The sequence below is a fragment of the Candida oxycetoniae genome (genome assembly GCF_023343755.2).
Source record: "Candida oxycetoniae strain CBS 10844 chromosome Unknown scaffold10, whole genome shotgun sequence".
NCBI lineage: Eukaryota > Fungi > Ascomycota > Pichiomycetes > Serinales > Debaryomycetaceae > Lodderomyces > Lodderomyces oxycetoniae.
In genome coordinates, this window is record NW_026055470.1 from 215,448 (window position 1) to 285,037 (window position 69,590).

Below are 69,590 nucleotides of genomic sequence, written 5' to 3' on the forward strand. Positions count from 1 at the left end.
GTCGCTTCGCTCGATAGTGTCGCTTCGCTCGATAGTGTCGCTTCGCTCTATAGTGTCACTCGATAGTGTTGTAACAAGCTGCTCTTTTTGCTCCACTATCTCGCTTCGCTCGATAGTGTCGCTCGATAGTGTAGCATCTCATTGGCTGGAATTATCGGTGTTTCCAAACTCATAACCTGCAAAAAAGTAAAAAGGCTTAATTGCAATTGCGTTTTTTTAGTTCTGTCAATACAAAAAGCTGCTACTATTTCGCTCTGCTCGATAGTGTTACTAGTGTTTATTAGTGTTACAACACTATCGAGGAAAGCGAGATAGTGGACCACACAAGCTCTTATCAACTCTATCTCATTGCTTTAGCCTCATTACTCTACTCTATCTCATTGCTTAAGCCTCATTACTCTACTCTACAACACTATCTCGCGGTGCTCGATAGTGTTGTGCTCAATAGTTATTGATGGAATAGATAAAAAAACTCGGAAATATGCAATATGGTAAATTTCCGTTTGTGAATAAAGAGTCCCGGATTTAATAAAAGCATGCCAAATTGCCCACTATCGAGCAAAGCGAGACAGTGGTGCTATACTTAGTAGCTAAGTAGCTTGTTACAACACCATCTCGCTTTGCTCGCTAGTGCTCTTTAATGCTGCTTCGCTCGCTAGTACCCTTTAATGCTGCCTAACTATCTCGATAGTATTAGTCACGTGATTAATAAATCGAAGAGCCATTTTCTATCCAAACCTTGAAGCACTTGCCCCGTAATCTTTTATACAGTTACTTCCTCCCCCCTCCCTCCTCTTATCATATTCCCTCTTCTACCCCACCCACCACTGCTGGACTTCTTTCAGCTCGCCCATCACTTTGTCTAGCTTATTGCACGGAAAACTAAAAAAAAAAGAACGCCATTTTCAGTAAGAAAAGAAAAATTAAATTCGGTATACCTTTGGTGCATAAGGATTTAAATTCAAAAGGGGGTTAAAACAGAAACAGGCGGGCTTTCTGAGGTTACGGAGATATTGCAGGAGATTGGTATTTTAGAGTAAGTACAATCATACGTTTTTTGTCCCGTTTTTTGTCCCGTTTTTGTCCCGTTTTTGGTGTTATTTGACGGCTAATTGAGGTTTTAGTTGGCGGCTAATCGAGCTTTAATTTTTTGACGGTTCTTGACGGTTCTTGAGGTGCTTTCCAAGGTTTTTGTTGGCGGGTTTAGAGCTCTTTTTTTAGAGACTTTATTGGGGCCGATTAGATCCAAATGGAAAGAAGCTGAGTTTTTAATTTCTTGTTTTCCAAAAAAGATCTTTAATTCGTTTGGGTTTGGGTTTGGGTTTGGACTGGAAACCTTTTCTTTTGGTTTGGTTAGCTGCAAGTATTGAGAATGCTGCAAACTACAACTACCGCAACTAAAGCTGGTGAGACTACCACTTTGCCGCGTATATCTGCTGCCGTGAAAGAGGAGGGCCCCACAAGTGCTAAAGGATCTAGAACCACGTCAAAGGCCTTAGACAAGCCCAAGCGGCATCGAAATAGGACTCCCAAAAGTTGCATACAGTGTTCAAAACGAAAAATATTCTGTTCAAAGGAGAGACCAGCGTGTAGCAATTGTGTTAAATACTTTGTGGGCCATTTATGTTCATACGCTTTGCCACCATGGGCCGAAACCAATAAAAAAAATGGCTCAGCGTCATCTCCAGAAACTAATAAATCATCAAACGACAATAACAATAATGGAAATGAAGAGACCCTTCGGCAACAACTTAATCAGCAGCAGCAGCAGCAGCAGCTACTGCCGCTGCAACTGAAACTATTGCCTCCTGTGAAAATACTACAAACAGAGGAATATAGAACTCTAAAAGCAAACAATGAAAAGATTATTCAATCACAGCGAAATGAGATAGACGACTTAAAACGACAGTTATCTGTATTACAACAATTTTCACCTAGAGAAACTTCTAATGGCAAACATCATCAAGTAGTGCCATCTCAAGTTGGTTGCACCCATATAACCGTGCTTAATAAGATATGTCCTTTGACAACAAATTATTCAGCTCATAGAATTGAGGTGGTCGATGATTATCGTATAAATTTAATCCCTAACTCCACATCTTCCTCAAAGTCTATATATGTTGACACTTATTCTTGGATAAATTTGATAAAACTAGATCCGCAGCTAACCACACTTTGGTATAGAATCACCAATTTACAAAAGATGTATCATGTGTATAAGATGAATATCTTGAAAGAGAACCAACAGCAACCAATTGAGAAAAAGAAAACAAACAACAACAACAACAACAACAACAACAACAACAACAACAACAACAGCAACGACAGTAACGACAGTAACAATAACAATAACGATAAAAAGAAATCAAATTATAGAATCAACGAAATCGACTTTACATATTCACTACAGCCTCCATCGCGCAACTTTGACGATTTGCAAACAGGACAACAAGTGACACTGGTCACAACATCAGAACGTCATAGATGCCCCGTTGTTGAATGCGATTTTAACTTTATGACTGATGAACTACAATTTTCAAGCCCAAGCCCTTACAAAATGACACTCCGTTTTGATGTACCATCCAACTCTGATAAATTACAACAACAACGACAACAACAACAACAACAATTTGTCAAGTCGGGAAAAAAAGACCAAAGATTTATCATAAACAAATCTGTGAATGTGTATAATAAACTTATCACCTTATGGGAAGCATTATTGACAGTTGGTAGAGGAGAAAGTAAACTAAAGTTTCAACAAATCCATTTCCTTTTAGAATACTACTACAAAAGCAATATTGAAAGTAAAAACATTTTATCATTTTATAAGTTCGATATCCAATCTGTTCTCAAAAAGGGATTGGATGACGAAGTTGGATTGAATTTGCCTCAGGGAGTTGAAGAAGATATTAGGTTCCAGCTAAAATCTACAGGGATTTTCTTATCCATGTTGGTTTTGATTGTAGAGGAATCGTTGAATGAAGTTAAGCAGATTGTTAGAAGCGGCACTGATGAGGATCTATGTGTACAATTTGGGAAACTTTTCCCCCATGAAGTTGCATTACTTAGATTAGGTCCAAAACAGACCAATCTATTATCCATGGTTCAAGATCTCCTTGCTAGTTACGATCCAGAGACGGAAAAATCCCTATCTTATTGTGCCGTTGTTATCAGTTTGTTGAACCGAAAAATCGATGATTACAAAAAACCCGGCTCAAGTATATCTGATACCAAAACTTCGTTTACTTTGTTTTTTACTAATTTCCTTCATATTCTACTAGATGAACCCCTGCCCATGGAGCTTTGGAAAGATCCCGAACTAGTTGAGTTTAAAGTACAACATAGGAAACGCAAGAATAATTTAAAGTTGCATTTTTGTTACCTTTGGACAAACATCGTTAGGTTGAGTAACCTAGTTACTTTAAATTTTGTTCCGCTTGTGAAGCACTCTGAATACTTGGATAATCTACTCAAGAGAATGTATCAGAGAATTGAACAAGTTGATCTGTTGCAGTACCACTTGAAGTTCCTTAGTAACAGGAATGAAAATGATTTGGTAATTACTTTGCATGTGCACTATTTGATTGCTAATATATCTTGTACCTTGTGTCATGGAATAATGAATATGGGTTCCAATAGACTAACCATTGACCGATTGGAAAATTTGATTAAGCAATGCCAGACTTGGATTCAGGATTTTGGCATACAAAGACTAACCAGTGAAGTTCGGAAATTTGAAATATTGGTCATACTTGGTTACTTGCGGTATTTTATGACATACCTTATAATGTTACAAAGCGAAGAAAATGCCGACTCTACAATAATGCAGGGGTTAGTAGTGCCTGAGATTTTGCTTCGCTTGCGACAGTTGATTCAACATTTCAACAATTTGAGTTTTGGTGAACATCGTGAGCACTCCCAATATGTTTACCTGGTGATTACAGAGGTATTGACTAGGCTGATTCAATTTGTGGTTGGTTTGATTTTAAGGGTGAAGGATAATATGTCACATCAGTCATCATCACAAGCCCCAAGTCTCTTAATGCAGAACTGTGATAAAATAATGACATTTGAATGGGGCATGGTTACACCAACGGAGTTTATGAATCGATTTACCCAGGAAGTGAATTCAGTAGTGACAGCATTAAGTAAAGTATTGGTGAACAAGGAGCGCGTTTCTAAGTTGACTAAATTGTGGAAGCTATACTTGACATTGACAAAGAATATCAACTATGCCAAGTTGCATGCTGGGTTGCCTAATTTTAGTACCGGCGGCACTCATAATGGTGTACCTACTGGCATTCCATCAAGTTGTCCGGTATTGAATCATGAAGACATGCCTTCTCAGCCGTCACTGTATTCAACAACCCCCCAAACTGCGACTTGTCCAATAAGCGCTCATAATAACTTACCCCTTTCATCTACTGCGATGCAGGCGCTGATGTCTGCAATGCCTCTGAACATGGCGAGGAAAAAGTTTACAAAATGTCCAATTTCCCATATCACAACTCCGATGCAAGAAGAAGAAGATGATGACGATGATGATGATGATGGAGTTGAAGATGCTAGTGGTGATGTTGATGAAGATGATGTGCGGATTAAGTTTTCCAATTTTGCACCACCTCCATTGCAACCGCAATTTACCAGTTCCAATAAACAATCTAGCGTATCTTCATCTGTATCATCTCCAGGACCAGTGACTAAAAAACAGAAAAGATGTCCATTTAATCATGCAACTCAATTTAGACCAAGTTTGTTCCCTAATCAAATTGAATCAAGTTTAAGAGGAAATAATAGCGGAGGAAGCATGAATAATAGTATTGGAAGCGGTTGTCCTGTTTTGTCCATGAGTAATGAGTACAAGACTCATACGTCAAGTCCATTAAGCACAACATTCACTACACCATCAGTGCCTACTCAACAATCAGTGCACCAGCCTCTACTTGCTCAACAATCAGTGCGCCAGCCTCTACTTGCTCAACAATCAGGGCACCAGCCTCTACTTGCTCAACAATCAGGGCACCAGCCTCTACTTGCTCAACAATCAGGGCACCAGCCTCTACTTGCTCAACAATCAGGGCACCAGCCTCTACTTGCTCAACAATCAGGGCACCAGCCTCTACCTACTCAACAATCAGGGCACCAGCCTTTACCTACTCAACAATCAGGGCACCAGCCTCTACCTACTCAACAATCAGTGCACCAGCCTCTACCTCATACCATGACTGATGAAGCTCTGGATACAATAAAACCGATGGACGAGGTATTTATGAGTGGAGGTAATCCTCCAATGGGAATTCCAACTGACTTTGATCCCAGTGTCAATGGTAATCCCAATGGCATGTTTGATAGCCATTTTGACATGCTAAGTCAATTTAGTGATTTTGATTTTGAATTTTTGAATAGCGATAATTTGTTTGAACATTTCGGCAGGAATGTATCTACTGATAATGGCACAACTGCTATGGGAGCTATAAAGAATGTCGAAATCAATAATTTCGGAAACTTGAACGGCCAAGCTGAGAATATTGAAGATTTCTTTCAGTAATAGAAAAGCATACTTGCCCATGTGGCTGATACTATTGGTACCAAGCTCTCCCCTTGCTTCTTTCACCTCCTACTACTCACCTCCTACTACTCTTCTTTCAACCTTTCACCCCCTACTACTCTTCTTTCAACCTTTCACCCCCTACTACTCTTCTTCCTCTTTGAACCAAGCTCATCGCAAGCCGATATACACATGGTAGCATTTCTCCACATTTTAATCAAAAAAATTTCACTCAAATGCAAAATTTCAGCAAAGGGATGACTTGTTATCAAAGGGTAAGATACTAGTTAGTGGATGAAGTAGGTGAGATGGTTAGGCTATTGGGTCACTGTGTGAGTAGCATTTGTAAGCCGCGGCCGTATAAGCCGATTTCACATTTGGTAAAATGTTTGCAATGTCGACAGCAGATACCTTATCAGCAAGTAGTTGTAGCAACTAAAAAGTATTCTATTTCAACGTTGAAATCGTCGTCGCCGTCGTCGTCGTCGTCTTCACCGCCGCTGCCATTATCGTCATCGTCGCCGCCGCCATTATCGTCGCTGTATCTGCCTCCCAAACCGGTTAAAAGTCAAAAAGCTCGATATTTCAAGTACAAGAGACGGTTCTATATAGGACTAGGCTTGGGACTAGCAGGGAGCATATTATACTATTCGGATGATAGGTTCAAACACGCAGTGCAAACCTTTGATCGTGTTGGTGTTGTTTCCATTGCCATGGTTCGTTGTTTTGCGCTATATAAGGAAGTATTAGATCTGTCCTTTGACACAGTTGCAGATCGTCAAAAAGAGCTATCCAAAACGCATAAGAAAGCTGCTGAGATTACATTGAAAGCATTGGAGAAAAACGGGGGCATTTATATTAAATTGGGCCAGCATATCACCGCATTAACCTATCTTTTACCTCGAGAATGGACAGATACCATGATACCCTTACAAGATAGGTGTCCTCGCTCATCAGTTGAAGAGATTGAAAAGATGTTTGAAAGCGATATGGGTGTGAAATTGCAAGATATCTTTATTGAATTTGACCCTAATCCTATTGGGGTGGCAAGTTTAGCTCAAGTGCACATTGCCAGATTGAGACTGAATGGACAGAAAGTGGCAGTTAAGTTACAGCATCCAAGTTTGAAGGAGTTTGTGCCGATTGATGTTGAAATGACCAAGATGGTTTTTGATTTAATGTACAAAGCATTTCCTGAATACCCATTGACCTGGCTAGGCGACGAGATGCAGAATTCTATATACACCGAGTTGGATTTCACAAAGGAAGCTGAGAATTCACAACGGACAGCTGAGCATTTTGAAGAATCGACTTTTTTGAAGATCCCCAAGATTGTTAAAGCCGAGAAGAGGATTTTGATTATGGAGTGTGTTTCCGGGGCAAGGTTGGATAATTTACAGTATCTCAAGGAACATAACATTGACCCTTCTAAAGTAAGTGCTTGTTTGTCGCATATTTTCAACGATATGATCTTTACTCCTGGGGTTGCATTGCACTGTGATCCACATGGGGGTAATCTCGCTATAAGGAGTGTTGACAAGAACAACAAGAACAACAGCAGGTACAACTTTGAAATAATCTTGTACGACCATGGGCTATATAGGGATATTCCATTACAGATGAAGCGTGATTACAGTCATTTCTGGTTAGCTGTATTGGATAACGATATTCCACAAATGAAAAAATATGCCAAGATCTTGGCTGGGATTGAAGGTGAACAAAAGTTTAAGATTTTCATAAGTGCAATAACCGGTAGAGCGCCAGATGCTGTATTAGATAGTAGAAACATTAAGAAAAAGAGGTCAACCGAGGAAATAAGCGAAATTCAATCACAGTTGAACGATAGCCAATCTGGTGTGTTGGAGGATCTAATGGAGATACTAAGCAGCGTACCAAGAATGATCTTGTTAATTCTAAAGACTAATGATTTAACACGAAATTTGGATGAAAGTTTACATACCGATCTTGGGCCAGAAAGGACTTTTTTAATCATGGCCAACTACTGTGCCAAGGGTGTTTATGACGAAGGAATCGATACTATAAACTCACGTTACCGTGGCTTTACCTGGGTTTTCAAGAGGTTTACCAATTGGATACAGTACTGCAAAAGGTTGGCTACATTATACATTTTTGATGTTTCCTTGAAGTTCCACCGTTTTAGATTATAAAGGGAAAAAACAAGCTATACATTTGTAGATTGGAAATTAGATAAATATATATTCATTTTGAGTTGTCATCTCGTTTGATCTTGTCTAGTAGCATATTGATCCTTGGTCCCATCACGGGTTGTCCATACTTTGTCCTTTGTTTCAATTGCTGTTTCTTCAACTGTTTGATCTTTTCTTGCTCTTTGATATTTTGAAGCTTTTCTTGTACTTGAACAAGCTTTTCTTGTCTCATTTTGGCCTTTCGCTGTTTGGCAATAGCCGTCCTCTCTGCAAAATTCATTGACTTGCTTTTACCGCTTGCCGGGGGTTTTTTGAGAATTGTATTTGTACCATCCTCGTTATTACCAACCTTTACCTTGTCATCATTACCAACATTTACCTTGTCATCATTACCAACATTTACCTTGTCATCACCACCAACCTTTACCTTGTCATCACCACCAACCTTTACCTTGTCATCATCATCTAGCCCTTCCTTTTTCAATAGTTTGAAATAATTCTTCCTTAATCTTGCCCTATGTGTGAGCGCTCGTTTAATATCAGCGGTTTTAACTTCTTTCCGGTCAGTATACCTCTTCTGGCTTCCTTGTAACCTAGCCATTACGTCCAACTCTCAAACTTATCAATGATAAAGAAGAAACGATCAAGTAAAGAAGAAACGATCAAGTAAAGTTGGTCATCTCATCTCATCTCATCTCCTTTCGTCCATGAGAGATGAGTACCAAAGTCGCGACATGAAATTTGAGATGAGATGAGCAAAAAACGCGACATTAAGATCTTAGGGGGTATTTTCACAACTTAGGCGGCTTTTGTAAGATGAGCTTAGAATGAAGCAGAGCAACACTATCGAGCAGAGCGAGATAGTGTTGTAACGAGCTATGGTAACAAGCTATCGTAACAAGCTATCGTAACAAGCTATCGTAACAAGCTATTGTAACAAGCTATCGTAACAAGCTATCGTAACAAGCTACTAAACGTTGCTCCACTATCTCGCTCTGCTCGATAGTGTCGCTCTGCTCGATAGTGTCGCTCTGCTCGATAGTGTCGCTCTACTCTATATTAAACCATTACTACCATAGTTGTTCCCCCCTTTGTTGGTTTTGTTGATGATTTTTATTTCTTGTTACTGGGTGAAAAATTTCAAAGTAAAATTTCCCCTTAACGAGATAATTTCTTTAGTTCCAGAATACAAGTTGGATTGGACAAGCGACTCGAGGCTCTTGTTTATGGTGCATGCTGACGGATTGTAGCTTTAAGATTATACGTGAAATAAGATAATGTCGTCTTCAACATATATACCGAAAAGTAACCAGTATAGTGCAATTCCCCAGGCTGAAGAAGCCGCGGAAGAAGATATCGATGATACTAGATCGGCAAATACATTAATACCGGAACCACCACGAGACAAGAAGACCAATTCCCGTTCGGCACAATATAGCAAGCTAAACACGAGCGAGGAATTTGATTTTGGAGGAGAAGAAGAAGAAGAAGGGAGAATAGGTGAAGGCGAAGGGGAAGAAATCGAGTTGGAAACACTAGATAATCTCGATTATGAAGTAGATATCGAAGAAGAAGAAGCAGCCAGCACCATTTCTACCACCATTATTGGCTCTTCAAACATGAAAATGGCATTTATGAATATGACAAACTCGATACTAGGCGCTGGTATAATTGGCCAGCCTTTAGCTTTTAAAAACAGTGGCTTTTTAGGTGGGATTCTTGTCATGATTCTACTCACCATGTTGATTGACTGGACCTTATGTCTTATTGTACGCAACTCCATATTGGCACAACGGGCCAAATCGTATCAAGATACGGTCAAGTACTGTTTTGGGTTGCCAGGGAAGATTGTGTTGCTTTTGGCAATCAGTTCTTTTGCTTATGGTGGATGTATGGCCTTTTGCGTCATCATTGGCGATACCATCCCTCATGTGCTCAAGACCTTTATACCTCAATCTGTAACTAGTGGCGGCTGGGCATGGTTATTTCATCGCAATACAATTATTGTTGTTTTCACATGTTGCATATCGTACCCTTTAAGTTTGAACCGAGATATTTCGAAATTAGCCAAGGCCTCGGCATTTGCACTATTTGGGATGTTGGTCATTGTTGTGCTTACTGTTGCTCGTGCACCATATGTATCGTCTGATTTGAGAGGCACCATTGCAAAGCATGAATGGTTTATCAACTACAATATATTTCAAGGAATCTCAGTTATTTCATTTGCATTGGTTTGTCACCATAATACCATGTTTATATATCAATCTATGAAGAACCCGCTGTTGGCAAAGTTCACTAAACTTACTCATTTCTCGTGTTCAATTTCCATGGTATTCTGTATGATTATGGGTCTCAATGGGTTTGTTAATTTTGGAAATCTAACAAAGGGGAATATATTAAATAACTTCAAAAGTAATGACAACTGGATTAATGTAGCTCGATTTTGTTTTGGGTTGAACATGTTAACTACATTCCCTTTGGAGATATTTGTAGTAAGAGATGTAATTAAGGATATTTTACTAACACGCAAAGTGAAACGTGAAGGTGTTTCAAGTGCTTCCGATTTGGAATTATCTACAAAGCAGCATTTCATAATCACATCAATATTGGTTTTCAGTTCGATGAGTGTTAGTTTATTTACATGTAATTTAGGTATGATTTTGGAGTTGATAGGAGCCACCTCTGCCAGTCTTATGGCTTATATTATACCGCCAATGTGTTATTATAAATTATCGTGGTTACAATTGGATTGGGCAAGCGTCACCAAACAAGAAAGAAGAACGTTTATTTTATCAAAAGCAGTACCTAGTATCGCGTGTATCTTGTTTGGATTCACAGTAATGTTTATTTCATCAGGAATGACCATTAGAGATGCTATTTTGAACAAAGATACGAGTGATCATTGCGTTGTGGATTAGATAGAGGGGGGGGGGGGGGGGGGGGGGAGCAAGAAAAATAGTTTGAAGTAGATATTCTGCATTAAATATTCATTAGATTATGATTTTGATTTCAATCTTCGTCATCACAAATTACTGTTGGTTTTTTCTTTTTGGGACGATAGAGTTGCTCAGCAACCTTCTCCTCTTTTTCTTCGTCTTCTTCGTCACTTTCGATTCTAGAGCGCTTTACCCTTGACATGTCTAACGATTCCATCTCTGAAGTGTTTGAAGAGTGAGCTGTAGCTTCATTTTCATCATCTGATGACTCAGACGCGCTACTTGATTGAAGATGGTCTATGTGCTCTTCACTTTCATCAGTTTGAGATTGAAGAATATGAGACTGGTTACTATGCCTTTTCTCCTCCTCCTCCTCCTCCTCCTCCTCCTCCTCTTCTTCTTCTTCTTCTTCAACAAATAAAGACACTTCCTTCACAGCATTAGCTACCGCAATCTCTGTGGTAGAACCACCTGTTTTAGAATACAGCATCCATACTTTTTTAAACTCTTCCAACTTTTGAAAATCAGTGATACATCCAGTTTCATTCAACAATTGTCTCAATCTCTCTTCTTTAGCGAAAAACTGGGCATTTTTCTCATCATCGGAATCATCATCTGAGTTGTTTACATATTCCAAAGACTTTATAGGTTGAATATCTTCCAATAAATCCCTTGGCACGCTTCTTCTTATTCTAGTCTTGTGTGGAGATCCTTCCTTTGAGGTTTTATGTTTTGGTTTCCGTTTCTTGGCTTTTCCTTTTTCCAATGATGATGATGACGACGATGACGACTTCAGTCTTGATTGGTATTGATTTAATTGGTTTTCTAACTCATCTAGATGGTCCAAGTCTGATGCGTGATGTCTTGTAGAATTTGGATTTGCAGCTATCTCAAAAGCAATTGCTTCTTCATCATCATCTTCTCCGTTAAAAGCGGCACTTTCCACATCACCTTCCTCTTCCCCTTCGTCTCGATATGGCATATCTTTGCTATCATGTTTGCTTGATCTAGGGTAAATAGCAGTATCAAGTTCGTATAATTCTCCCGTTGTTAAATAAAGCTTAAACCTCGCGTCTTCAAATCTCGGAAACAAAATCTCAATACAATTGGGAAACCTTGCCATGGCAACTTTGAATTTCTTCATGAAATAATAGATAAACTCTTCAACTGTTGTTCGAATTGAACTTCCTCTTGGTAAATGGTTTTTCAATTTCACCAACAACTGCATAAAATCCAACCTGTATAATCCATTATAGTCCTTTCTAATAACAAATAACTTGTGAAAATAGCTTAAACACATTTTGATATCTTGATAAGTCAAATCCTCAAACCGCGATAAGTATTCGATATAAGTGGTGACAATACCTTGGTTGAAAAACCTCACTTCAGTCATTTGAAAGTTCAATTTCCTTTCTTTTATAACTTCTCTTATGTTTTCTTCGATTAATTCTTCGTCCGATTCGTAAATAGCTGTTTGTAGCTTAGACTCAGTATCTCTGTCCAATTCATTAATTCTTCTGCCGTTTTCTTGTTGTGCTTTATCTCTTCTTTTTCTCCTTCTCCTTTTCGTTTGCACATACAATTGCAAGTTTTCCTTGGAAAATGATTCAAAAGATTTAAGAATAATGGTGATGACGCGAATTGATTCTCCAAGAAACATAGGTGAATGTTTGTATGCTATTTGTGGTACTTGAATCAAGACATTAAGAAAATCATTAAACGAAAATAGTTTTCTTATTATCCCCTCTGCTAACTCTCGATCTATTTCATATTGAAAGTTCTCATTCTCATCATCATCATCATCATCATCATCATCATCGCTGTTGTTATTCTCCTTTTCTTTTCTTCTCTTTTTACCAAATATTGATTGTGATATCTGTAACAATTCTCTAAAACAAATCATGGCAACATGGAGAGAGTTCCATAACTTTTTACCATACGAATCTCTTAAATATGCAATAATTAATATAAAGTTGACTTCGCTCAAGGCAGCTCTTACTGACCCGAAATCAAAATTGTTTGAACCACTCAAAGTGATTTGTTCTCTTCGGTAATTCAAAAACCATGCGATAGTAAAGAAATAACTAGCCTGGGTCAATTCGTCAATATAGGAATATTCGGAGGCACTTGTCAACTTTGAACTCATACTTTCAATTAAATTATTAAAGCATCCGCCGGCCAAAAACTCCTCAACAAAGTGGAAAAAGATTGACCTCCCTTGACCACTTAAGTATACTGGTGAACTAGTTTTAATATACTCATCAGAATCATACTTAAAATGGTTCTGATGTTTCCAAGACTTGGATTTATCAAGTTTTTCCATCGTTCCGTTGGTGTTGAATAAAGCTTCTTCTCCTGATACTACATACGAATTTGCATCTGAAGGCGATCTTATTGATAGTAGTGTACCAAACTTTCCGTGTCTTGTTGCAATGTTTTGTGTTTGTGTTTGCTTCTTTTTAGCTTCTGTTGTGAGGAGGTCTTGCAACTCAAGACCAACAGTACTTGAGAGGGACACCAATGGAGTAGAAGCATTGACATTTGCATTAGCTTCAGCAGTTGGCTGTGTTGGTTTTGCAACGAGCACGTCTTTTGCCTTCAAACCTTTTATCATCAAATAGACACATTCAAGGCATATCTCATTGAATAGGTCACTATCGAATTCCGAGTTTATGGAACCCGATATAGTTTGGAGTAGCATGAGCACCTTGTTTTTCTTAAACACTTTGAGCGTGTTATTAATCGATATGTCATCATACGAAACACCAATGGGCAATTGGGACGAAGAAACTCGCGCACTTCTCGTTTTAGAAGATATGGAATAGCCAGGCGGTTCAATCGCTAGCAAATTTCTCACAAAATATAGCACCAATCTTATGATTTGATTATCTCTTGGTTCACGATCAATTCTTGACTTTGAAATAGGAGATAGTGCTAGTCTTATAACCGCTTTCAATAATTGTCCATCATTATAAGTGAGGATATGCTTTTTGTAAATGACATGTTGCTTCTTGATATCAGCAAATAGTAGTTTTTGGTTCTGCGATAAATTTTCATCAAATTCGATTGGCCATGTTAAAAGCACCAATATTTCCAAGCACGATAGCATGATTTTCTCGGTTATTGTTTTATTTCTGAACCCTAACCCCAACCCCAATCTTCTTTGGTCCTTTTGGTCATTTTGAAAATTTCTTTTCTGGTTTTGCATCTGTTGTTCCCATTGACATAGGATCACAATAAGATCATTTTGTATTAATTTGCACTCGGCACATGCTATAGCGACCTCATAGTTATTTTGTTTTTCGTCAACAGCTTTAATCCATCTTTTGATATCTTTCAAACACGCCAAAGCGTCGTGGCCTAGCTTATATAGTGGAGGAACTATATCCAAAGTGTGGTCAATACCACCTAAAGCTGAGATTAGTACTGCGATATGAGCTTTCAACAATTTTTGAGCTTGAGTTTCAGTCGGTTTTAGAGTTGTTGTTAAGGTCCGTATTCTATCCTCTTGCTCCTCCTCCTCTTGCTCCTCTTGCTCCTCTTGCTCCCCTTCTTGTTGGCGACGACGGGCCAACTCATTATTCTCAATCTCAACCAATTGTTTCTTATCAAGTATTACATTTTTTTCCTCTTCGCTGTAGTCTATAAAGTCGTCTAATTCTGCATCATAGTAATTATCTGTTTCCGAGTCACTTTGAGCAACGTTGCTCATTGTAAAAGTGCGACACTATCGAGCAACACTAACTAGCTTGTATAGTGCCCGAGATTGTTTGAAACCAATATGCCTCAATTCAATGCCAATATGCCTCAATTCAATACCAATATGCCTTTAATAATCAACCCTATTTGATGCAAGTGTTCCGATTGAAATTGAAATTTTTCAGTTTCGCGTTTTGGGAAAAAAAAAAAAAAAAAAAAAAAAAAAAAAGAAAAACGCGTCTTGAGTCACGTGGAAAATAATTGACATACATTGCTTTTTTTTTTTTGGAAACAATTAATCACGTGATAATAATCGAGATTGATACTTTTTTGCAACAAGGAGTCACGTGATGATAACCACCAGCAAGTAGCGATGCAAACCTGCAACCCCCCACCCCCCTGTGTGTCTAGGGGAGGTTGGAGGTAGTAAGTGAGATAAAGGTGGTAGATGGTAGTGATGTAGTAGAATAGACGGAAATGAGGTGGTGGTTGTAAGTAAGTTGAAATGAGGTGAGGTGGGTAGTAGATGAAATGAGAGTAAATGAGACAAGAGTAGATAACACTTTGTAGCTTGTTACAACACTATCGAGTAGAATGAGATAGTATTACTAGTCAGTGCTGCTAAATAGTGCTGCTAAACAGTGTCATTAATCAGTGCTGCTAATCAGTACTGCTAAACAGTGCTGCTAAACAGTGTCATTAGTCAGTGTGCTCCACTATCTCGCTCTGCTCGATAGTGTCACTAGTCAGTGCTGCTCGATAGTGTCACTAGTCAGTGCTGCTTATCAGTGTCATTAGTCAGTGCTGCTTATCAGTGTTGCTCCACTATCTCGCTTTGCTCGATAGAGTCGCTCGATAGTATCGCAACTTTGGTGTTTGTTGCAATTTTCATTGTAAAAAAAAAGTTGATTTTTTGGCCTCCAAATTGGTTGCTAAATGAACAACCCTTAACCTTGGCTTGTTAGAAGCTTAGAAGCTTAGAAGCTCACTAGAGGCTACTGCTAGGTACTGCTACAACTTTATCGCAAGAATCTTACAAGTTTGCTACAGATTATGATAGCTACAAAGTGTCGCATGTTGTATTTCAACTAAACTTTGTAGTTATTGCTTATAAAGGGCCTTAGTAAAAGTATGTCATAGTATATAAAACAAGTTACAAAGTATTGCTCCACTATCGAGCAAAGCAAGATAGTGTCGCTTCTCGCTTTGCTCGATAGTGGAGCACACTAGCTGCCACCGTGTGTGTTTTCTCTAGATATCTACACTCTATAGACTAGACTGTATCTTGTATGCCATATACTATATAGTATACTATATATTTGTGTACTATATTTATCTATATACTACATACTGCGTACTATATATCTGTATCCCAGATTACGAGATATGCTACAAAGTGTTGTTCCACTATCTTGCTTTGCTCGATAGTGTACTGAAAACTGCAAAGCTGAGCTGTTTTCTGTATACCATATACTATATATATCTGTAGACTGTATTTATCTGTGTACTACATTGTACATCATATGGTGTATATATATTGTATAGACTGTATATATACTGTATGCCATATTATATAGACTCTATACTATATTATTATCACTGTATACTATATTATTATATTACTCTATTACTCTACTGTATTCCCCTACTATATTACTGCATTACTCTATTACTCTACTGTATTTCTCTACTATCTTACTATCTTACTATATAACTGTATTACTCTACTATACTACTATCTTACTATACTACTTTATTACCTTACCGTATGACTTTACCGTATTTCTCTATTACTTTACTGTATTTCTCTATTACTTTACTGTATTACTATATTACTGTATACTGTATTTTGCTGTATACTGTATTTTGCTGTATACTATATAGCTGTATACTATATGTAATAGTATATAAAACAAGTTACAAAGTATTGCTCCACTATCTCGCTTTGCTCGATAGTGTCGCTTCTCACTTTGCTCGATAGTGTCGCTTCTCACTTTGCTCGATAGTGTCGCATCTGTATACCATACACTGTATATATTCCATATACTATATAAATACTGTATACTATACTGTATTGTATATATTGTATAGACTGTATACTATAGATCTACTAGGAGATTTCCATTTCCGATTTCCAATCTCCAATCTCCAATTTCCGAATACCGTTTTTTAATTTCCGATCTCCAAAGCGACATTATCGAGCAAAGTGAGAAGCGACATTATCGAGCAAAGTGAGAAGCGACATTATCGAGCAAAGCGAGATAGTGTCGGTAGTCAGTTTTGCTCCACTATCGAGCAAAGCAAGATAATGGAGCTCTTATCTCTGCTCGGTGGTCTATCTCTGCTCTCTATACACTATACACTGCTCTCTATACACTATACACTGCTCTCTATACACTATCTCGCTCTGCTCGATAGTCTATCTCTGCTCGATAGTCTCATCACTCGTCTAGTCTTTCTTAGTCTCTGCCCCACACCCCACACCAAACCTTTTTTTGTCTCCTCAATTTCCCCACTTTGTTTTCCATAACGGGCGGAGTTTTGTTACCTAAATGGGGAGACTCACCAAAGGGAATCAGATAATAAGAAACAAGTAATGGAACAAGATATGATATTATTGTGATGGTATTGTCTATATCGAGTATTGTAATTTGTATATAATTGAGTATCAATTATTATAAACTAAGGGTATCGAGGTACTGAGGTCCATTGTACTATATAACACTATCGAGCAGAGCGAGCAACACTCAGTAGCTGTAATAAGCTAGTTTGTGTGGTCACTACTCTTCTCTCGACTAGACAAGTGAAACGAGTCTAGTTTTACAACACTCAGTAGCTGTAATAACCCGTGTGTTATCTGCTCACTACTCTCACTACTCTCTTTCGACTATCGAGCAAAGCGAGATAGTCTCAACTCTCTCTACTCTCAACTCTCTCTACTCTCAACTCTCTCTACTCTCAACTCTCTCTACTCTCAACTCTCTCTACTCTCAACTCTCTCTACTCTCAACTCTCTCTACTCTCAACTCGATAGTGTTTAACAGTAGATTCAACCTTAATTTAAAGCAATGACGATGTATATTTCTACATCATTACTATACAACCTCGACCTAAATAGAAGCTCTACCCAAAAGAGACTTTACAATCTTCTTCACTACTTTTCTACAATCTGAAATATACTTTTTATCCATTTACAAAAAGGTTATATAACTGAGAACTCCCCTGTCCCCTCAATTTGTAAAAGAAAATGTTTCGAAAAGGGGCAAAGGAAAGGAAAGGAAAGGAAAAGTAAATCAAACCCGTGTGACCGACCCCCCCTCCTCCTCCCTCCCCGGTTGGTACCAACCGCGTATACTCTTTCCTTCCCCCCATAGGCTTCTCTTGCATCTCTCGAAACTCTTTCCCCTTCGGCAAACAATGTTGAAAAAAAAACAATTTGAAAAAAAACCCTTTATGTTGAATACTTCAAATCACTTTCTGCTCTAATAGCTTATTGCACACAAGTGTGAGGTAAAGAAGTAAAGGTGTAAAAGGGTCCTAGATATAAGAGGAGGAAGAGGAAGAAATCTAGTTGCTGGCTAGACACATAATACAGCCCCATAGCTTTCGAATCACTTTTCGGTTTTCATTCTATTTTGCTTGTTTGTGAATAAAATTCGGGTATATGTTGGTTACTGCACCCTCGGTAACAACTACTATATTGCCCCTTAACTTGACAATCTGGTTATAAACAATCTGGTTTTAGCGGAGTATAGACAATTTGGTTCAAGCGGAGTAGACAATCTGGTTCTAGCGGAGTAGACAATCTGGTTCTAGCGGAGTAGACAATCTGGTTCTAGCGGAGTAGACAATCTGGTTCTAGCGGAGTAGACAATCTGGTTCTAGCAGAGTAGACAATCTGGTTCTAGCAGAGTAGACAACTTGGTTCAAGCGGAGTCTAAACAATCTGGTTCTAGCGGAGTCTAAACAATCTGGTTCTAGCGGAGTATAGACAACTTGGTTCTAGAGTAGATCTAGCTTGAAGATCTAGCAAATCTTGGGCTTATGGACTCTAAAGATATACAGCAAGATTCTGCAAAAGCAGAATCTGATTTGACTCATCTCAAGTCAACTGAGCAGGAAATATTGTCGGAGGATACGGCCATCAATTTGGAGCCCTCAGAGACGTCAAAGAAATTAATTGAAGATCTGCAACCACAGGAAAATTCCGATCCCAATTCAGTCCAAGCAAGACCATACAAGACTAGAAATCGTATCCCGGCATCTTGTTCTGTTTGTAGGAAGAGGAAAAGTCGATGCGATCGTCGACGACCTGTTTGTGGCTCTTGTATTAAAAGATCTATAGCTCATCTATGTTATTATGAGTCTCCTGATAGATCTTTGAGCACTCCTAATTACTATGCTGCAAATCCTTATACTGACTATGCAAACCAATATCAGCCTCAGCCTCAGCCTCAGCCTCAGCCTCAACCTCAGCCACTGCTGCAACAGCCACTCGGCTTGCATCCCCAGCTAAATCATCAAACACAATTACCAGGACCGCCAAAACCACTGCCACAAGCTCCAATACAAGCTCCACTACAAGCTCCAATAGCTCATCAACAAGGCCCATCTAATCCTCCCCCACCTCCATTATCACAAAATCATCATATTGAGCATAATGGGACAATAATGCAGCATCCACAATTACCGCCTCAACCTTTTAGCCAAATTCCACAATCGCCTTTCTCATCAGATCCAATTAATCATTTGCCCCCATATCCATATCTGCATCAACTGCCATCTGCATTTTATCCGCAATCTATGACACAAAGCCCTACTTATGCTACCCACCCAATACCGCCTCCATTACCTATACCTCCACAACAGCAACAGGAAGTACAACAGCAACAACAACAACAACAACAACAACAACAACAACAACAGCAGCAGCAGCAGCAGTTACACGAACAACAACTAAATACTAACGGGAATGGCTCTCATAAAATTAACCCACCTCAATTACCAATTCCTACTCCTCAATCACCAGCTCGCAATTCATCAGAAGGAAAATTGAATACTAATAGTCCCGCGAAACCAAGTAGTAATTCAGGATCACTAAAATCTAGAAACCATCAGCATACTAATTCTACTTCCGGCTTTCCATTACCCCAACCACCTTCAGGACCATCAAATTCAAATACGTCTCAAAACCAAAGCCAAGGCCAATTACATCAAATCCTACCCAAAATGATCCCATCACCGCTTGCAAACTTTACGTATCATCAATCTTCACCTTTAGGTTCCAGCGGAGATAACTATGCGTCCCCGCCAATAACAAGATTGAAATCGATAATTTCGGATACTTTTGTATCTCCAACATCAGGGATGCCTCGCCCTCCAGCCGTATCTATTTCAAGTCCAGCTTCTTACTCGATGGGAAAAACACCAACTTCAGCAAATGAGTCTCCTGGTTCATCTACTGTAAGAGGAGACCCGTCGTTTTCGTCAAATGCATTGGTATCGATTCCATTAGGGCCCAATTCATCATTACAAGTCAGTCCCGATGATAGAATCAATGTCTTTGCAAATGCCAGTAACGCAATCAGCATTGAAGGGTATTCAATGCAGGTTCAAGGAGTATTATCCTATGTCGGGTTGACTAAATGTGATCCATTCATTACAATATTGCGCAATTTCACCGTGCATTTATTTCGACATGGTGAAATGACTAGATTTTTGACTAATGATATGACTAAGAGAAGAAGGAGTTCAAATGCCAGCTCGTCAATAAGATCTTCAAAAAATTCGGATTCTTGTGCAATGTCGCCGTTTGCTAAGAAACAAAAGACACATGGATTCAGTATAAGTGAAGCTGCAACTCCCGGATTGAGTGTTTCTAACGAATCAAGAATTAGCAATGATCAAAATGGACAACAGTTTAAACAAGCGTCGATAAATGATTTGAAGAAACAACCGTTGAATGCATTTAATGTTGCCTCTCCGCTTGACGATTTTTCGCCAGTAGCAGCACATCCAGCACACTCAGCACCAGATACATCTCTGAATAAAGATGCCAAGATTCCGTCGATTATGCCATCATTGGAAATGTTCTATAGTGGGAAACAGGGTAAAAGGGACTACTATTCATTGGTTGAAAAAGTAGTTGTTGAATTACTACCTGATCAATTCAATTCATTTCAACTATTTTGTCGATATTTCAAGTACGTTCATCCTTTTATACCTATTATCGATGAGAACAGCTTGATTGTTGAAATTAACCATATGTTTAAAAGTTTTCCTTCATTTATTCATGAAAAATGGACAAGTGTAAAGATCAAAAATGACAATGATTTAAGAACATTGGGAATTCTCCTTTTAATAACTAAATTAGGCTATATGAGTATGATTCACAATGATGATATTTATAATGACTACAACGAGGAAGAAATGTCCATGATTGAAGATGTGAAAAAAGTGCCATCTCTGGAGTTCATAAAAGTGATAAATCTATGTGTTTCCGATGGCTTAACTGGAGCAAAATCATCATTTAAATTGGTTCAGTTGTTGACATTGTACTATTTTTACAAAGAGAATGCTCATGACGATGGACATGGCATATGTGGAGCAGACTCTCAAACATTATTAGGAATTACAATGAGGCATGCTTTGCTGATAGGGTTGAATCGTGATCCTACTTCATACATTGGCCATGAAGCCATTATCAAGAACTCTTCCTTGATTAAGTCCTGGAGGTATCTTTGGCATTATTTGAGTTGTACTGATGCTGTAAGTGCGATACATAATGGAACTAATTTGAATTTAATGAGTTTGGAAGTAAGCGATGTTCAAGCGCCATATGAGTCCAAGGACAAAACTGGTCAGTTGAATGAGATGATAAAGAAGATCATTATGATTTGTAAGATCTATCGACAATTGTGTATTAAAATCAGCAACATCAATGAAAAACCAAGGGTTGTTGATATTTTAGCTGATACCAACTATTTGGAAAAGATATTCTTTGAGTTCTTTGGTAAGGACTTCTTCAAAACTGTTATTTGTAAACCGGCTAAAGTAGGTGCAAACGAGCAGGAATTGGAGATCAATAGTGTTGAGCATGAAGAGAATTACATCAAGGTACTAAAGTATTGTTTGTTTATTCAGTTGAGGACTAATCTTTCTGGAATGTATTATATGATTGCTATTCATTACGAAAATGAGTATAACGCATCACGAACGCCCTCGATGAATGCAGGGATTGAATTGTTCAAGATATATATCAAGAGTGTTGTTCAGTTGGTTTATATTATGTCCTACGTATTGGAAAATTCGGTTGAGTTATTTGGCAAGAATTACGATTACATTTTGACCTCGTCCAATGAGCGCCATATGATCAAAACGCATTCTTTTTTAACTTCGTTTTTTGTCAGGTTATTGGACCAAAAGAAGGACTTGTCGTTTAAGGTTTTTAAAGAACCAAGCTATATACCCAGACTAGAAGTCATTGATACGTTATTTACGGTTGTGCTTATTGAAGCAGAGCTATTTGTTGGAAATTTCAAGAAATTATCACGAACTTATATCAACAGTTATCGAATTCATATCATGACGTACGTCATTCTTCGACAGTGTGCCGAGAACCCCGATGTGTTTTTTGAAAAAGCAGTTAATGACCAGCTGTTTTTCCATCAGGGGACTAACATGATTGAGTTTTTCACGGTGGCAGAATTGCAACATCTTTGTCGATTATGTAGGGAGTTCCGCAATGCTAAAGATGAGCAAAGGAGATTGAAACGAGAAAGATTAAAAGCAAAGGGGATCCATATTGATGATGATGATGGCCAAGAGAACAAGGAGGAAGGAGAGAAGGAGAAGGGGGATGGAGAGAATAAAGAGGAAACTGACGACGATGACGATGGCATGGAGAATGTATTTGCCACTAACCCTAGTGACTTGGACTTGGAAAGATTTAGAGATGAATCATTGGCATTTTTAGGTGTTTCTCCTAATAGCAATGGAGTCAAAGGTGGTGGAGGAGGAGGTGGTGGTTCAGGCATGTCATTTTTTGAAGGTAGATGTAAAGTGTTTAATAACTTGAATAATCTCGAAGATGATGTATTGGATCCTGTTGCATGTACCGATGATTTGATCAAGTTGTTTAATATATATGGTGATTTCGACCATGACTTGTTTCAAGCTGCATCTTCAAGACAATAAGAGAGAAAGAAAGAGAGAAAGAAAGTGAGAAAGAAAGAGAGAAAGAAGAGAGAAAGAAAGAGAGAAAGAAAGACTGTTGAAAGACTGTTGAAAGGGACTGTTGAGACTGTTGAAAGGGACTGTTGAGACTGTTGAGACTGTTGAGACTGTTGAGACTGTTGAGACTGTTGAGACTGTTGAGACTGTTGAGACTGTTGAGACTGTTGAGACCGTTGAGACCGTTGAAAGGAACTGTTATTAAAAGAGACTGTTATTTATTCTGTATTCTTAGTTGGTTAGTGTATTAGTATTGTTGATAATGAATTTTGAAGTAGAAGTTGACGCCCGACCCGCCGGAAATGGTGGTACCAAAGTCGACCGAGCCACTCCGCCCTCTCCCCCGCCCTCTCCCCACAATTCCTGCCGCGTCCTCCGCGCCGGAAAAAGAAGAAAATCAAAGAAATGAAAAGTTGACCAGTTTTCCAATTCACCATCTCTTATCAGCTAGGTATCACGGAATAGCAGCTCTATATCAATAGGGCGGTGGTGTACGTATTAGCATGAACTCTGTATTTCAAGCGTCGAGCGAGCCGCCGGCTAAGCAGAAACGACACCGGGTTTCTCTAAGCTGTGTTACTTGCAAGCAAAGAAAAGTAAAGTGCAATAGGAATCAGCCATGTTCCATGTGCAGTAAGCTTGGTATATCGTGTTCTTATCAGACGCCTGTATGGAGCAAAGCACTGCAGAGTAATATGTTTGGTGTGCAAAGAGTTGAGAAAGTTGTAAAGGCGGAGAAGAAAGGTAGGGGGTTGAGGGTTAAGTTGAATCAAAGACTCGAGGTTGCTGGTGATGCCGGAAATGCTGGAAATGCTGGAAATGCTGGTAATTCTCATGATGTTGGTGATGCTGGTAATTCTCATGATGTTGGTGATGCTGGTGATGCTGGTGATGCTGGTGATGCTGGTGATGCTGGTGATGCTGGTGATGGTGTTGGGACTGTTTTTGAACAATTGGGATACTTAAAGACAAAATTAGCTGAACTTGAATCGAGTATTCGGTGTGGCGGGATAACTGGTAATGCTTCACCGCAGCAGATAGAAGCTGCTCCATCCAATAATCCACCATTGAACACCAATCGAGATGCAACGGCTACTAGCTCAACCAGTTCTGGACTAATTGGAATAAATCCATATAATGAGTCTCAAACGGACTATATCAACTTCTATAGTGGTTATTCCTCGATTCACATACAAGATATTGCACGTCGATATAACCATGGCCCGTTTTCGTGGCTATCTATTTTAAAGAAAGATCCTGCATTGCACAACGTTTGGAAGTACTTGCAACGAATGAGACAGGCTCACAAACGTGCAATTAAGCTGACTCCGCGATATTTGAAAATACTGCCTGGTAGTGGCGCAGGTAGGAGTATGTGTCCTGTAGCTGTACCATTTAACAGCCATGGTCAATCTAATGGTGCAGGAGGTGCAGATGGTGCAAGCTGCTGGGATAGCGGAGAAGGCGGAGATGGGAAAAAGCAGTGTAGTTCTAATGAGATTGATTTTCGGGAAAAGGCCATTGATCGTGATGGGTATAATGATTTGAGGTTGTATGGGAATATACGGACGAATTTCAAACAACTGAATTTCAGAAGAGGGTGTAGTGATGAGGAAGGGGACGGCGATGGCGATGGCGATGGCGATGGCGAAGCTGGACCAGAAGTCGGAGGAGAGGAGTGTCCTTTAGCTAGGGGAATAAAAAGGAAAGATGACTTTCATGAGAAGGACAGTTGTTCTATTACTCATCATAATACAAGAACAGTGAAAGGCAAGATCGAAGAAGAAATGTGTTTGATTGACCGAGTAAAGAAGATTCTACCAAAACAAAAGGTCATTTGGAAATCGGTTGATTTCTTCTTTCACCATTTATACCCATATATGCCTATATTGGATGAAATGAGTTTTACTACTGAAATTGAGAGGTTATTGGGCAACAAGGAATTCAAGGATGAAAAATTATCGTTTGATTTAAAGATTGAGAAAAGATTAGATTTTGCATTCCTTGCTGTGTTGATGATCATTTTGAGATTCACTTATATTTCACTTGCATCATCCAATCGTCATGGAGGTGATCCTCATGAAGAAGTTAGTGAAGCGAACCTGATGATTGCGCAATCAGATTTTCTGTATTTGTTAGCTAACCCTATCGAGAACAACTTTATTGATATGGCAACCGTATGCCTTGACCAATTTGATCTATATCGACGAACTTCGTTGATTGTACTACAGGGTACTTTTTTAATGAAATTGTATAGGGCGTTCTCGCCCGAGGATGGTGATGGAGCAGACGGAAGTGATTCTCAAATTTACAATGGGTTAGCTATACAAATGGCAATTGCGATTGGACTCAATCGAGACGGTAGCGAATACTTTGATCCAGAAGATGATTCAAGACTGATAAATTTGTGTCGAAAGATTTGGTATTTTATGACATATTGTGATTTGATGCAAGGATATCAGTATGGAAACCCATTGGTTATACATGATGGGATGTATGATACTCACTTGCCCGAATACGGGTCGCCCAGGATGGAAAATATTAGAGATACTGAAATGGAAAAGGAAGTTATTGGGATGTTTGTTTTATTTAATGAGTATCGTGAGAGATTAATGGTTATATTGAGTGATTGCTTAGATTTGAGAAAACTGGTTGAAGTGAGAAAATTGTCAAGAGCCATTAGTGATTTTGAAGTGTTTATGAATGATAATTTGGGAACAATGGATGGCTTTCTTAAACCATTTGACAAAAATGAGTTTGCCTATCCTTTTTTGAAAGTGATCAAATGCAGAAGCTATATCGATATGAAGATGTTTCTTAATGTTATTTTTTTCCATTTATTTTTGTATTATGAGAACCAAATTCTCAATAATAGTGGTGGTGGTGGTGGTGGCAGTGGCGATGTTGATGTTGATGATGAAAAACCGAGATCATTAGCTTTGTTCTACTTCAAAAAGATGATTAGTTCATATCATGGGGAATTTTTCCCCACAATCTTTCAACTACTTTCAAATAGTAAGAGTTTCAAGACCAGTATAGTCACAGATTTAATGTTGATGCCTACTATTCAAGCAACTATTCATAGAATCTCACAGGCGAATTTTGCCATCTTATTAAGATTAAAGACAAGTTTATTACTAATGAGACAAGATGAAACTAATCACAATCAGAAATTGAGAGACGATGTAGCATATCTAAAGAGGTTTGCCAAATTATCCAAACTCGTTAAGATTTTTGAACGAATAAGTGAGATTTGTCTTTTAGGGTTAAGGAGACTAAGTCAAAGGTATTATTACGCGTGGAGGATTACCAAGGCCCATTCATTCATATTAAAGAATGTTGTACATAATGATGAATATTACAGAGCATCACCAAGAAAAGGTTTGGTTTCCTTTTTAGAATGCGATGATGAGCAATTGAATGAAATAGTTTTGATTTCTGAAGATAGTTTGAAAAAGTATAAGAAGTTGGCTAAGATTATCAAGGATGGAGATTTCGATAGTAGTTTCTGTACTAGTAGGCAAACCAAGGCAACACCACGGAAGGATAATAGCAATAATAAGAGTACTAGTGAATCTGACTCAGTGCCTTCTCACCTTGCAAACGAGGTGGGGGGTTCAAGTGTGAGTAATAGTGATAATCCAACAAAAAAAGATTCTTATGATAGTATGTCATCGATGTTTAACACTGGTGATGGGTATGCAATATCCAATTCAGAGTCCAATGTGTCAAGTATAGAGAATACTGCGTTTATGAATAATAATGAGATTGACAACTTGTGGATTTCAACAAAAATGAAAAATGAATCATCTATGCTGCACATTGTGGGGATTGGCGCACCATTAAGTGGGGACTTTGCAGGTGCCAGCAATCTTAGGGGCGACTCAAACAGTAGTGTAGATACGGGATTTCCCTCATCACAAAACAGCACGATACATTCGTACTTTAATCCTTCTTGTACATCGCAATCAATGACTTATGGGGATACAACGAATATAAATGCCCAGAATCCAAATTTTGGAGTCAATGGAGAGAGTTTTGGTAATGTCAGTACCATTGCCAATGATTGGAATACGATGAATGAATTCGACTTGTTCAATGCATTACCTTTAGAGGATATGTTGGGCTTGAATAATAATCGATATACCTAGTATTAACCAATGATGTATACTTGGTAGCAAAATTACAGAGGGGCGGGAGACAGACAAGAGGCTGTTGACAGAAGAATACGAAATCATCAGATCAGTTTAGACGAACAGAACCCTCGCCCGATGGAACCTCCCTTAACCCCCCTCCCCCCCCCGCCTAAATTGGCTTATTTTTAAACAGTAACATACGGGTATGGGTTTAGTGATCAACGCTACCAAATTCGATCATTTTGACGATTATCCAAATCACCAATCAAGAACCAACAACCAATTGAAAGGTAATATAATATTAATTATTTAAGAAAAGTATTATTATATGCACCCTCTCAATTGGTCTTATAAGCTATTCGTAAAGGTTGTTTAACCATTAAGAAAAAAGGAAAGAAGGAAAAAGAAATTATCAAGGATGAAAAAGAAATTATCAAAAAATGAAAAAGAAATTATTGATTTGCAATTTGCAATTTGCAATCTGCAATCTTGAATTAACTCGTTTTGGGATTATCGAGCCAGCTCGAATCGAATGTACCAGAGTGAGTGAGAGTGTACCTGCTTATATTATAATGGCATTTTTGTCTATACTCTAAAATCTATAAATATACCCCACCCCTAATTTTTTTTTTTTTTTTAATTTAAGTAACGAACTGAATAATTTTATAAGGTATCATAAATCATGTATTGTCTAAATGGTGAGATTCCAATAAGGTGATGTCCAGCATTTCACATTCTCTTTCCCTCTACTTTTTAGTCATTAAATTTTGTAATTCAATCTTGCTATCCTTTTATGGTACTAGTACTGAACTTTTTCAACAAGTTCTTCAATTCAATTTCTTCCTTTATTGCAGTGAGCTCAATTATTGGATCCACCACATCAATTCTTGTGGCGGGAGTTGGTTTGGTTTCCGCAACTATTGGAATTATAGAATTCGTTGATGTTGCTGAGGATATTGATGAGCCTTGACTGTATATTGAATCCATTGAATTTGTAGATGATAGTGAAGAGATTGAACTTGTTGAATCTTGTCTATAGTGAATTGGATATTGCACATGGGATTGGGATTGTTTTTGTTGTTGTTGTTGCTGCTGCTGCTGCTGTTGTTGTGCTCTCCAAAGCTTAATCTTCTCTGCCTTAATAATTTGTGCTTTTATTGGCTCCAAGAATGATCCTAATGCTTGACACATCTCCTTGTTATCAACTCTTAAATCCCAATTTAGTAAATAAATCAACTGTCTCTCCATAAGGTTAATATCCTTAACGTTGAATAACCCATCGGTGTATTTCGCCCAGTGTTTGTTCTTGGGACTTGAATCATTATGAAATTTACTTGATAAGATTAAGCAGCTCAATAAGATTCTGTGTCTGGTACATGGTAAACCCTGGGCATTCTTGGGCAACCTGTCTTTTAATTTTTGTAAATAGCTAAGAGTGGCCATTAATGTTCCAGTATAGACATTTGTATACTTGATCAATTTCGATAAAAAAGTCATTAATGAAGGTAACTGTTTTACCGTGTTATTTGTCGTTGTATAAGTTTGAGATTTGGTATCTTTACAAGGAATAACTTGTAAAGTAGCCACAACCAACTTGTGGATCATATCGTGAGTAATTGGGCGGCTAAGAAATATGTTCAATGCTTGCAAATCAAGTGAAGAAACCATTTTCTTTTTCTTTTTGGTTTTTGGTTTTTAATTTGAAACAATAGTTGGATGCTTTTGATGTGCAACAAAGATGATGAAGGTTTTTTTGAAATAAGATTTGAAGATGACTCAACTTTGGTTGGGAATCCCTGTGGTATATATAGATAAATAAGAACCCAACCCGTGTTTATATAGATTCCAGTTTTCTATAGGCAAAAAAAGAATAACAAACAACGAAAAAAATAAAGTATAGCTTAATAAAAGGGCTAAGCTCTAATGCCTAGCCAGCTCTTCACGATTTTAACCTTTGACTTTTTAGTTGCACACAGGCTTTTCCACAAAGGGGCGACTATTATTATTATTATTGATACTATTATTTTAATTCAATTATTGCATCGAATGATACAAAGGACGCATAAGTTTGTTTCCCTGGACTTTTTTAAAAAAAAACAAAAAAATAAAAAAACGAGAATGTAACTTATTTTCGACTCCTTCGAAACGAAAACATCCTAGTTTTGCCCTTTCTTAAGCTTCGCCTTTGTCATTGTAGCTATTTATTCTTCCACTGCTTAAATTGTAAAGTTCTTTTTTTGCAATTTTTAATTTAAAAAAGTTTTTCATTTTTTTGGTTTTGTGTCATGTGGCCTTATTTTTTTTTTCCGCGTATAGTCAAGGTCACGTGATGGATTAAAGGAGGGAGAGCCAGCCAGCTCTTTTAGCTATTGGCAATTGGCTATTGGCAATTAGGAGAAACTAGCCAGCTAGCGTGATGGTACTAACTAGTGATGACCGTGGGTTAAATTGTTTTGTTTTGTGTATTTTCAATCCTTCCTGGCTTCAATCTTGTAACACGCAAACACTTCACCGATTGCCCAATTGGGTAAAAATGATTAGCTTTTATGTTTGTTGATGTATCTTGAAGTAAATGGGTCAGGTTTTTGTAGCAGATCTCAAAATTCTAAATTCTCTTGGGAGTAGATCTTGGTATGTAAAGCTATGTAGACAGCAACTTACTACTGGTGAGAAATCACTAGCCACCAAGATCCAGCATAAGGGATAAAATATTTTCCGTCTACCTCGATTGGTGATCCTCGATTGGTGATCCTCGATTGGTGATCCTCGATTCGTGATCCTCAATTCGTGATCCTCGATTGGTGTACCTCGATTGGTGATCCTCAATTCGTGACCTCAATTCTCCATTAGCCAGCTCAATTCGTGAACCCCAATTCGTGTACCTCAATTCGTGACCTCGATTCTCCATCGATACAACACATAAATGCTCGATAGTGGAGCCCTATTGACTAATGATGCTGATGTGGATGGACTAATACGATTTGGAAATCAGCCAGCGTTGGTAGCGCGATTGCTAATATTGGTAGCATATTGGTAGTTTTATGGTAGTTTTGGGTAGTTTTGGGTAGCATCTTGGTAGCATCTTGAAAGTTCAGGTAGCGCCTAAATAAAAGTTATATAGTCGAATCACTAAACCGAGATTAAAATTCATCTACTTGATTCATTATTGTTTCAGAATGGTACTGCATCTGCATTTGTTTCTGTGGCCTTCCTACCTTCTACCCCCTTTTGTTTTAACTAATTTTTGATACTCCTATTTTGTCGCACTAAATCCAATAAACTCGGAGCTTTAGGGGCTTGGGAACTTATGGCTAGACCTCATGCTCCCCCTTTGACAAAGCCTCATTAAAGTTTATCTAAATCTCTCGCGCGATAAAAAAAAAATAAATAATCAAAGGGGTTTCAGAAATTAACCCTTTTTAGTCGATTTCCTTCATCCCCCTTCCTTGCCAATTAATAAAATCATTGAATTATGGGGCCCTCCGCGTTTGATTGTTTATGCGCCTAATGATAAATATTTTGGTGCAAGGGCGCCAAACCGCGTCCTATTTTTTTTTTTCGCTTATGAAATATTTTTCACTTTACTTTTCAGGTCAAATGAGAAATGTTTTACAAAACGCGTCTTTTCTGCAAAGGGGGGAAGGAGGAAGGAAGAAGGAGGAAGGAGGAAGGAGGAAGGAGGATCTTTAGAAACGTTAAACAGAAGAAGCGTAACTGCATATGTTTAGAAGCGTCATAGCATGTGTTTAGAAACGTCATAGCATATGTTTAGAAATGTCATAGCATGTGTTTAGAATTTGCATTTGTTTCTAATAAAATCAAGCGATATTTGCACATGTTTCTATGGGGAGATAAGTGGTTAGGGAGGGAAGGTTGTTAAGTATGATTTAGTTAAAGAGGCACTAAAAATGGTTTCACCCCTTTACTCTAATACTTTAGGTTTATGCGCAATTCTATGATGCGTAATTCTATGATGCGTAATTCTTTGATGCGTAATTCTTTTTCACGCGATTAAACTCAAAGGGAGAGAATTTACTTCTTACTATATCGACACTATCGAGCAGACCGAGATAACACTATTGAGCAGAGCGAGATAGTGGAGCAACAATGACTAGCTCTCAACACTAGCTTGTTACAACTAGCTCTCATCAACACTAGCTTGTTACAACACTGACTAGGTTGTTACAACACTAGCTTGTTACACTATCTCTTACAACACTAGCTCATACAACACTATCTCATACAACACTAGCTCATACAACACTATCTCTTACAACACTATCTCGCTTCGCTCGATAGTGTTAACAACTAAAAATCACCTTCTCATTGCAAAGGAAATAGATATTAAATTGAATCAGAAATTTGGGTATATCGATAATCTGTCATGCAGTTGAGTACTCAGACTGGTGCACAGCGATTCTTGTCGTCACATAAAATTTAACATCATAATTTCCTTATACAAGAGAATCCGAAAAGTGGAAATTGGTTCAATTATGAAGTTTGAAAAATAATCCTTACTCTTTAAACTTCATAATTCTCTCATCCATATTTGAATAACATCAAACCCGATGAGATGTGAAGAAGAAAGTTGTAAAGAATGTGAAAATTTTTTCACCCTGTGAGAAGTTTATAAATAGTATAAATACGTCACGTGATACGACACGACACGACACTATCTCGCTTCGCTCGATAGTGTCGATAGTGGAGCAACACTGGCTAGCTCTCATCAACGCTAGCTCTCATCAACACTATCTCGCTCTGCTCGATAGTGGAGCACACCAGCTCTCATCTTATCAACACTATCTCGCTCTGCTCGATAGTGGAGCACATTAGCTCTCATCAACACTATCACGCTTTGCTCGATAGTGTCGATGGTGGAGTAGTGCTATAGGAAAGATGGCGAATCACCAAATTACCAGGGTAAAATCGATTACTATATCGATTAGGTATTGTATGTGATTACATAAAATATTGTATAATCATGATACTAATCTCTATAGCTGTCTGAAAATTACATAATAAATTATCCTCACCATCGAGCAGAGCGAGATGGTGTTCCAAATAAGCTGGTTTCTATTGATAGACGTTTATAGATAGAGGTTTATAGATGGAATCAAACCCGTGTGTCGCTCATCTAGTAAGTACTGCTTCACTACCTCGCTTCGCTCGCTAGTGTTGCTAAGGCACTGCTCCACTACCTCGCTTCATTCGCGCTCGATAGTGTACATCTATGAGTTTCAAATATTTGGTATCAAAACAAACCAAATTAATACTCTGTCAATGTAAAAGGATCCCTTAGCTTCTCAATCCGTATGCGCGACACTTGAACTTTATCGTACGGGGATATCTACATGAGAACCTTCTATTCCCATCTAGAGATGTCTTTTAAGTGAAAATCCTATTCCCATCTAGAGATGTCTTTTAGGTGAAAATCCTATTCCCATCTCGTATACATTTTTTAATAAAAGAAATAGTAGTTAGCAGTAGCAGTGCTGGTGGTAGCTGCTCCACCATCGAGCATAGTGTCAGTGTCGGTGGCAGCTAGTGTCGGTGGCAGCTAGTGTCGCTGACAGTTAGTGTCGGTGGCAGTTAGTGTCGGTGACAGTTAGTGTCGTATTTAGTTTAAACCCCGTCAAGTTAACCCTACGGCTCAACCTCCCCAAAACTCATACCAACTTATCGGCTCCTATATAACTTATCCACTCTAAATACCTCTCTAATCAAACCCTATACAGCATTGCAAATCCAACCGTGCTGCCCCAGTAGTCAGTGCTGACTACACCGACAGTAAAAAAATAGAGAGAAAGAGACATCTATAACCAAATATACTTGGCTCACATGCTACTCCACTATCTCGCTTTGCTCGATAGTGTAGCCACCCCCCTGCCTCCTGCCTCCTGCCCCCTGCCACTGCCCCATCCCCTGCCACTATCAACCAAATATATATATACGCGCCGCATCATATACGGCGCATTAGACTAATTAAAAAAATTCCTGCATATAAACACCTGCCTAACAAATCAAACCAACGAAAGCTGATGAAGCAAATTCTTATCGAATGATATTGAAAAGGCCCAAAAGTTGATAAAGAGAATACAAGAGAAGAGGAGTTTGCTTTGAGAAGAGGTTGAGATTATAGTAAAGAGAAGTATCTTCTTGTATTGGCTTTTACAGAGGGTTTTTTTTTTTGTTGTTGTTGAGTGGTTATTCGACAATACGGTTAAAGATTGTCCAATCAAAAGATGTTGAGACTAACTCAGAGGACAGGTCTATTGCTTGCAGATACATGTTTTAGAAACTTGAGGCTACGCCATTTTCATTGCTCCAGAGCCGTTTGGAAAGACGAAAAGTCAAAGCAGATGTTGAAGGATTTGAGTTTGAATTTGCAAAAGGGAAATATAAATGAATCTGAAGATGAGAAAAATCCAGAGAAAAAGGTAGACCTTGAAGAGAAAAAGCAGCAAAAGCAAGGAGGGGGAAAGGAAAAGAAGCAAAGGCAAGAGCGCGAGCTCGAGCTGACTCAGAAGGCAAGACAAGAGGGCGAGTGCGAGGGCGAGCTTGAGCTTGAACTGACTCAGAAGGCAAGACAAGAGGGCGAGTGCGAGCTTGAGCTCGAGCTGACTCAGAAGGCAAGACAAGAGGACGAGGGCGAGCTTGAGCTGGCCCAGAAGGCAAGACAAGAGGGCGAGCGCGAGCAGATTCAGGAACAGACTCAGGGGCAAGAACTGGAACTCGAAAAGACGCAGAAACAGGAATTGGAACTGGCGGCACCAGTGCAAGAACGAGATCTTTTCAAGGAGTCCACTTCAAAAAAGAAGAGCAATCCAATACAGCAGCAGAAGAAAAAGCAGCAGCAACGACAAAAACAACAAAAACATATAATGCAACTACAGCAACAGCAACAGCAATTCATACAACAGTACATAAAAGAAATGTCCGAAAGTCTACATCAAATGTCCTTGGAGGATTTGATTTTTCAAATCGGTTTAGATGGCGACGGTCCGTTTATGTCCCTTGAAAATCCACACTTTGTAAACTCCAAAAAAATACTTTGTCTGATTCCAGACAGTCTAGACCTATTCAACCCCAAAGATATGGCAAAAGTCGATGAAATCTACGCAAAGTTAAATAAGCTAGATTCAAATCCACAAATGCATCAAAAGTTCTTGAAAAGGTTCTTTTTCGATTATAATAACGACCTAATACTTTTGAGTCAACATCTCCGAGGAATACTGTCGAAATTTAAACAGTTGAGAAGAAATGAAACTGATAAATTTAAACCCGAGAGTACCATTTACGAATTGATACACGATAAAATGAAATATGCCTATAATGTAGTTGGATTCGACCGAAGCTGCCTTGGAATGCCATTGAGAAGTAATATGGAAACAGGAGTATATCCAAGAGAGTTTATTCAAGATTTGCCCCACTTTGACCACAAGATACATTTGAAAAAAACCGATTTCAACTTTGCTGAGAAAGATGCATGTATCAATGTTGATCCCAACAAGGTTACTCCACTTAAAGATCTTTATGATTATGAAAATCGGGATTTCAACCGTCATGATGAATATAATAATGACGACGATGATGACGAAGGGAGCAGAAGAGGTAAAGGAGGGGGGGTTTATTCAACTCTCGAGACCAAGACAGGGGTGAAATACACCCACAAGGCAACACATCAATATCTCAGTGACAACTTGGGATTACCAAGACAATATATACCGATCAAAAACTGTTATAGCTACAGACGGTTGAAATTGAATAACCATCAAATAACCAATCGAATAGAACAAGAGATTCGGATTATGAAGAAACTTCTAACTGATGAAATTAAGGCGACTATTGAATCATCAAATATTGTACTAATGTCGACAAATCAGACATTCCATCAAGACGCAATCAAGTCGAATCAATATATCTTGTGTGAGATCAAGGATAAGCTACCAGGTACTATTTTCATTTGGAAAAGCTTTAGTATTCTTCCCTTATACTTCATATTACCCTTGACCAAACGTCGAGAGCGTACTTTGATCACCCATTTGTATAAACTATTCCTAATCAACCTTGAAGATTATATTAATATTTTATTCAAGATCAAATACGATCACACAAGAGACGTCACTAAATTCATGAAGACTTTATTGAAAAATATTGGGCATACTATTCAATTTAGACTTTGGCGGTATTTCAAGATAAATAAACGTACGATAAGTTCACTGGCAGCAGCAGCAGCAGCAATACTGAGCTTAAACCTGAGTATTCTGCTACCCTTGTTGAAATCGAAATATAAGCAAAAACAGGCTGTTGTTTATTCGCCATTTACAGATTCTTGTTTCAAGAGAATTTATTGGATTAAACGGGGACAAAGCGAAGGAGATGAGAGACAATTGAGACGAGGTGCTAAAAAAGTTGACTTTGCTGTGATTGGAGAGGACTTGATAGAGTAATGCGCCACTGTTGGGCGATACTATCGGGCGATACTATCGAGCGAAGCGAGATAGTGGAGCACACTAACTGACACTATCTCGCTTTGCTTGATAGTGGATCAACGCTTAGTAACTTGTTGCGATAGCCCGGTACAACACTACCGAGCGAAGCGACACTATCTCGCTTCGCTCGATAGTGGATCAACGCTTAGTAACTTGTTGCAATAGCCCGTTACAGCACTATTTCGCTTTGCTCGATGGTGTTAATCTACATATTCTTATATAGTGCATCTCTGTCATTGAAGAAATACATCTGGTAGCATCGATTCATCTCTAAATTTTTTTCAAAGGAATTCAACCAGGCAGGCCTTGGAACTCAACTTCAACCACTTAGTACCTGTCTTGACACGCTACAGCCACAGCAGTTAGCACCGTAACCATGGCGTATAAGAAAGTAGGACCTCCTCCCAAGAATCTACCTCCCTTACCGCGATTAAAAGTGCGTCGTCCCGTTCTTGCGAAACAAACAAATCAATGTTTTGTATTCATGTCTTCATTACTTAATTGTTGGGCATCGAACGGTGAAGGTAATAGTGTGTGTCATGGGTTTGAACAAGACTTGAAGAAATGTATGGAAACTTACAAACCTGCTAAGGAGCAGATCAGTACTATTAATTATCATGCTTCTAGATTGTATCCTAAATTAAGAGGGAAAGTTCATGACTAGACACTGACCGACACTATCGAGCAAAGCGAGATAGTAGAGCACACTGACCGACACTATCGAGCAAAGCGAGATAGTAGAGCACACTGACTACTCTCAAACCTCGGAGAGAGAGAACGGTAGAGAGGTGGTGGAAATGACAAAGAGAGAGCTGTAGAGAGCTGGTGGACATGACTAGGAGAGAGAGCTGTAGAGAGGTGGTGAAGAACGGTAGAGAGGTGGTGGACAATGTCTACTCGATAATGTCAGTTGCAGCTAGTGTGCTCGATTGTGTCGCTCGATAGTGTTCTGAAAGGTTCTTGTATATAATAATTTAATGTGAGGGATAGGGATACTTGTTTATTGATTGATATCGCTCTTTATTCTAAGCTCTAACTATTAAATCTAAAGTTGTCAGTGTCAGTGGCAGCTAGTGTCGATGGCAGCTAGTGTCGCTGACAGTCGGTGTTGCACCACTATATCGCTCTGCTCTATAGTGTCGCTAGTGTCGCAAAATCCACTTATTTGAACACTTTACCATCACTGATTACCCTCTTTTCACCATTGACTTCGACTGGTTTGTCCCATGCAAACATATTCTCGATGAATTCTTTATCTTCGGGTTTCGATGCGTCCAATTTGGTAAATTCGTAAGATTCCCAATCTGGAGCAACATCGAATGCAGGAACGTAATCTTGACCTCTGACCAAGAAAGCACCTGTGATACCGTTATTGTTGTTCTCCCCATAAACGACTAAACAACCAAACATGTATTTGGTTGAAGCAGATAATCTGTTGAAGAACCCACCAATCAAGTTATTTGACATAAAAGTCAATGTCAATTCATCATTGTACTTGTAGTCAACCTTCCATAATGACCAATCTTCTGCGTCGTATTGGTTTTTCCAGAACCATGGGATGGCAACTTCTCTGGTTTCCTCATTGGAGTATACTCTCTTCCATTCATCCAATGGGTTCTTAGGCTTACCCAAAGCTTCTAATGGATGTTTTGGTTTTGGAGCTGATGGGGCTGGCTCATCGCCGGCTTCATCGGCAGCATCAGCAGCTTTGGCTTTTGGGGCTTTTGGAGCAGCATCAGCAGCAGCAGCAGCATTGGTTTCCTTCTTCTTCTCCTTCTTTGGTGGAGTAAAAGTCAATGGTTCTTTAACGGCTTCAAATCCTTCAAATCTACCATTCCAAAAGGGTGACTGAGAAACAGTCTTGAACCATCTATTGATGTTTGGAAATTTGGCTAAAAATGGGGCACCCAAAGTAGTCTTTAATGCTACTGAAATAGCAGCAACTGCAAATAAATCAGCAAAAGTGATTCTTTCACCAACTAAGAATGTATAATCGTGTAATCTAGTCTCTAAAATTCCACCAATGGTGTTCAATTTGGCCAAATTCTCGTCATTGACTTTTTTGTTAAATGGAGCTTTACCAACAGCTAAGTAAAAAGTTGGAACCCAAGCACCTATCCATTCTTGGTTGATCAATGATTCCCATTGTAAAATTGATGCATATTGTGCACCATTCTTACCCAAAACACCCTTAACTTGGTCGGCTGGAACCAATGAGAAGAGATATCTAGCAATAGCGATAACCTCGGTTAATGCATACCCTTTAGCGCCAATAAAAGCTGGGGTCTTGCCCAATGGGAAGTAATGTTGGTATCTCTCATCTTTTTCATCACTGATTTTAATATCTAACTTGTAATACTTTACAAGATCCTCCAAGATAAATGATCTTGGAGAAGTTGGTAAAACATATAAAGTACCCTGTGACATTCTTGACTATAAACCCCAATTGAAGTCTTACTATTTGCAAATCTACAATAAAGAGAGTGATATCCTTAGCTTTCTAGATTTTTCTTTAATGTTCAATGAGCTTGAAGAATTTTTCACTTTTTTTTTTCAGCCGATGAGCTCGCCAATGAGCTGGCACGTTGCAGTGTTTAGTTCACTATCGACACTATCGACACTATCGAGCGGAGCGAGATAGTGGAGCCACTCTGTTCACTGATACTATCGAGCGGAGCGAGATAGTGGAGCAGCACTTAGCCACCGACACTATCGACACTATTGAGCAGAGCGAGATGCTACCACTAGCTGTCCATAGTGTCATTAGTCAGTATACTCCACTATCGAGCAGAGCGAGATAGTGGTGCACACTAGCTGCCACTGACACTAGAGACACTATCGAGCAGAGCGAGATAGTGGAGCACACTGACTACACCGACACTAGCAACACTAGCTGCCACTGACAATATCGAGTAGACATTGTCCACCACCTCTCTACAGCTTTTCACCACCTCTCTACCGTTCTTCACCACCTCTCCACCATTCTCCACCACCTCTCAACCATTCTCCACCACCTCTCTACAGCTCTCTCTCTCAACTAACTGTTCTTCTTCTGTTTCTTCATTGCCAGAGTATCCTCTGGTGGCTGTCTTTTCTTCTTTATTGCACGGATGAATTTTTCGTCACTAATGATCTTGATTGGTGCACCCAATGTCTTTTCAATATTGCCTTTGATATCTTCTTTACATAGCGCAAGTGATTGATACTCTGATTTCAATGCGATTTTCGCCATGGTTTCTCTATTTAGCTTACTAATATTCGTTTCAAATGCTTCTGACGCAAAGTCTGGGTACTCCTCTAGTCTCAGGCTGATAATCTCACCAAGATTTTCAACCATTTCATGAGTTACTTTTTCCGATCCAATTAGTTGATACACTTTACGAACTATACTGGGCTCGACTTTTGTTTCATCAAGTAAAAGAAATGTAGTGAGGAGCTGGAGAAAGAGTATAAGCTCTATTATTACTTCTCCGCTTTTGAAACAGTCATATGATTCAATCACAATGTCAAATGTGCCATCTTCGGAATGTTCATCCATCCGCTCTTGAGAAGAAATGACGCTAATGCAAACCACTAGTGAGTTAAGGTCCTTCTCTGAAATGCTATATTTTTGTACAAAAAATTGTTTAATGGTGGACAATGGGATCTCACCAAAGTCAAATTTAGATCCTTCCAATTCGACATAGCCATATCTTCGTAATATCTCGCAATTCGGGTGCTCCGAGTAAGTATTGTATACCTGGTCCCCTTTTCGGATCGGTTTTATCGTCGTGATGATTAAATTGTCATCGGAGTCGGAAACAATGGCGTTATTGTAGTTAGTATCTGCGTTCAATACATCTGCAAATGGAACCATTGATTTAATGTACCCATCTGATATTATTGCTACTTGCTCCATCTCTTCAACATCTTTATCCATTTCTTCTTCTTCCTTCTCTTCATCATCTTTATCCATTTCCTCTTCTTCCTTCTCTTCACCAGTTCTACCACCTAGTAATTTTTCCTCTATTTTTGCCTCTTCCTCTTCAGTTGTCTCCACATCAAATGAATACGACATGATTAGTGTAGCAACTACATTATACTTTTCAAAACAAACATTCTCCAATTCCTTAATCCCCAATTCATTAATAACCTTTGATATTCGTTCAAACATCTTCATTGCTGAATCTTTGCCTACACGGTCTAATATAAAAGAAGGTTGTAACAGATTAAGCTCATCATCGGACCAGAATATGAGTTGATTGAAATTCTGTCTTGGCAATACTTGTAAATATGCCTTCCATTTGCTCTCGATTTCACACTGAAGTTCATACAAAAGTATTATAATAAGGGCATCCCAGTGGTCTAAATGTAAAAGCTTATATTGCAAATGAGGATATTTGGTAATGAGGGAGTTTTGAGTGACATTGAGTAAAATCGATTTCGGTATTGTAGCTATTACTTCACCTTCCAGGATATCTTCCAATGCAATGACTCCGCGACCCTGGTCTTGCAAAGTATAGTCATGAATGGTTATTTTCAGACTAATATCGATAGCATTGTCTTTTGCCCATGCTAGATAATTCCTTGTCTTTTCATTAAACTCATCTGATGCTAATGACATTCTTGTTAAGAAAACAAACTAGTGAAAAAGGGAGAAAAGTAAGGAACTTGGATCAAAGTATAGAATGGGTCTCTTTTTCCTGAATCTCTCAATGATAATGATGCTCTCTGCTAGCCACCTACACCACCCTTTCTTCTAAAGAATTGTTCCTTCATCGTTGGAGGTTCTACTAATGAAATATTTTTCATATTCTATGCGATGAGCCGGTACGATTTCCTTTTTAGGAAAAAACACCGACCACCCAACCTAAACCAAAATCATTCCTTACTGATGATGATAAATCTGGGGAAGGGGGAAGAGAAGAAGAGTGGATCAGTAGCAGAGAGTATACACAGCCGAAATACCATTTCGGCTGTGTTATTGTATCTATTTAAAATGAGTCTCTTCTTGCTCGTGTATTTATTTGTTTTGGATGGTTTCTGTTTCTACACACGGGGAATGGTTTCTGTTTGTTATTCGATAGTGTTGCAACAGTTAGTAGCTCGATGGTGTTGGTCAGTGTTGCCACACTTAGTAGCTCGATAGTGTTGGGTTTCTGTTTTCTGATTCTCTCAATTGCTTCAAATAGACTCGACTTGAATGTCTTGCATAAATATCTTCAGATAAGCTTCTTCGCCTAACAAATGAATCATCGCTAGTAGCAACGACTAATAAATCATCATCAAAACTCACATCCAACTTGGCAACACTTTCAATGCACTGCGAGTCCCTAGTTTGGAATTGTTTAAACTGTTTCATTCTTTTTCTTTTTGCAATATCCCACAAACATACATATCCATCTGAACCACCTGTTATTAGCATTTCTCGTGTTTTGTCATAGGATAGGCTGTTTATGGGGTAAACTGTTTCTATTTCTAAAGTCTTATCGTAATGTCGATGGCTCTTGAATATGAACCTTTTTGAATCTTGAACATCTCGAGAGGGGGAAAAGAACTCTACTGAAACTCTTGCATCAATAGTTGCAATTGCAAATCCTTCCTGGTTAGGGAATGCCTTTATATCTTGAAATTGGAATCTCAAACCAACATCTCTTGTTTCCACTGGCTTTGATAAGTCCAGAAGATTATATATTTCGATTTTATTCCCCGCCAATCCCAATATCAAGTACTTGTCATTTGAATCCATGGTTAGAATCTTTTGCTTGTTTTTGTAAACAGCTATTGGTTTCTGTTGTCGCTGATCCAATGCTTGTAGTTCCTTATTGAATGAGCTGGCAATTACTGTGTGATTAGACCCTTGACATATATTGTTGATCCCGTTGATGTGGCAGCTATCATCCACCAACTCCTTACCAAAATTACTACCCAATTTCATATTTTCGAAATCCAACTCACGAATAGACCCATCTAGGGAGCCAACTATAGGAGAATTGGAGTTTCCGGGATATAACAAACATAAGGGGGTTTCTGCAGTGTCAAAAGTATATATCGGATGTGTTGTAGGCTCTTGGTGAGGATAATTAATAAATGATTTACAATTGTATAATAGAATCCTATTACACCATGTCGAGACTAATAATTGGTCTTGTTGATTACGAGAGAATTTGGCATCAGAGATGATACCCAAATTCTTGGGAGTTATTAATTCTATAAACTCACTGTTTGTGCTCATACTGTATAAACTGTATAAGAGAAAGCTGGACAATGTATATAATCTTACAAATTTAGCGGGTTCCTAATAAACTGGTGATATTTAACTAAAATTAACTGACCTTTTCGCAACTAGAAAATTTTTCGGCGCTTAATTTTGAGATGATCATCACGCCTTGAATTGCGGAGAGAGCTCTTGCACTATCGAGCAGAGCGAGATAGTATTGTAACAAGCTAGTCAGTACTTCAACACTATCGAGCAGAGCGAGATAGTGTTATAACAAGATAGTCAGTACTGCTCCACTATCGAGCAGAGCGAGATAGTGTTATAACAAGATAGTCAGTACTGCTCCACTATCGAGCAGAGCGAGATAGTGTTATAACAAGATAGTCAGTACTGAAACACTATCGAGCAGAGCGAGATAGTGTTATAACAAGATAGTCAGTACTGAAACACTATCGAGCAGAGCGAGATAGTGTTATAACAAGATAGTCAGTATGGCAACACTAGCTAGTCAGTATGGCAACACTAGCTAGTCAGTACTGCAACACTAGCTCGCTTTGTTCCCCAGTGTTATAACAAGCTAGTCAGTACTGCTCCACTATCTCGCTGTGCTCGATAGTGTCGCTGCTCGATAGTGTCGCTGCTCGATAGTGTCGCTGCTCGATAGTGTCGCTGCTCGATAGTGTCGCTGCTCGATAGTGTCGCTGCTCGATAGTGTCGCTTATCGAGTAACACCAATCCCTTCTCCTCTCTCTACTCTCACTCTCAACAAAGACTTGCTTTGCTCATCGAGTCGTCTCGGGTGCCTCTTCGTATACTGTAGATCACGTGATACACCATCTCGTCTCAATCCCCTTTGTATATATATATATCAACCACGTGACACTCCATTTCATTTTAACTCCCTTCGTATATATATTAATCACGTGATACCTCATCGCAGAATGTTCATTTTCTTTTTATAAAGTAAGCACGTGATACGCTAACAAAAAACAAAAAAAAAACAAAAACAATGCATTTCATATGATTTCCTAAATAGGAACAATTCAAAACATTTAAATATGAAGGCTTTATTAACCATTATCACTTAGCTGGTATCGTATCAACCACCACCTTAGCAGCTATTGTAAGCGAACAAAAGAGGTAAGATAGCAAGGCACAAGGCGTATTATTTTTTCCACTATCCCGCAGTAATCTTTTTCCCTGAAATAAGCAGGTCAAAGGGTCAAATATCAACCCCCCCCCCACTGTTTGTCTATATCTTGAAGCTTTAATTGATGTCTGAGTTCACGACATTCCATTCCAGTTCGAGTTCCAATTGTGCCCCCTCTCCAATTACGAGGCCCGAAATGGACTTGGACTCAGTTGCTACCACTTCGACTAACAGATCGCCAAATGCACCACCACAGTTGACTCCAGCTGTTCCCGCTGCTGAAAGCGATTTTGCACCATCACAGTTGACTCCAGCTGTTCCCGCTGCTGAAAGTGATTTTGCACCATCACAGTTGACTCCAGCTGTTCCCGCTGCTGAAAGCGATTTTGAGCCTATAGACCAAAATCAGGGTTTAACGGAAAACCCTATTGATGAGCCGTCGCCGCCTTCCTTCTCCTCTGATGAGGCAATAGCTCAGCAGGCATTAACTGAAGATCTCCTACAGCAGTCATGTACCAAAAAGCATCAAAAAGACTCTCAATCTGCATCTGAGTCACAATCTATCTTGCCCGATTTATCACATGAAGAAAGCGAAAGACAAATTAATGCAGCTTCAAAGCAACCAGGCGGAGACAAACTGGTGAGACGTTCCAAAGCTCGAACCACATCAAGCTCAAAACTTAAGAGGATTTCAGTTATAAGTAATTTGAGCCAATACAGTGGGAGAATAGAAGATGAAAAGGCAGTTACTATGACAGTACAAAGGTCCGATTCAACCAAGATCAAACGCGTTTTTGAATCTGAAAACAACTCCTATTCTGGCAATGAACAGGAACTGAGCTCAAATGAGAAAGCTGTAATTGCTAAGGAGTATACAGGTGAGGAATATCTTGAGCCGCCGCTTTCTGTGACCTCGCTACATACTGAAAATCAAGAACATAAGAGAGAAGGAGGAGAAGAAGAAGAAGAGGAAGAAGAAGAAGAAGAAGAGTATGATGATGAAGAAGAGGACTACGAGGAAGAGGAAGAGCAGAGTTCAATTAATATGGGAAAATTACCAACTTCAAGCAAAACAGCAAATCGTCTTACTCTTGTCAACCCTGATAAAAGTTTCCAAACTAGTATTGAAGGCGCCATACCTGCCAGATCACCACGTAGACCGCATTCAATTGCGGGACCAGGTATTGGATTCAGTAATAGCAAGAGCATTAGTCCAACTCTGGGCAAACGTATTGATCTTGCATCGAAGAGAAGGTCGACTCAAATCAGTGACGACTTGGATAAGTTGATGTATGATGCATCGTCTATCCTGTCATTGAATTGTGAAGTGAAAACACCTCTTGTCACTGAAGAAAAAGAAATAGACGTAACAGGTGATAGTGACGAAGGTGATATTACTAGAACTATTGACGAGACAATGATTGTGCATCAGGATAACGCAACGACTTCTTCCACGAATCTGCATCCATTGTTATCTGAATTGACAGATGAAGGTAAAGGTGTGAATAAAAGCATTAATGTTGATGAAGGTAGTAATGCCTCGTTGTCGAGTAGGACATCTGGGTCTAGTTCCAAGTTGCCGCCACGTCCATCTGAGGATAAATTGCGTCGTGCTAGACGAATCTCTGCTACTATTCAACAACAACAACAACAACAACAACAACAACAACTAGAAAAAGAAAAAGAACGAATTGGTCATAAAAGGGAGGAGACACTTCAAGGGACATTGCGCAATGTTGATGCATTAGCGAATCCATCAATTGATTTAAATAATGATGACTACTATGATATCGAAGAGCCCATCCAACATCCTTCGCGAGCCAAACCAGTCAAGAAATCGATAAGAAGACCCACTAGATCAAATACACAAAAGTCTAAAAAGAAGAGGAAATCAACAATTGGAACAAATGGGGATTTGAAACCATTTAGTTATAGCACATTGATTTCATTACTCGAAAGCATGAATGGAACAATTATTGGTGAAGAATTTGATAGTTTGAATATCCCCATTCGAGAAAAACAATTAATTGAAAAGATTATTGATAGTTTGAGTCGATTGAGTAGTGACATGGTTTTGGATCAGGAAAGGTACGATACTGGATTAAAGAGGATGGAGAAGGCTTTGCGTGTATTGGAAGGGTTTACATAACTGAAGACAAGGACAAAAACATGGTTGAAATGAAAATATACATCTTTATATGATTTCTTTCCTTCCTTCCTTCCTTCCTTCAGTTTCTTTTTAGTTTTCACTGAAATATTGAATGAAGCATTTTGTGATCCGCCGCATCATCTCTACAAGTAAGTTTGAACTGATTAGAAAATCATAATTCAACTTCACTAACAAGTGTCCTTCTCCATCAAGGTTTATCAATTCGTCTTTTGAGTTTCTTTCCATTTCACTAATGCTTTTGAATATCATTTCAAACAACTTTTTAAACTTGACGTTTCTTGCATTCAAATTATTCTTCATTGATACTTTGATCAATTTTTCATCATTTTTGAAAAAAGAAATTTGTTTGAACAGAATCGAGATTAGTATTTTATCCTTTTGGATTTTTTTAGTATTTGGGATCGTCGAGGATATGTTGAACATGAATTGGATGAAATTCAAATTGTTAAATACACAATCAAAGTATACTTTACTTAGTCCATTAGTCAATTTGAGTGATGCGGGTGGAGATTGTAAAAGGGAGTCAACTTGTTTTATGGCCTGGAAAATCGGGTCCATATCAGACAAGTATTTGATTGTTTTCACTATACTTGCATCATGGTTTTGTTCAAGATACTGGTTTAGGAAATGGATAATTATTTCAATTTGCCATGAATGAACCGAGACAGTAGAGAGGGTTATAGACTTGTCCATTTGTATAGGTAGTTTAATGATGAGTTTATCTATTTCGTCGTTAACTTTAATAGTTATGTTATCCATTGAATTATCGAGGATTTGTATATCATTATGCTTTAACTGATCAATGATTTTCAATAAATTATTCAAGCTGTTCAAGTTATCAAAAATCGAGTTTAGAAAATGTTTCTTTGTTTCATTAATCACTTCATTCAAATCAATTGAGGTTTCAATTTCGAAATTTTGGTTCAGTTCGTCAATTTTCATATTCAATTGATCCAATTCTGGTGAATTTTTTATAGCCAGGTTTTTTAATTTACCAAATAACTTCAAGTACATCTTATTGATATTATTTTCATTAACCAATTGGATTTGAAGAAACAATTTCCTGGATGAATTCTCCAACGGCAATAAGTTTCGATTTTCTATACTTATAAAAGATTTATGGATAACAAATACACCTTGTTTACATTGAGGTATATCAAGACCGTACTCCTTCAATTCCAGTTCTCCCTCGCCACCAATTTCTTCAAATTGAATCTGTTTCGAGTGCAATTCTTCAAGAATTACATGGTTAATAATTTTTTGAAAGGAGGATTTACCTAGACTCTTGAAGAATTTATAATTCAACTCAGGATTAGTGAATAGTGCTTGGTAATGATTAATCACCCATGTTGCCTCAATGGACTTGATTCTGGCTACCCACCAGTACGTTTTGGTGTTAACTCCGTTGATCATCACTATAAGAAACCACGTAGATGGCCAATGTTTCCTTCTGTAAAATTGTATCCTATTATACCCCATGGTTCCATTGACTGATTTCAATAGTTTGCTAATTTCATGTTCGTTTAATCTTATAATACTATTAAAAATCCATTCAGTCGTAGTCAAGTAATTATTGACTTCTTTTGTAAATACCTCAAGTTTCAATTGTAGTAGATTTTCAATCACCCAATCAGCCAAATCGTGTTCTGATACAAATTGTTTATTATTATTATTATTATTGTTGTTGTTGTTGCTACTGTTATTGTTATAATTGGTAATGAATGCTGGTGGCGGGCGAGAATTGATCCTTTTCAATAGTCTAGTTTGGATTGGTGTTGGGTTGACGAAATAAAATAGCCCAGTCAATGGGTTAATGAACATAATAGTTTGTTTTTGAGGAGAAATTGAAAACATAATCTGTTGTGGTGAAAGAGTGGTAATTTCCAGTGAAGATTTCAATTGCAATTTGTCAGCAACTAGTTTCATGATCATTGCGGAATGTTCCAAAACAAACGAAGTTATGATGGATTCAATATCAATTTCTTTAGTTGTTTCTTGGAATAGGTCTTTTTCTTTCTCCTTCTCCTTCTCTTTCTCCTCTTCTTCTTCTTCTTCTTCTTCTCTTTCTCTTTTATTTTCTTGTTCCTCTTTTATATCATCCTTCTCAATAATCTGCCTCACAGTCTCTTCGCTTTCATATTCGCCATTCTTGAACCATCGATAATTCAATTGGAACTTCTCATCTACCCCTATTTCCAAAAACGATTTCCAATTCTGTGACAAATAATGCAGCGCCCAATAATTAACTATAATTTTAGTGTTCCCCGTTTGATAATTAACTTGTAAATTTTTTGTCCATTTTGTAGTCAATATCAATTCTCTCAATTGTCTGGCAATAAGAAACAATTTAAACGATATAGTATACTTGTGTAGTAAATCGTACAACCCCTGTAGACCCGAATCGGCCAATGTTTGGTTAACTATTCTTTCCAATTTGATATATGACTTCATAGGAAGTTTTGTGATGCCACCATTATCTCCATAAGTTATCAAATTAGTTTCCGGATTCAAACCAAATAAAAACTTGAAATCAATCATAAAAAATGGATTGCTCCTTGATATTTCCGATTCTTCAACTATAGTGTCACTAGCCATAGTGATACTCACCTCAAATTCCTTCTCTACACGCATATAAGCCCTACCATCCTTAATATCGTACTTAAACCTCTGCGGTACATCTATCAAAGCAAATCTGGTCATCAATACCAAATTCAAATCCCTCAAAACTTCCAATACTTTTTCAGGACTTATGGGCTTTTGTTGGTGATAATTGTGCGAGGGCAAGATCGGTCTACCTAGATACAACACTTCCAAAGCAGTCTTGATATCAAAATCGGGCAATTTTGCTGCGCTAAAGCCCTTGAGTCCTTGCAATTGGAACATCAATTGCTCGAAATTAAATTCCTGTAATCGAAACCAATTCAGTAGATCAATGAGTTTAGATACATCTTTAGAGACATTGCTCCATTTTATCAAGGTATATACCTTGATAAACTCCTGACGCAACGAAACAATGACATCCAAAAGATACTTTTTTCTTTTTACATCCAGCTCGTCTTGCGCATTGATTGCAAGATTCTCAAGCGCAAGTATGAGCTGCTTATATGACCCTTGTGCATGAAATTTGAGGATATTGCTCAACGGTAGCAAATTCTCCACAATGTGCGGTATCTCTGGTGGGCCTGGTGGGCCTAGGGGGTCCAGCAGCCCCAGTAGCCCCAGTGGGTCCAGCAGCCCCAGTAGCCCCAGTAAGCCCAGCAGCCCCAGCTTTGATCCTACTGGCCCCAGCGACCCCACTAGGTCCAGCACCTCTTTAAGTTTCCCATTCCTTGTTGATTCTATTCTTGTTCCATTATATTCTAGCTCCATTGCCATTCAACCATCTGCCCCAGCTGCGCGCACAAAAAATTTCAAAACACAACAAAACAAGCACCAATAATACAAATTTATGACTCTGTCTATACCTAGCCTTCCTTCTCAGCCTTTGTCACCCTGTCCTTCTGCTTCTAAACAACCCTTTAATAAGAACTACGACTTGAATATTTCACCATACAAAAAAATTCATTGCAATTTTTTTTTTTCGTTATGTAATCAGTGTCGTGTCGGGGCAGTGTCGAAAATGCGCGACATTCCCTAGCGAGCCTCCACTGGCGACCTCCACTGGCGACCTCCACTGGCGAGCGGAGCGAGGTAGTGGAGCAGTACCGACTAGCTTGCTATACCACTATCAAGCGAAGCGAGGTAGTACAGACCCTCGCTCTGCTTGATAGTGGAGTGGACCGTTACTCTAGATTACTACTCTACCATTACTCTACACCATTACTCTATACCATTACTCTACACCATTACTCTACACCATTACTCTATACCATTACTCTACACCATTACTCTACGCCATTACTATGGAGCATTACTCTACACCATTACTATGGAGCATTACTATGGAGCATTACTCTGTTTTTTGTTTTTTGTTTGGTTCTCGCGCATACCAAAACGTACTCGCCCCGCCCTTTGGGGCTTGTGTCGATACAAGGCCATGCGGCGATGCAATACCTCACCAGCTCAACCGTGCATCGTTGTTCACACACAAAGCTTAACTAAAAGAATATCGTATATCACTATCGAGCGAAACGAGATACTTCACTATCGAGCGAAGCGAGATAGTCGAGCAGTACTTACTAGCTTACTATACCACTATCTCGCTCTGCTTGATAGTAGAGTCATACTTACTAGCTTGTTACTTCACTACCTCTCTTTGCTCCCTAGTGGAGCAGTACCAACTAGCTTGTTACTTCACTATCTCGCTTTGCTCGATAGTGTTTCTTTGCTCCCTAGTGTTTTATTCTTAGTTGATACTATCGACACTATAGAGCGAAGCAATAGTGGAGCAGCACTGACCGACACCAGGGAGCAAAGCGAGCTAGTGGAGTACACTAGTTGCCACCGACTAGCCTTGCAACACTAAGTACCTTGTTGCAACACTGACTAGCAGGTTACACTGACTAGCATGTTATAACACTATTGACTAGCTTGTTATAACACTATCAAACAGAGGGAGATAGTATCATTAGTGTCAGTCTAGTCAGTGCTCCACTATCAAGCAGAGCAAGACAGTGGAGCACACTGACCAACTGCTGCCGACACTATCGAGCAGAGCGAGATAGTGTCGCTCTCCTCGATAGTGTTGTTAGAGTAGTTTCTAGTGATTCTATATTAGTAAGGACGTTTATTAGTTTGTATACAAGTAGTTGAAAAGCCGCTCTTCTTTAGGCTTTTTAATGGTAAATAATACAGCGTTATAGCGTTATAGCGTTATAAAAATGATGGTGATGTGAGCTGGAGTAACCCTAGAGAGCAAAGCGAGAAACACTATCGAGCAAAGCGAGATAGTGTTGTAACAAGCTAGTCTGTGCTGCTCCACTAACGAGCAAAGCTAGATAGTGTCGATAGTGTTGTAACAAGCTATTCAGTGTTGCTCCACTAACGAGCAACGCGAGATAGTGAAGCATACTAGCTCTTATCAACACTATCTCGCTCTACTCGATAGTGTTGCTCGATAGTGTTGCTCGATAGTGTTGTTTGATAGCGTTACAATTTAAACTCAACAATGCTATTAGGAACACATTCCTTAATCCAGCTGAATTCATCAAGTTGAAAAACTTGTTTCAAGTTTGGTCTCTTATCCTTTCTCACCAACACCTTATCAACAAACGATTTCAATTGTTTGAAAATATTCTTGATTTCCAAGTCAATTTCGTCATTTGCTAGGTACTCCACGACATTGTTCCAGTTCCAATCAATCATCGCGATACGGTGTGCCGTGCTAGTCTTTTTCGAGCGTCTTCTCTTTAACACAGAAGGAGAAATTCCCGAGGACGGCAAATTGATGGGTTGCATAGCACTTGATGAATCATGAGTTATATCAAATGGAAGTTTACCTTCCAAGATGCAGTAGACTAAAACTCCAATTGACCAAGTATCTGTCAATTTACCATCATATTTCAACCCCATCAAAATCTCGGGGGAGATGTAATCTTGAGATCCACATCTAGTCTGGAGTAATTGATCTGATGTTTGTAATTTTTTTGAAAGTCCAAAATCGCTTAGATTTATAAATGGCGTAGACATTAATTGATCGTGCAAAAAGATTTGGTCAGCTTCTTCGGCAGTGTAAAGAAGAAGAATGTTTTCCAATTTTATATCTCGATGAACAACATTATTTTCATGTAGAAATGCCGTGGTAACCATAATCTCACACGCAATACGTTTGAGCAAAGTCCAATAGTTGATATTATAAAGATTCATCTGCTGATTATGGTCTTGAAGAAAGTTCAATAAGTTGCCTCCACGACAATAATTCATGAAAATCAATTGGTTGCTATTCAACAACAGTTCATTATTTTTGGCGGCGGTGGTACTTGATGCATCTAGATTTTCTTCACAAGGAATTGTATCAGCTTCAATTTCCAGCTGGTCTATATCTAAGGATATGTTATAATCAATCAAAGTAGTAATACATGGATGATACGACACGTGGTAGAGAATATTCAACTCTCGCCGTATAAATGATTTGAAATTGGTTATTTGCGACTTAGAGTCAGGAATGGTGATGATTTTTACAGCAACTTCTTCGTTGAAAAAATTGGCTAAAACAACATGACTGAAATTCCCCTGGCCCAATTCCTTAACAAAATTGAAAGTTATATCGAATCTTTTGGAGTAAAATTTTTGTTCTTGTGGAAAAGCAAAAGATTTGGGAATCTCGGGTGAGGTATTTGGTGTTATTGGCGAATCTGCAATAACAGAATGTTGTTTTTGTTGTTTTTGTTGTTGTTGTTGTTGTTCATATATCAATTTATTTGAGTTGATGGATGATACGGTACTTGAAGCAGCACTAGGGGGATGCTGAGGAGATCGAGTTTCAGCGGGGTTGGACGTGACTCTCTTATCATAATGCAAGCTATGAACCCGATGGATTGGTTTATAGTCAGATAAAATTCTATTGCCTGCCAAAGAATTGGCTACTTCAAAAGTTTCGCGTGGTATTGGAGACGACAAGATGCATTGTTGGCCTTGACTATAATTGAAAAAGGAACCGTTTTTCAATACAGGTGTTGGCAATTGAGCTATTCTTTCGAAATGACTAGAATTGGGACTAGTTGATTTGATGGAGGAAGAAGCGGAGCTGCTGTTATTCAGAGGAAGGAGAACAACGGGTTCTCCTAATAAGCTCTGTAGTGCCTTGATAGATTTATGTTGTATTGGCTCATCCTGTTGAAACTCTGATTCAGACGCGGGTGGGTTGTTTTCCGGTACACGTATGGACAACTTTGCCAACGGACTCTTTGATTTCTTTGAGTAAGGATTGCAATACATCCTAGACATTGGATGTCAGCAAGGGTACTCAACAAAAGAATAGAAAAGAAAAGAAAAGAAAAGAAAAGAAAATTGACTTGACTTGACTTGACTTGACTTGACCAAACCAGGGCGGATGATGAATGGCACGCAGATTGGATAATATATCTAAGGATCCTTTTCAACCTCTGTGACTCTATTTTGAAGCCGTGTTGTTTTATTTGATGTAAAAACTCCTAATTTCCAAAACACTTGACACAAGCTAGTCCTCAGTTCATAATATTGTTTGTTGGGGGAGGGGGGGCGCCTATTGTCTCTCAACACCCAAAGATACAGTTTTGCAAAACTCTACCAGACCCGTATAATTGGTTAATAACGTCCCAGCCTCGCCGCTAACACACACACTCTTGCTATCTAGACCTTTACCTTTGATAAATCCATAAGTCACTTTGGGTTTTTTATAAATGGCGGATATGTTTTTGTTCCTGACATATTTCAGTGTCGTAGAATATATGCACGACATTGCCCAAAAGAAGAGAATGGTCACTTTTTTTAAGCAATAGTGCGTTTTGTCACATTTTCCACTTTCTATTCCAAATTTGGTAAGTGGTGGGAACTTATATGCAGTGTTGCATTTATTATTATAAATAGGGGAGACACTATCGAGCGACTCTATCGAGCGAAGCGAGATAGTGGAGCAACACAATAAAGCGGCACTGACTAATGACACTGATAAGCGGCACTGACTTATGACACTGTTTAGCAGTACTCTTTTGCAGCACTCTTTTGCAGCACTGTTTAGCAGCACTAGTGACACTATCGAGCTGCACAGACTAGTCTACATCCGTCGTATTAGTCGAGCAGCACTGACTAGCGACTCGTTGTGGTTTACAACCATCAGTCGAAATTATAGACACTACTATGTGACACTATTGAGTAGAGCGAGATAGTGGAGCTGCACTAACTAGCAACACAATCAAATGCTTTACATTTGAATGAGCAGACCATGAATGAAGAGACTAACCGAGCAGAGCGAGATAGTGGAGCAAACTAGCTCTCATCAACACTAGCTCTCATCAACACTACCTCTCATCAACACTACCTCTCATCAACACTACCTCTCATCAACACTCTCATCAACACTACCTCGCTCTGCTCGATAGTGCTGTAACAAGCTAGTTAGTGTTTTTCAAGCTAGTTAGTGTTTTTCAAGCTAGTGTTGCACACTACCTCGCTCTGCTCGATAATGGAGTAGCCATGGCTGGTGACACTATCAGTTTTATTAGTTGTATATTATCTTTGTATTGTTAATTTATAAAATTGCGCTCTGCACTACTCATCTTATTTTTTTCAACAATACACGACACTATCGAGCAACACTATCGAGCAGAGCGAGATAGTGTTGTAATAATCTACAAAGTGTTGTAATAAGCTACAAACAGTTGTAACAAGCCAGTGTTGTAATAATCTACAAAGTGTTGTAATAAGCTAGTGTTGTAACATGCTACAAAGTGTTGCTAAACAGTGCTCCTCCACTATCTCGCTTCGCTCGATAGTGTTGGTCAGTGCTACTTTTTAAATTTATTTAATTTGTGACAAACGCGAAAAACTTTACCTCTTTGCATCTCTCGCATTTTTCACTTTTTATTCATCATGCGGCGCGACAACTATACTACAGTAAACTATCGAGTGATAGCTGTGATAGCTGTGATAGCTGTGATAGCTCGCTTCGCTCTATCACCTCTATCACTGACCGACACTATCAAGCGAAGAGCACTGTTTAGCAACATTTCGTAGCCATACTATCAAGATTATCGAGCGAAGCGAGATAGTGTTGTCACTAGTCAATGTGCTCCACCATCTCGCTCTGCTCGATAGTGTTGTATCAAGCTAGAGAGTGTTGCTTGAGAGTGTCGATGGTATCGATCTATCATCTATCCACTGTCTTCTAGTCTCACTTCACTAGTCTCACTTCACTAGTCTCACTTCACTAGTCTCACTCCACTATCTCGCTCCGCTCGATAGTGTCATCTAGTCTCACTTCACTAGTCTCACTCCACTATCTCGCTCCGCTCGATAGTGTCATCTAGTCTCACTTCACTAGTCTCACTCCACTACCTCGCTCCGCTCGATAGTGTCATCTAGTCTCACTCCACTATCTCGCTCCGCTCGATAGTGGTTGCTCAAGATGAGGTTTTTGTCCTTATCAACAGCCACCACGAGTCTTTACACTTTGTATGAATACTAATTTATAATAGAAAAGTGGTGTAATAGAAAAGCGATGTAGAGTAGAGCAAGTGGTGTAGAATTGAGCAAAAGTGTCGGTTGCAGCTAAACAGTACTGCTAAACAGTGCTGCTATTCAGTACTGCTAAACAGTGGTGCTATTCAGCACTGCTCCTCTATCTCGCTTCGCTTGATAGTGTCTCTCTACAGCTATAACCCACGGTCATAGTCTACAGTTTGTACTATAGCTACAGCTACTGTTGACACTCTACTCATTACGCTGTTGCAGCTAGAGACTAGAGTGCTGCTCATTACGCTCTTGCAGCTAGAGACTAGTTACAACACCATCTCGCGGTGCTCGATGGTGTTGCTCGCTGTGCTCAATGGCGATGCTACCAACTGTTAATCAATTTTTTCCACTTGGTCAAAATTGATTGACAGTTGGTAGTGAAGTTGTTGAATGTGTTTCAACAAGGCGTAAAGGAACGGAACAAGGATCTGATTAGAGGTGAAATAGTTGGCTTCAGCCTGGTCTAAAATGTCATCAGAGAGAGTGGTGTCGTTGAGAGACAACAATGTATCAAGCAATGACGATATCTTGACCGATTTGTCTGAAAAAGGGCAGAATAAAAAATATGACGATGATGATGATGATTTTTCCACATCCTTGCTGGAAAATCACGATATTTCATTTGGAATTAAGGACAAAGGGCGGCATCCGGAGCCTTTGTTTAATGACGGAAAGCGGTATCCGGAGCCTTTGTTTAATGACGGAGGACGGTATCCGGAGCATTTGTTCAATGACGTTGGTTCCTCGCAACTACACAAAGGAGAAAGACTGGTAGACCAAGATAAAGTAGACCAAGATAATAGCTATCAAGAAGAGGATGTGTTGTTTTTTGATAATTTGGCTAGTAGCCAGCATCACGAAAGAAAAGGCTTTAGTAAGGGGCAACAAGACAATGCATTTGAAGGTGCCGATGCAGATGCATCTGAAAATGCATCTGCATCTTCAGATGTCCTCTTTTCAAAGAGCAATCATCACAGCTCAATGCCATATGATGAGAAAATAATACCTGAGCTCAAAGAAACCACCACCACTATGGACCATGAAGAGCAACTGGAACATGCGGGGTATGAACCATTATCACAAGGCAATGACGAAAAAGATGTTATAAGTGGTGACGATTTATTAGAAGAAGATCTTTTAGAAGGCGCCAATGAAAGTTTATTGGATGAAAGCAATTTACCAAATGAGTCTGTAGGACCAACTGCACTGATTGATTCCTTATATGGAATTGAACCCGAACAGAGTTTGAGGCTAGAAAAGAGCAAAAGTTTAGATTTAGAGTTGGATGATGATTTGTTGCTTGATGAAGAGTTTTTGGAAGAACAGCAACAACCCCAACAGCAGCAAGTGCAACAGCCCCTGCCCCTCCTCCACCAAGTAACAACAAAGTACGCGCCGATCAATTCTGCTTCAACGCCACAAACACCCTTATCAGGACATAAACCTCAAACTTTCATTCCACAACAGGCATCTAATGCCAATCAACAAGAATTTCTCAAGGAGTTGGAAAAGAAAAAAGCACGCTCTGATGCTTTTGACTTTCCCGACTTTGTCGACCAAAAACCAGTAGTAAGAAGAGCAGCACCCGTGAAAACTATTAAACCAGTTATTGCCCCAAAGTTGGAACAACAAAAACAACAAGCACCTCCACAACCTCCAAAACCCCCTCCTTCAAAACCCCTTGTATCACCGCCAAAGAACCCATACCAACCGAAAGATGGTACCTCCCCTATTTTTCAGCAACATGTTCCAAGTTTAGGACGCAATGTAGTTGCAGTTGCTCCGCCTATGCCACAACAAACACATATGTTCCCACAACAAACACATATGTTCCCACATCCACCTACTAATGCTCCAAAAAACGTTTACGAGCCGGTTGTACAACCAGCCTCTTCATCACAAGTGAAAAGTGGTGGTGCAAATATAGGAAAGAGTTCATCACCAACGAATTACAGTCCTTATGTACCTAATGCTGGTCCATATGCACCACTGAGTCAACAACATAAAGCACATTCCAGAGCAAACTCGTTGATGGGCGGAAAGGGGAAAGAAATCAATCCATATGCTCCTGCATTAAATGCAGTTGCCGGACATTTTTCACCACCCGCACTGCACGTGTTGCCTCAGGTGCCTCAGGTGCAACAGGTGCCTCAGGTACAACAGGTACAACAGGTGCAACAGGTGCAACTGCAACTGCAACTGCAACTGCAACTGCAACTGCAACTGCAGCAACAGCAGCAACAGCAACAGCAACAGCAGCTGCAACAGCTTCTGCTGCATAGCTATGCTCTGGTTCCACCACCCGGAAGACAACCCAAATTTTCAAACACGCAAAAGAATATTTACAAAACCGCAATAAAAACTCGGAACCCTGAGGAATTGATACATCAACAATTTCCCATTTTCAATTGGAGTATTGGACAAAATATTGTTTTTGTAAAGAAGGATATTGCCAACAATTGTCCATCAATTACAGTTGAGCCTATTACTAAAATATGTAAGGATTGGCTGATTTATAGTAGTTTCCCAGGCCCTTTGATTAAAGGAAAGCTGAAAAAAAAGGATATTTTAGCGTGGTTTGAAGTATCTAGTAATTATTTACGGAATAATGGAAACACTGAAGAACTATTACTTAATGATATTCTATCATATGTGGTGAAACATGATGGAGATTTGAAATCTGCCGAGTGTTTAAAACAGGTTTGTTTAATTTTGAATCCCAATATCAATTTCAATGTTACCGATTTGCCTCTTACTGGTGGTACCACTACTGGCTACAAATTGGACAATTCAGGTGTCAATACCGTATTTGCATTAGTTCAGGCTGGCGATATGACCAAGGCATTAGAGTATACAATATCAAGAGGAGACTGGGCATTTGCTTTAGTAATTGCCAACTTCAGTGGTGCTGAGAGCTTTGCAAGAATAGCCTCCGAATACGCCAGAAACACATTTCCTTTTTCCAAGGCGAACAATAAAGTATTACATATCATGCCTATTATTTTGAAGGTTATTGCAGGGAATGTACAGAGCGTTATTCAAGATTTGACCATTGTTGCTAATGAAGGAGACTATGCTAATTTGCACTGGAGAGAGATTGTTTCCTCAGTTGCAATAAGCAAGTCGTTAAAAACACAAGAATTTTTAGTTGAGTTTGGGAAATTCTTGATTGGAAAAGGAAATCAATTTGGAGGAGAAATTTCATTTATATTAGCGGGTTTACCTTTTGGTCAACAAGGATTTGTAGCACTCACTTCGGGACATCATTCAATGTATACTCAAGTTTATGAATACATTTTCAGTCCAATGCAGTTTCCTCATTTATTGCCTATGAAATTAAAGCATGCATCTACATTGGCTGACTATGGATTGGTCAATGAATCACAAAAATACATTGATTATCTCAATAACAATGTTAAATCTTTGGGTAATAAATCGCCATTTGTCACCCAAATGTTCATTCACGAATTTCAAAAGTTGATTATGAGATTAAGCGAACTAGGATCAAATGATCAAAGTGGCTGGTTTGGTGGTAAAATGAGTAAAGTCAATCTTGATAAAGTATGGGGACAAATTGATAAATTTATAGTAGGTGGTAACAGTGGTGGTGTTAATGGTGGTGGTGTTAATGGCGGTGGTGGCGATGGCGGTGGCGGAGTGTTTAGTAAATTTAGTCCTGCAACCTCAAGAAATGCGTCGACTTTGGATTTTGGAAGTTTAAAGAATCAACCTAAAACATATACTTCAAATGCCAGTTTTCAACTGCAAGCGCCAAACTGCGAGCGTTACATGTCGACTACTTCAGTCAATAAGTATTCGCCACAAATAGGGGGTATCAATGGAAATTCTTCATTTGCAGCTCCAAGTAACTCATCACAAACCTATCTTGGTGATGATTTGCAGCAACTGCAGTTGCAACTGCAGTTGCAACTGCAAGAACAACAACCCAAAGTGCACTCCCCGTTAGCTCAATACCCTTATCATAATCCTATAGGACACATATCTACATCATCAGTTGGATCGATTCCACACCATGCACTTGGGCATCAGCAACAACCATCTATCTCTAGTGTTTTGTCGGGGGATAGTGTTGGTAATGTGGCAGTACAGCAAACAAGTCATACACTAAATAATACTGAAGATGAAAAGATTGAGACTATTCAGGAATCTCCTGAACTTCATCCTAGTCAGAGTTTAGATGAACCACAGACGGTAAAGGGATCTGGTTCTGGTGGTGGTACTTCAGTACCACCACCGATTAAGCCTGCGCCTGTAAAGAAAATTAAATCGGCTCCATCTAAAATTAAAACGGCTCCACCTAAAATCAATCCATATGCACCAGGACCATATGCACCAGGTGGTACTCCTGCATCGAAGAGCAAGTACAGTCTTTTAGCAACCACCGCTACCTCGAGTAGTAAATATGGTCCTAGTCCTGGATCTGAATCGAGCTATACTCCAGCACAAGGAGAATTCAAGAGTAGTTTCAACCCTCCAAAGAGCCATGATACAGGAAGTTTGGATTCAATACCTAATACCAAGGGTGAAGTAAATGAATCATACAACAGTGAGAATAGATTTGAAGCAATGCCGCCACGTGATAAACCAGCCAAGAGAATTCCTCATCTTGATGATAGTTTTGACTATTCGCAAGCGGAATCTACATCGGGATTGTTAACTCCACGAGCTAAACATTTGGAGCAACATGGTATTGGTCAACATGGTATTGGTCAACATGGTATTGGTCAACATGGTATTGGTCAACATGGTATTGGTGAGCTTGAATCTAGAGGTCCTCCTCAATTACTTTCTGGTAGAGCTACTGAATTAGATGGGTTTCCTATACCAGGAAGTCCTGAAGAGTCGACACGTGCCAATTCTGTATTTGGTGGTGGTGGTGGTGGTGGCAATGGTGGTGGCGGCGGCTTTTTTTCATCAAGATTGAGTCAATCTCATCAAAGTGCAATGTATCAGCAATATGAAGTACATGATGATACTGTGCGTGACTATATTCCAATATTAGAAGAAGAGGATGAAGATGAAGAGGAGAAAAGAGTTGAAGAGAAAAGAGTTGAGGAGGAAAGAGTTGAAAAGAAATTGTCAAAGAAAATGTCAATGCAAAAACTAGGAGATAAAGATGGCAAAGATGGTTGGTTTAGTAGTTTATTGGGAAGCAGAAATGATGGGAAACCAAAACCTATAAGAGCCAAGTTAGGTGAGAAGGTAAATCCATTTTATTATGACGAGAAACATAAACGTTGGCTTGATCGTACAAAACCTATTGAAGAGCAATTACAAGCAGGTAAAGCGCCACCACCACCACCTAGCATGAAAAGGAAACCCTTTGGCGGTGGTGGTGGTGGTGCACCACTACCACGGGGAATAGCACCTTCGCCAGCTTCTTTGACGCCATCTATGGGACCACAAAGTGTGAGTCCAGGGCCTACTCGATCTACAGCTACATCAATCAGGAAAACAGAAGGTGGTGGTGGTAATGGTGATGGAGATGGTAGTGGTGATGGAGAAGATATCAAACCCAAACCGAGACCAAGCACAGGTCCAAGAGCAACAACAACGACCAATCTAGCCAATGCAGGATTGGATGACTTGTTATCTATGAGTGAATCGGGAGGCGGATCGACAAGGAAGCTGAAGAGGGCTAATCGAAGGGGTTATATCAATGTTTTGGAGAAATAGAGACTAGACTACTGGGCAGAGAGAGACTACCGGGCAGAGACTAGACTACTGGGCAGAGAGAGACTACCGGGCAGAGACTAGACTACTGGGCAGAGAGAGACTACCGGGCAGAGACTAGACTACTGGGCAGAGAGAGACTACCGGGCAGAGACTAGACTACTGGGCAGAGAGAGACTACCGGGCAGAGACTAGACTACTGGGCAGAGAGAGACTACCTCGCTCTGCTCGGTAGTCTAGTATGCGATGTATTTTGTAAGCGATGTTTTGCGTTTATTTTTCCTATACTTTAAACAAGCAATCATTACTCTTTGATACAATTTAGACATTTTCCTCATTAAATCTCATTATTTTCAAAAGCTAAGCATTTATCTTCAAACCCGTGTGTTGTGGTTTGTATACTTTTTAAAAGTATTCTTTTTCTTTTTGCTCAAGAGTATATCTTCTCTGGTAAACCCATTGCTGAAACAGCAGAGGCTCAGTTTTGTAATGCATGATTTGCAAGGTTTGAACTTGAGAAATTTATCGTGGGAGAAGATGATGTAGTAAGGAGAGTTCTCCAACTGGACACGATGCTGGTTATACTGATTATCCATTAATTGAGACACTTGAAGGTGCGATAGGTTGAAATGGGCAATAATTTGTGGCAACTCAAAGTTGAGTACTTGGATTTCGGCGTTGCATTTGACTTTGCGGATCCTACAGGAATCGCATGATGGGCCCAATCGTTGTCTCCTTTTCTGCAGCGACGGAGAGCCGCTTGTAGACAGCAGCAAGGGTGTTGTAGTGGAGATCGTTGTGAGTGTTGTAGACAGCAGCAAGGGTGTTGTAGTGGAGATCGTTGTGAGTGTTGTAGACAGCAGCAAGGGTGTTGTAGTGGAGATCGTTGTGGGTGATTTTTGATGTTGATGAATTTCTCTTGGGATGAATTCGGGGGTAGTTGGTAATGAAATGGAGGAGACGGACGATGGTGAGGATGAAGTGGTGGTGGATGAAGTGTTGGTGGTGCCGGTAGTGGTGGTGGCGCCACCACCACCACTGTTGTTGTTGTTCCTGTTCCTGTTCCTGTTGCTGTTGCAGTTGCTATTAAATTGTGGTGAGGAGGGCGCTAGAGAAGGCACTGGAGATGAGGACGTATTGGTTGGAATAAATGTATACTGTTGTTGGTGTTGGTGTTGGCGATGGTGCAGCAGCAGTTGTTGTTCCTCAAGGAAAATAGCCGAGCTCAACAAGCCCAACCCATGACAGTTTCTTGCTGTATCGAATTTATTCAAATTGGACTCCGTTAGTGAACCAGGCCTTGAAGAAAAGGATGTGGAAGGGGTGGTGGTGGTGGTGGATAATGTGGGTTTCTTATAGTTAAGGTTTAAAGGCGGCAATCTAATAGTCAGACCATTTGGATGTGAAAGGTGTTGAAACTGGAGCGGTAGTTGGTGAGGTTGGCGAGGTTGGTGAGGCACTCCTTGATTGTTATACATTATAGAATATGTTAACAAGTCCGACATAGTGAATAGCGGAATAAAGGAATAATAGAATAAGAAGGAATAGCGGAATAAACAAAGTACAGATCCACAGATGAGTGATTAGCTTAGTACTAGAGGGCTCGAAACTACTATTAAATCAAAGCTCAATCTACCTACTACATAGACCTACTTATACTTTCTCTCTTTTAAATGCATTTATCATCTTATCCGATGCCTGAAAAGCTTTATAAATTAACGGCTAATTGCTTAACGCCAAACGACAAAAAAAGAATGTGAAAAAAGGCTTTTATTTTGCAACTTGTTTTTTTTTTTCTCTTTTCTTGTTTTGTGTAATAAAACCGTACCCCTCATTTTATGAATCAAGGAAGAGGGGTTGATAGTGGAGAAGAAGATGGGAGTAAAGATGCAGTATCAGTTGGTGCTTGCCGTTTGGGCGGGAGTGCTTAGAAGAAATCAAACCTGTGTGTAGAAGTTGTAAACTCAATAATTTTTTGGGGTGCTCGGGCTTAGACTTGCCCTGTAAGCCCTTTGCGTGTATGTACCAACTTTAGTCGGGAAATACTCGGAAGGAATCAGAAGGAATCAGATCGGTAACAAAAAGCACTAGCTGCTACCAACACGACACTATCGAGCAACACTATCGAGCAGAGCGAGATAGTGTTGATAAGAGCTAGTCTCTGTTGATAAGAGCTAGTCTCTCTCCACTATCTCGCTCTGCTCGATAGTGTTGCTCGATAGTGTTGCTCGATAGTGTCGTGTCGATATCATTGTTCGTTGCTGTGGCTGCTACTTCAAATGTATGTTGATATTGTACAGATGAATTTTCGGACGAGATGGAGAAAACCGGAACGGAAAAGAAAGAATTAACCAACACTATCGAGCGAGACTATCGACCGACACTATCGAGCGACACTATCGTGCGACACTATCGTGCAACACTATCGAGCAGAGCGAGATAGTGGAGAGAGACTACCGATCAACACTAGAAAACACTAGCTCTCAACACTAGCATTTAAGACTAGCTGCTAGGATACAACTGCAAAGGAGTGTAGTATCTATATAGTAGTGTACTGGCAGCTAGTGTACTGGCAGCTAGTGTACTGGCGGCTAGTGTACTCCACTATCTCGCTTCGCTCGATAGTGTCGTGTCGATAGTGTCGATGAAAAAGTCCGAAATATAGACAAATTAGGAAATTATTTTTTACATAGTCTCAAAACCTGTTCCCATTCACCCGAGACAAAAAACAGCCATATAAAAAAAAAACTCCGAAGTTAACCAGAGTGCACTACTCCTTAATACTTTTTAGAGCTTCATGTGAAGCTCTAAATGCATTAAAGGAGTTCAAGTGCTTTATCTACCATGAGTCATGAGTCATGGTTACGAGCCCTTGGGGTGATAAGCCCGTTATAGATGTTGCTTCTTGAGACCTCGGATATCGACACTATCGAGCAGCAACACTATCCTCGTTGTGATAGCTCGTTGTGATAGCTCGTTGTGATAGCTCGAACACTATCGAGTAGAGCGAGATAGTGTTGATAAGAGCTAGTATGCTCCACTATCTCGCTCTGCTCGATAGTGTTGCTCGAGATTCTCATATAACGAACCTATTATCAGAGATTCATTTAGTATTTTTTCTTCCGCGGCTTTCACTTTCACACCTGGGAAAAAAATGAACTGTGCATATACTAATTTCAGTTAATTCCGTGTGCTACCGTATCTCAACTCGACACTATCGAGCGACACTTTCGAGCAACACTATCGAGCAGAGCGAGATAGTAGAGCAGCACTGAATAGCAACACTTTGTAGCTTATTACAACACTATCGAGCAACACTATCGAGCGACACTATCTCGCTCTGCTCAATAATGTCAACAGCGTCGCTCTGCTCAATAGTGTCAACAGCGTTTTTGCTCCACTATCTCGCTCTGCTCGATAGTGTCGCTCTGCTAGATAGTGTCAATAGTGTTCCTATTTTATAAAGTCCGGTTTGTACATATATCGGAGCAATCGAGTATTAAAATCAAAAGAGATTAAAGGAGATAAGAAACCTGTAGAGTTGAGAAGTGGGGCTAATACTCAAAGCTTGAAATCAAAGCTATTATCAAGAGAGGCCACAATCCTTATCTAGTTATATATAAGAGAGGGCAGCTCCCATGCTCCACTATCTCGCTTCGCTCGATTGTGTCGTTTTGTGAGGAGGCTCTCAAATTGTGGTGCAAATTGCGGGGATTTGTATCACGTGATCTTCGACAGATAATTCTTTTCCTTTATTGGAAAAACTTATTACTGGTAATTCAAGTATTCTCCACAGGAGATAAGAGAAGCCCTTCTTTTTCCCCTCCCCTTCCCCCCCCCTCTTGTAGCTTCTTATTTACTCTTGAAACAAATTTAGCTATAAAATTGCATTCCCATAATAAGAAACTCCGAAAAAATGCTCCTTAAGGTCCATATTTGGTGCTACCATGTGGATACAAGGTACTAAGTATTGCTCCCACAATCGAGCAGAGCGAGATAGTGGAGCATACTAGCTCCTCTCAACACTATCTCGCTCTGCTCGATAGTGGAGCAAAGACGCTGTTGACATTATCTCGCTCTGCTCGATAGTGTTGATGAGAGCTAATGTTTTTTTATGTTTTTCAATGATGTTCAAGTTTTTGCTGAAAAGTCATGCAAAATTTTTCAATCTATGAAAGCCATATTCCTCCAATTAGAGACAACTCCAATTAGAGTTAACATATCTATCTACTATCGACTACACTCGTTTCACTCGTCTAGTCTCTTCTCTTCTCTTCTCTTCTCTTCTCATTTGATGAGTTTCGGTTTGATTTTATTTCTTTTTTTTGTTTATTTACAATTCAACCCAATTAAGAAAACCAACAGATCTACATCTCTCTCTCTCTCTATAACCATTGATCAAACCAACCAAACTTTTCAACTACATTCTCATTATTCAACCATATCTTATCAAAACTAAAGTCTCATTAAACACATCGTCACAGCCACAGCCATGGCCGAGACATATCCGATACCTTTCCATGTATCACTAAACACGCCTATCAAAAAGATTCAAAATTTATCGATAAACTCATCATCACCACCACCACCACCACCACCACCAGCATTACCACCTTGTCGTTATTCAGACATGGAAGACACATTGACGTCTCCTACTGCTACCACAATGTACAACAAGGGCTACTCACATAAATTAACAAACAACGTGCTATCTGAGCTAAGTAATAGAGCCGAACAAATCAGTTATGAGCTCAACCCATCTCCTAACATACCAGATGAAACTGCCAAAAGGAGAAATAAACGATATACCAGTTTGCATAGTAAATACAAGCAACTGGACTCTATAAGCCATCATTACTCAGTACACCAACCAGGCAAGAGAAGACGAACCTTAAATGAGAATAACGAGATTGTAGCTATTGCTGGGGAAAAGAGTCAAGTGGAGGAGAGGAAAGAAATTACAAGAAAGATATCACCCACTAAGATATCACCTAGTAAGATCTCACCCAGTAAAGCCTCGTTCAACTTACATTCTCTTTTGGTTACCGAAACCGGATCTCCTAACAAGCTAGAGGTACTAAATTCTAATAGGAATGTGCCAATACTACAGAGGAAGCTGTCGATACCAATACTACAGAGGAAGCTGTCGATACCCACATTAAAACCTATACCAGCACCGCTGGGGGTATCAGCGGTGCTGATACCCCAATTGCAGAGAAAGCTGTCAATACCCACATTACAGAGAAAGCTGTCAATACCCACATTACAGAGAAAGCTGTCTATACCCACATTGCAGAAAGAGTCATTGAAAGACTTTTCTAGCCATACTTCTTTCCCACGCAACTCGTCGATACAACCACCTCATTTACCTCTTTCACCTGTTTGCGCGGCAATGAGACCGCCAGTGAAGACCACCACCACCACCACCAATTTATCACGAATGAGTCCGTCCAAGTCCCTTTCATCGATGAAACAGGAAAAAGCACAGCACAGTAGTAGAGTCCATCAGAATACTATAATAAAATCCAAATCAATTACTATTCCACAACCATTTTCACTATATGATAAGCCCACTATCTCGTCATCGCAGAGATCGCTAGAGACTAGACGAGACTATCGAGACACACTATCGAGACTACCGAGCAGAGCGAGGTAGTCTAGAGAGAGAGAGAGACTAGTCTAGAGAGAGAGAGAGACTAGTCTAGAGAGAGAGAGACTAGACTAGACGAGCCAGTCTAGTCGAGAAAAATAGAGAGAGTAGAGTAGATAGTCTCGAAAGTGTAGTTAGAGAATAGAAATAGGAGATTATACGAGTGAGAGAGACTAGATGAGTGAAACGAGTCTAGTCGAGAAGAGTAGAGAATATCGAGCAAAGCGAGATAGTCTAGAGATGTCTGTATGAAAAAAGTGTGTTTGAAGTATATACAATATCGAGCAACACTATCGAGCGAAGCGAGATAGTGGAGCATAGACACTAGCTTGTTACAACTAGTCTTTATGACTTTACTATCTCGCTCTGCTCGATAGTGTTGTAACAAGCTAGTAAATGTGACTCCACTAGTCTCTCAACACTATCCTGCTGTGCTCGATAGTGTTGCTCGGCTAGTAGATATTAGCCTGTATTTTAATCTCCCCCCCAAGTTCAATTTCCTGTTCAGCGACCCACTTCTCTCCTGGCATCAACGTAATCATCGAATGTACATACCCGGGCTCCACACAAAGCATCTGATGGAACGCACTTTTGGGCATAAAGTCGGCCATAGCAGCCGACTTCTTTGCCCAAGGGTTCCACACCACACAATCCGGCAACCCGTCTCTATGTAAATTGAACAAGACCTTACCCTTATCGATGATCTGGATCGTTCTTGCAGGATTGATCTGCAGATACACGCGATCAAACTCTTCATGGAAGGAGATTGCAGGTGCTTTCTCGATGTAGGAAGTAGTGAGTAGCTGGTCATAGCATGTCTGGTCAACAAGATTGTTGACCAACGTATCTGTGATATCATTGAGTCTGTAGTATGTGTGGAATAGCCAATTAAACTCAAACGGGGCTCCCTCATTGGCTACCGAGATGTTGGTAACAAGACTATTCTCCTTTAGGGTAATGGTGAGGATCAAGGTAAAGTCAAATGGCCAGGCAGTGGCCATTTCTTTGGACAAGTGTTCAGGCCCCAACCCGAATTGTACAGTCACTGGCGATTCCATAGTCTGGCCCAAGAACTCCCATGTAGAGGATCTAGCAAACCCGTGCTGAGGCAACGAAGCCGTCGGGTGTTTTGGATCCTTTTGTTTGCCAAAGATGGGGAATACTAAGGGGATCCCTCCGCGGACCGGCTTCGATCCATCCAAACGAGCCTCTTCCGAGAGCCATAATTGTTCCTGACCATGGTTTTTCCACGAGATGATAGTAGCACCGTATTTGAGGATGGTTAGGTTTGTGTTGGGGTCCAAAGGATCCGTGAGGATCACTTTGGATGGGAGGTCCTCTACTGGCATGACACTATCGAGCGGAGCGAGATAGTGGAGTGAGATGGAGACTGGACGCGTGAAGTGAGACTAGACGAGTGAAACGAGTCTAGTCGATAATAGATAGTGAAGACTGATGGAGACTGGACGAGTGAAACGAGTCTTGTCGATAGTAGATACTCTAGTAGATAGTAGATACTCTATTAGATTGCTCAATATTATTTTCTACTCTACACAACACTATCTCGCTCTGCTTGATAGTGTAGTAGAACAATTATTTTCCAAAACACCACAATGGAACAATGTAACAATGAATAAAAACAACGGCAGTGCACGACACTATTGAGCAGAGCGAGATAGTGTTATTCGATAGTGTCAATAATGTAGATCTATCTACTATCTACTAGTCTCGCTCCACTATCGAGCAGAGCGAGATAGTGTTACTAGCTCTCATCAACACTATTGAGGAGGGCGAGATAGTGTTGCTCGGTAGTCTCTACTCCATAATACTCTAGACTACCGAGCAGAGCGAGGTAGTCTCTACTCCATATTACTCTCGACTATCTCGCTCTGCTCGGTAGTATCTCTTCACTAGTCTCAGTCCACTATCTCGCTCTGCTCGATAGTGTCGTCTCTACTCCATATTTCTCTCGACTATCTCGCTCTGCTCGGTAGTCTCTCTCTGGTAGTCTCTACTCCATATTACTCTCTTTCGACTACCTCGCTCTGCTCGGTAGTCTTCTCGCTCTGGTCGATAGTGGACGAAAAAAAATGATATTCTTCTCATCAACCATCTACTTGTTACTGCAAGAACAGGCAACAAACACTAGCACCACCAGCAAACAAGCAAACACTCACTACACTTGCATAACTTACTAGCAGACACTTACATCACTTACATTACTACTGTACTTACTAGCCTGTTACAATACTATCTCGCTCTGCTCGATAGTATTACTAGTCTTCACCATCTACTACCGACTAGACTCGTTTCACTCGTCTAGTCTCACTCGTTTAGTCTCACCAGTCTCTCAACACTATCTCGCTCTGCTCGATAGTGTTGCTAGTGTTGCTCGATAGCGTTGTTGTTGATGCGGCAGTGGAGCAAGGGCGAAGCCCTTCACTACACATTCCTCGGAACAATCATATTCCTAGTGTTCCTCCTCTACCCCGGGAACCCCATAATCAAAGTGTTTTTGTTGGTGGTGCTCCTAGCCCTTTTAGTGATCCCCATTACATCACAGTTTTTCCTACCAGCATTACCCATCTTGGCGTGGCTTGCGCTCTACTTTTCATGTGCCAAGATCCCATACCAATACAAGCCCGTTATATCAGTCAAGGTGTTGCCTGCGATGGAGACGATCTTGTATGGAGACGATCTCTCTAATGTCTTGGCAACAACGCACACCACTATATTAGACCTATTGGCATGGGTGCCGTATGGTCTTTTCCATTTCGGGGCTCCGTTTGTTGTTGCCGGAGTGATCTGGTGGTGGGCGCCGCCCGGTACGTTGCAAGTGTACAGTTTTGCGTTTGGGTATATGAATTTGGTGGGCGTGATGATCCAGATGAGTTTCCCTGCAGCGCCGCCGTGGTATAAGAACCTCTATGGGCTCGAGCCCGCGAACTATACGATGCACGGGTCGCCTGGAGGTCTAAGGCGGATCGACGAGTTGCTTGGGATCGACATGTACACCACCGGCTTCAGCACGTCGCCGGTGATATTTGGCGCGTTCCCGTCGTTGCACAGCGGGTGCTGCACGATGGAGGTGTTATTCATGATGTATCTATTTGGGGAGTGGTGGTATGTGTGGGTGATGTATGGGATGTGGCTCTGGTGGAGCACGATGTACTTGACGCACCATTACTTTGTCGATTTGATTGGGGGAGCCGTATTGTCGTTGGTGATTTTCATCTTTTGCAAGTACAAGTACCTAAAGGGCAGAGGAGGCAGGTGCGACAGCACCTGCTGAAGGAAATAAAGCAACAGAAGCAGGTGCGATAGCACCTGCTGAAGGAGAAGGAGATAGAAGGAGGAGAGAGAAGAAGCAAAGAGAAGGAGAGAGAAGGAGAGAGAAGATAGTGTGCTCCGTTATCTTTCTTTGCTCGACAGTGTTGTAGCTAGTTATTAAATAAAGGCTTTTATAAATCATGAAATAGTGACACTATCGAGCAACACTATCGAGCAGAGCGAGAGAGTGTTGCACACTCTCCATCTCTCTCTACTCTACACTCTCTCTGCAACACAACATTATCGGACAGAGCGAGAGAGTGTTGCTCACTCTCCATCTTTCTCTACTCTACTGTCTACTCTCTAACTGAAAAGTCTCTAACTACTAACTACTAACTACTAACTACTAACTACTCTCTCTCGACTAGTCTCTAATCTACTCTTCCCTCTCGACTACCTCGCTCTGCTTGATAGTGCCCTAGTGTTTACGCTAAAATATTTCAATATTGCGCTACCATGACACGCGTGTAAACAACCAACGCTACCACGCTACCACTACCACCACTCTATACTGCCCTGCTTTTCTCTTCTCTTCTCTTCTCTACGACACTATCTCGCTGTGCTCGATAGTGTCGTTTCACTGCTCTTCTCTCTATACACTATCTCACTACTCTACTATCGACTAGTCTCTTCTCTTGTCTTTCAACTCTTTATAGACTAGACTCGTTTCACTCGTCTAGTCTCTAGTCTATCTCGAGAATAACGAGGGTACGGTTTTATGGCAACATCACAAGCAGAGAGAGATAGTGTTGTAGAGTAGAATAGAGTAGAGCAGAGCAGAGTGGTGTAGAATAGAGTAGAGTAAAATAGAGTAAAGAAGAGTAGAGTAGAAAACACTATCTCGCTCTGCTCGATAGTGTAGTGTAGAGTAGAGAAATGAGATAGTGTCGATAGTTAGAGGTGTAGTATAGAGTACTTTTGACAGTGTTGCAGCTAGTGTAGTAGCTAGTCTCTCTCCACTATCTCGCTCTGCTCGATAATGTTGTAGCTAGTCTCTCTCCACTATCTCGCTCTGCTCAATAGTGTCGCTAGTGTC

The 69,590-nt window shown here is 39.7% G+C and overlaps 21 protein-coding genes across 21 annotated transcripts in view; 11 read left to right on the plus strand and 10 right to left on the minus strand. All coding sequences in view use genetic code 12, as the record gives it.

Moving 5' to 3' along the window:
* Positions 1 to 66, plus strand: part of KGF56_003925 (uncharacterized protein) — a gene marked incomplete at both ends in the record, with an annotated part of 1,156 nt that extends 1,090 nt beyond the window's left edge. The window contains one exon of the mRNA XM_049325310.1: positions 1 to 66. This exon is cut by the window's left edge and continues 130 nt beyond it. Within this exon, the coding sequence (XP_049179084.1) occupies positions 1 to 66 (66 nt within the window).
* A 1,306-nt stretch (positions 67 to 1,372) lies between these two features.
* Positions 1,373 to 5,548, plus strand: ZCF20 (Zcf20p; the record flags this gene model as incomplete). Its single annotated transcript, XM_049325311.1, has 1 exon — positions 1,373 to 5,548. One exon carries the CDS (start codon positions 1,373 to 1,375, stop codon positions 5,546 to 5,548), a length of 4,176 nt encoding a protein of 1,391 aa, XP_049179085.1.
* Positions 5,549 to 5,856: 308 nt separating this feature from the next.
* KGF56_003927 (uncharacterized protein) lies at positions 5,857 to 7,716 on the plus strand (the record flags this gene model as incomplete). Its single annotated transcript, XM_049325312.1, has 1 exon — positions 5,857 to 7,716. The coding sequence occupies one exon, from the start codon at positions 5,857 to 5,859 to the stop codon at positions 7,714 to 7,716; it is 1,860 nt and encodes a 619-aa protein (XP_049179086.1).
* Positions 7,717 to 7,768: 52 nt separating this feature from the next.
* FYV5 (Fyv5p) lies at positions 7,769 to 8,317 on the minus strand (the record flags this gene model as incomplete). Its single annotated transcript, XM_049325313.1, has 1 exon — positions 7,769 to 8,317. One exon carries the CDS (start codon positions 8,315 to 8,317, stop codon positions 7,769 to 7,771), a length of 549 nt encoding a protein of 182 aa, XP_049179087.1.
* A 676-nt stretch (positions 8,318 to 8,993) lies between these two features.
* On the plus strand, positions 8,994 to 10,634 carry KGF56_003929 (uncharacterized protein; the record flags this gene model as incomplete). The annotated part of the gene is made up of 1 exon (XM_049325314.1): positions 8,994 to 10,634. The coding sequence occupies one exon, from the start codon at positions 8,994 to 8,996 to the stop codon at positions 10,632 to 10,634; it is 1,641 nt and encodes a 546-aa protein (XP_049179088.1).
* Positions 10,635 to 10,725: 91 nt separating this feature from the next.
* YBL053 (Ybl053p) lies at positions 10,726 to 14,364 on the minus strand (the record flags this gene model as incomplete). The annotated part of the gene is made up of 1 exon (XM_049325315.1): positions 10,726 to 14,364. The coding sequence occupies one exon, from the start codon at positions 14,362 to 14,364 to the stop codon at positions 10,726 to 10,728; it is 3,639 nt and encodes a 1,212-aa protein (XP_049179089.1).
* A 4,031-nt stretch (positions 14,365 to 18,395) lies between these two features.
* ZCF13 (Zcf13p) lies at positions 18,396 to 22,547 on the plus strand (the record flags this gene model as incomplete). The annotated part of the gene is made up of 1 exon (XM_049325316.1): positions 18,396 to 22,547. One exon carries the CDS (start codon positions 18,396 to 18,398, stop codon positions 22,545 to 22,547), a length of 4,152 nt encoding a protein of 1,383 aa, XP_049179090.1.
* A 662-nt stretch (positions 22,548 to 23,209) lies between these two features.
* ZCF14 (Zcf14p) lies at positions 23,210 to 26,734 on the plus strand (the record flags this gene model as incomplete). Its single annotated transcript, XM_049325317.1, has 1 exon — positions 23,210 to 26,734. The coding sequence occupies one exon, from the start codon at positions 23,210 to 23,212 to the stop codon at positions 26,732 to 26,734; it is 3,525 nt and encodes a 1,174-aa protein (XP_049179091.1).
* Positions 26,735 to 27,502: 768 nt separating this feature from the next.
* Positions 27,503 to 28,387, minus strand: PCL1 (Pcl1p; the record flags this gene model as incomplete). The annotated part of the gene is made up of 1 exon (XM_049325318.1): positions 27,503 to 28,387. The coding sequence occupies one exon, from the start codon at positions 28,385 to 28,387 to the stop codon at positions 27,503 to 27,505; it is 885 nt and encodes a 294-aa protein (XP_049179092.1).
* Positions 28,388 to 32,961: 4,574 nt separating this feature from the next.
* KGF56_003934 (uncharacterized protein) lies at positions 32,962 to 35,169 on the plus strand (the record flags this gene model as incomplete). Its single annotated transcript, XM_049325320.1, has 1 exon — positions 32,962 to 35,169. One exon carries the CDS (start codon positions 32,962 to 32,964, stop codon positions 35,167 to 35,169), a length of 2,208 nt encoding a protein of 735 aa, XP_049179093.1.
* Positions 35,170 to 35,587: 418 nt separating this feature from the next.
* Positions 35,588 to 35,875, plus strand: KGF56_003935 (mitochondrial 37S ribosomal protein mS37; the record flags this gene model as incomplete). The annotated part of the gene is made up of 1 exon (XM_049325321.1): positions 35,588 to 35,875. The coding sequence occupies one exon, from the start codon at positions 35,588 to 35,590 to the stop codon at positions 35,873 to 35,875; it is 288 nt and encodes a 95-aa protein (XP_049179094.1).
* A 497-nt stretch (positions 35,876 to 36,372) lies between these two features.
* Positions 36,373 to 37,638, minus strand: KGF56_003936 (TEF4; the record flags this gene model as incomplete). The annotated part of the gene is made up of 1 exon (XM_049325322.1): positions 36,373 to 37,638. The coding sequence occupies one exon, from the start codon at positions 37,636 to 37,638 to the stop codon at positions 36,373 to 36,375; it is 1,266 nt and encodes a 421-aa protein (XP_049179095.1).
* A 610-nt stretch (positions 37,639 to 38,248) lies between these two features.
* RMS1 (ribosomal lysine N-methyltransferase) lies at positions 38,249 to 39,814 on the minus strand (the record flags this gene model as incomplete). Its single annotated transcript, XM_049325323.1, has 1 exon — positions 38,249 to 39,814. The coding sequence occupies one exon, from the start codon at positions 39,812 to 39,814 to the stop codon at positions 38,249 to 38,251; it is 1,566 nt and encodes a 521-aa protein (XP_049179096.1).
* A 510-nt stretch (positions 39,815 to 40,324) lies between these two features.
* Positions 40,325 to 41,425, minus strand: BUB3 (Bub3p; the record flags this gene model as incomplete). Its single annotated transcript, XM_049325324.1, has 1 exon — positions 40,325 to 41,425. The coding sequence occupies one exon, from the start codon at positions 41,423 to 41,425 to the stop codon at positions 40,325 to 40,327; it is 1,101 nt and encodes a 366-aa protein (XP_049179097.1).
* Positions 41,426 to 42,684: 1,259 nt separating this feature from the next.
* Positions 42,685 to 44,709, plus strand: KGF56_003939 (uncharacterized protein; the record flags this gene model as incomplete). Its single annotated transcript, XM_049325325.1, has 1 exon — positions 42,685 to 44,709. One exon carries the CDS (start codon positions 42,685 to 42,687, stop codon positions 44,707 to 44,709), a length of 2,025 nt encoding a protein of 674 aa, XP_049179098.1.
* A 90-nt stretch (positions 44,710 to 44,799) lies between these two features.
* On the minus strand, positions 44,800 to 48,768 carry MED14 (Med14p; the record flags this gene model as incomplete). The annotated part of the gene is made up of 2 exons (XM_049325326.1): positions 44,800 to 47,921; positions 48,720 to 48,768. The coding sequence occupies 2 exons, from the start codon at positions 48,766 to 48,768 to the stop codon at positions 44,800 to 44,802; spliced, it is 3,171 nt and encodes a 1,056-aa protein (XP_049179099.1).
* Positions 48,769 to 49,818: 1,050 nt separating this feature from the next.
* Positions 49,819 to 51,615, minus strand: KGF56_003941 (serine/threonine protein kinase; the record flags this gene model as incomplete). Its single annotated transcript, XM_049325327.1, has 1 exon — positions 49,819 to 51,615. The coding sequence occupies one exon, from the start codon at positions 51,613 to 51,615 to the stop codon at positions 49,819 to 49,821; it is 1,797 nt and encodes a 598-aa protein (XP_049179100.1).
* A 2,733-nt stretch (positions 51,616 to 54,348) lies between these two features.
* KGF56_003942 (uncharacterized protein) lies at positions 54,349 to 59,577 on the plus strand (the record flags this gene model as incomplete). Its single annotated transcript, XM_049325328.1, has 1 exon — positions 54,349 to 59,577. The coding sequence occupies one exon, from the start codon at positions 54,349 to 54,351 to the stop codon at positions 59,575 to 59,577; it is 5,229 nt and encodes a 1,742-aa protein (XP_049179101.1).
* Positions 59,578 to 64,066: 4,489 nt separating this feature from the next.
* On the plus strand, positions 64,067 to 65,230 carry KGF56_003943 (uncharacterized protein; the record flags this gene model as incomplete). The annotated part of the gene is made up of 1 exon (XM_049325329.1): positions 64,067 to 65,230. One exon carries the CDS (start codon positions 64,067 to 64,069, stop codon positions 65,228 to 65,230), a length of 1,164 nt encoding a protein of 387 aa, XP_049179102.1.
* Positions 65,231 to 65,676: 446 nt separating this feature from the next.
* KGF56_003944 (glucose-6-phosphate 1-epimerase) lies at positions 65,677 to 66,573 on the minus strand (the record flags this gene model as incomplete). The annotated part of the gene is made up of 1 exon (XM_049325331.1): positions 65,677 to 66,573. One exon carries the CDS (start codon positions 66,571 to 66,573, stop codon positions 65,677 to 65,679), a length of 897 nt encoding a protein of 298 aa, XP_049179103.1.
* A 1,255-nt stretch (positions 66,574 to 67,828) lies between these two features.
* Positions 67,829 to 68,323, minus strand: KGF56_003945 (uncharacterized protein; the record flags this gene model as incomplete). The annotated part of the gene is made up of 2 exons (XM_049325332.1): positions 67,829 to 68,149; positions 68,243 to 68,323. The coding sequence occupies 2 exons, from the start codon at positions 68,321 to 68,323 to the stop codon at positions 67,829 to 67,831; spliced, it is 402 nt and encodes a 133-aa protein (XP_049179104.1).
* Between the last annotated feature and the right edge of the window lie 1,267 nt (positions 68,324 to 69,590).